This window comes from Phodopus roborovskii, unplaced genomic scaffold, assembly GCF_943737965.1.
Source record: "Phodopus roborovskii unplaced genomic scaffold, PHOROB, whole genome shotgun sequence".
In the NCBI taxonomy this organism is placed as follows: domain Eukaryota; kingdom Metazoa; phylum Chordata; class Mammalia; order Rodentia; family Cricetidae; genus Phodopus; species Phodopus roborovskii.
Window position 1 is genome coordinate 1,249,927 of NW_026126645.1, and position 70,970 is coordinate 1,320,896.

Sequence of the window (70,970 nt, forward strand, 5' to 3'; positions counted from 1 at the left end):
AAGAAAGGGAGGAAGGGAAGAGGGAGGGAGGGAGGGAGGAAGGAGGGAGAGAAGGAGGATGGGAGGGAGGAAGGAAGAAAGGGAGAAAGAGAGGGAGGGAGGGAGGAAGGAGGGAGGGAGGGAGGAGGGAGGGAGGAGGGAGGGAGGAGGGAGGGAGGGAGGATGGGAGGAAGGGGGAGGGAGGGAGGGGAGAGGGAGGGAGGGAGGGAGGGGAATGGAGACTGGGAACTCTGCTCCAACAATGAGCCACTACTTCTTATTTTCTCAGGGACTCCTCTACAAACTGAGGTAAGTACAATTGGCCTCAGAATCCAATACCACAGGCTCAGGAAAGTGAAGCCCACACAATCTCACGGCAACTTGGAACCAAAGTCAGGCTTCAGGCACAGCTGGTTCTAACCTCAGGGGGAAAGGCGGGAGAGGACCACCTGGCACTCAGCAGCGATTGCTGATTGCTGCATTGCATGACCCCACCAGCTCTGGAGCCGGGGTTATGCCCCTGGGTCCCTATATAAGCCTCTTGGACTTCCCTCCAGTTCCTGAGCCTAGACTCAGTTTCTAAAAAGGGAGAGCCCCTCAGGGTGAGCAAGTGACAGGAGCTTGGGGGGCACTGTAGGTGTGGAAAAACCATCGAGGTGAGGTGAGAAGTTAGAAAGTAGAGGGGGTGGTGTCGGCAGGGTGGAAACAGCCTCGGGCTGGGAACGGGACAATAGGTCCCACTGACTCACTCGGTGCTTGGATGAGTCTGCCTACCTGGGGGTTGGGGAGTGGGGCTCAGTTTCCATTTCTAGAAAACGGAGGTCTTCCCACTACAGTTTTCTGCTATGTTTCATATTGCAGCTCCAAACTACTGTGAAGGCCCCCAAGGCAGGCGCTGCCTCCACCACCGACTGCCCTCCCCCACTGTCCCCCCACTGCCCCCCAACCAACCCCGCAGCCCAGGCCAGGCCAGCTGATGCATTCATGGTACTGGTGGGGGGAGTTGCACAGCGGTGCTGGTTCCCTGCCTGGCTTACTCAGAATGGAGCCTGTTGCGTCATGGAGCTTCTGCCAAGGAAACCAGTGCTGTCATGCCCTCAACCAGCAAGGTTCCTCCACCACGGTGTCATGTCCATTTCACAGGAATACAGACTGAGGCCGGGTAAAGGAAGTGGAAGGCCCCATGTCGAGCAGCTTCAGTGTCTCCAGAGCCCTTCAGCTATCACCACCAGCTGGAACTCAAATTATGTCCAACCTCGGCAGTACTTACAGTGCTTGCCTGTGGGGCAGAGGACTAAACCCACAGTTCAGATGGGACACGTTTAGGGGCTTGTTCCTGATAGAATATCCAGTGTCGCTGAGAGGCAGAAAGGTCCATGTCCTTAAATAATCCCCTCCTCCCCAGGGTTAGGCCTGAGCCAATGCTGGTACTGGTAGCCCCAGGCCCAGACTCTGGTGAGAGCTGGCGTGGTGTCCTGTCTGAAGTCTGGAGATAGTTTAAAGGACAGCTGAGGCTGTGACAATGATTGAGGCTTCGGTAAGAGAGCAAAAGGTAGAAGTTCTAATCCCATTCTAAAAGGCTGTGAGATCTTAGGCATGATGTCTTCATTGTCTGGGCCTCCAGGATGGGGCCTACGAATTGCAACACGGGAGCTCTCGAGGCAAATTTCATAAGTCACGCTCCACACCTGACAGGTTTCTTAGACAATGAGAGGGGCATTGTCCCTGTCTTTTGAGCCTTTCTGACTCTTGGCACAGGAAAGGCCTGTCCAAGGCAAAGGCCCTGAGGCAGGAAGCTCAGAGTCTCTCTGGCTCTAACAGCCCAAGGGCATGGCAAAGGCCCCAGACCAGGTTCCAGCAGAGAGCAGGAGCGCTCCCAGCTCAGCCATGCCACAGCTTTCCCAAGCAAGGCCTTTCTTGGTGGGCAGGCCGCAGCAGCCGCCTCATGTGTTTCCCATTTGTACACAAATCCCAACTCCCATAAAACCTCCTGAAGTGCCACCCAGCCACATATGTGGACGCCTCTGCCTGGCAGTGTGGTGACGGACATGGCAGGGTGTCAGCCGCAGCCTAGGGCAGTGACAGCGACAGTGAGGGGTCCTCCACCCTCTGGTGGAGCCAAGCTTTGGCTCCTGGGGAAGAGCAGCCAGGCCACCACTACCCTTCGTTAAGAAAGGGTCTCCTAGGCCACTGCAAGCCACACCCAGCTGCCCACTCAGTGGCTCCTAGCTCCATCTCCTGGGTTGTATGATGAAGCCAGATCTACAAAAAGAAACCCTACCTTTTCTCTCTTTTCTTTTCCTTTCAGCCTCGGGGTGGGGGGGGGGCAGGGGGAGTGTAGCCACAAGATCTTCTAAGGGGCCGTGACATCACGGCCCAGGTGACAGTGGCCTAGCCAATGGGCCCAGGCTGCGAGCTGGCTTCTTGCATCCTGTGATGTGAGCTTGGGTTGACACTGGGAAGGCCTGGTCCCTCAACCACAGAACCACAAGGCCAGGCCCTCGCTGCCTCCAGGGCCCTGCAAGGAGCTGGTTGGCTCCTGGCGTCCCCACCCCCTGGCCGTCCTGGCCCCCACCACAGCCTGGGCTCTGTGGAGGGTGAGCCTCATTCATTCATTCATTCATTCCCGCTGCTGAGTCTTGCCTCTCTGCTGCAGCCCGAGGCCCCTCCGCCCTGGCTGTCCAGAGCCCCTTCCCACCATTTAATGATACTCTGCACATAGGGCTGTTGAAAATTTGTGGCTAGACATTCCTGTGGGACCGGGAAGCCAAATTCTTGGGTACAAACCGAAACTTTCTTTCCTTGGAGATTTTCTTCTCTCTCGCCCACAGATACTCTCGCGTTCTTTCCTTTTTTTTTTTTTTTTTTTTTTTTTTTTTTTCTTTTTCTTTTTTTCTTTTTCATAGCAGCAGGGGGAGAAAAAAAGAAACCAAACCAAAAAAACAAACGAAAAGCAACACCTCCCCCCTTTTATTTTCAAAAGCAGCTTGAAAAAAAAAATATATAACAAAACAGCAGCCAACCAAGTGGGTCCGAACCCAGCCCCCTGAGGCCGAGTCCTTGCCTCTGTCAGCGTGGGGTATGGCCTCCAACAGCATCTTCGACTCCTTCCCCAACTACACACCGACCTTCATCCGAGGTGAGTGACAGTAGAGGGGCTCTCCTGGGTGGGGACTTGTAATGGCCTCAGACCATGACCCTCCAATCCACTGCTCTAGCCACCTCGATGGCTAGCCTCTATGAAGCTAAGTGGGGAGAGGAATTGGTGGCCTCTGTGGTCTCCTGGCATGAGCATCGATATGTGACTTTGATTCTCTGCTGGTGGGGTATGTGACAGGGGCAATGGCTCCCTATAGACCTCAAAAACTAAACCCCAGAAGGTCCTGGGATGGGAAGAATAAGGCACCAAAGCCTGTCTGCCTAGATCAGGGCTCAAACGGACTGGGGTCAAATGTGTCTGGGAGAACCATGGGAGGCAAACAGGGCCAGGGCTGTGCCTGGACCCACAGACCTTGAAGACCACCCTCTGCATTCTCTGTGCATTCCCAGAACAGTGGGGACAAAGGGAGGGAAAAGAAGCCGCAGGCCTCTACGAGAATCTGCTCAACGCTGGCGGATACTATGGGTTCCTCTGTCCCTGAAGGTCTAAAGTTTTGGTCACAGAAAGTGTTTTTGAGTGGCTTCTGTCTCTACTCATGACCCAGGAAGACCCAGAGTTCTGGGGTGTGTTCCTCAGCAGGATAGGAGCCAGGATATCTGACATGGAACCTCTGGCTTAGGCTAAACCCCAGGAAAGACATGTCCTGTCTCTGGTCATTGAGGTACCTTAGCTTTACATACCTTGGTCACTTTCCTGACCCTTTGCAGGAGCCCATGGGGCTGTGGCACCTGAGATCAGGAGATTGTGATCCCCAAACTTCAGCCCCAGGCTGTGCCAACCTCAGTGAGTGACCTGATATGGGTCACTTAACCTCTCTGCTCCCGATGGCATCCCCTCTAGCTGTGGTGTTCTGTAATCTGAGCTGTGTGTGGGACAATATGTCTGGGCTCCTCAAGGGAAAGCTTCTCTGCAGAAGATGGGGCAGAATGTTCTGGAATTCTAGGGTTGGAAGACATTGCCGTTTTTGAGTTGAGGTGGCCAAATGAGACATAGAGCTCTGCCTGCCTGGCTAGCTGGGCTCAGCATTTGGTTCTAGGGGGCCTGGAGACCTGTGGGTTCATGTGGTAAGAATTTGCCTAACAGTAAGACATAGCTCTTTGCTGGTGATCTGGGGAGGCAGAGGCTCAGATGGTGATTGAGCCACGGGAGAAGGAACACTCCCTCCAAACCTGGCTGTGGCTGGTGACAAATGGTGGCCCCAGGTCCTGTCCCTCACAGTCACCGCTGTTGTACTGCACACCCTTTGTAGTCTTCAGTGTTAATTAAAGGCAGTTACTGGGCAAGAAAATAAGAATTTATAAAAACCAGTTGCTGGATCTTTGTAATCTGTATTTCTCCCTCCCTGAGCAAGATGGAGAAGTTGAGCTTAAAACAAAGAAACCTTAGAAGACAGGGCTAGTGCTGGCTGCCTTGGGTGGGCTCCTAACACAAAGCCCCTAGATGTGGCAGTTGGAAGTAGGAGTATGAAGAGGGGACTGCCACAGCTGTGGCCCAAATCACGGGAAAAGGAAGGAGGTCACTGTCACCCCAAGAAGACATCCTGGCCTGATCTCCTCTCTCTCCTTTAAACCTGCCCACTCAGGCTCGGCTGCCTAATTCAGAGCCCTCATAGCTCCAGCCTCAGGATTCCCCTGTATCCACCATCCTAGACCCCCAGGATGCCTGGGACTTCTCAAATCACACTATTACAGACATATAACAAAACCAAAAAGATTTTTCGAGGGTACCAGACCTAGGGGAACATTTTCCAGTCTCTAAAGGCCCGTTTGTGAACTGTGACCTCGGGCCTCTCTGGAGATACTTGAATGACGGTGGCCCTCCTTGTGGATCCAAAACCCAGTGTGACTCTGGGGTGATGATTGCTGACGATAGATAGTGAAGGGTCATCGGCCACCACCTTCTTGAGATCAAAAACACTCTGTGGTTTCCGTTGGTGACACCATCGTGGTGGGAAAAGATGCTAAATTTTGTTTCATAGTTGCTAACAGAAGGGAAAATTCATTATTTCCAGCTGGGTTCATGGACCCCCAGGATTTCTGCTCAGGTCAAGAACTCTAACGCTGCTGTTCTGGCACTCTGACTCTGGGGTCCCCCTGTGGGGGTTTCACAGAAGGGAGCCCCTGTCTTTGTTCTCCCACAGTGTCTACTTTCCCAGCTCTCTCCAAAGCCTGACCCTCCTCACTGCCTCAGAGAGACCCTCAGCCAGTCTCCTAGAGAACTGGAAAATGCCATGATCCTTTCCCGGTCTCAGGCTGTGGAATCAGTATGCTGACTTGGGCAGTGCTGGCAGAGAGCCCAGTCTTCTGCCTGCCTCTAATGTCCATGTGCTGTGTGACTCCAAGCAGGCACTTGACATCTCTGAGTGCTATTCTTTCATTGGTAAAGGGGACATGTGAGTTAGAGTTGATGCTCCTCAGGCTGCCTCCAACCCCTCTGGCCCTGCCCCAGCCTGGGGTGGTTTGCTGCACTGTCATGAAGCTCTGCCCATAGACCAGAAGAGAACAACTTCATCTATGTTTTTGCTGGTATCTGTGTTCCCATGCTTTGCCTTCGGGCATCAGCAGGCAGCAGACATCTAGGGCCTCTGGAATCAACAGGGGACAGACAATTGAGCCTCCTGAGAGTCAGGGCTTGAGTAGAAACTCCCAGAAGCTGCCCAGCCTGCCCTTCATGCCTTCTCAGTCCTGCCCTTTAACCCGGTCCTTCAAGGACCCAGTATATCCCTGGCTTTCCTAGGAGGAAAGGGGGCAGGAAAAGGACCCCAACCTGTAGCAAAGGCCAAGGAGATGGTGGAGGGTTCAAGAGGGCAACTTTAGCTCTGTTGGGAGCTGACAACATCACCCCAAGTCTACTCAAGGCCCTTCTTGGTCAGAGGCACCTCCAACCAGCAGGTCCCCCCTAACCACCCAACATTGTTCCTTCACCAGCTGAGTCTCACTCCCAAAGACATGGGGGTAGAGGGGAGAAGCCTTTGGGGGGGCATCTGAGGAAGTGGACATACTACCTGCATGCAGATTTAGGGGTCCCCAGTACAGAAATATATTTGACTTGCTAATTCAGCCATTCCACAGAAGTTTGCCAGGCTTGGGTTCTGAAGGTGGATTCTAAGTCATGCCCGTGTGTTACCCGTTCCTAGCTAACACAGGCAGGTTTCTTCACCCACCCTGTGCCTCAGCTTCCCCTTCTGCTGGAGATAGTAGCAGCACCAATCTTGTGGGGACTGTGAACGAAAGCAAATGAGCAGAGGGCCCAGCTCAGAGCAACTGCTCTACTGATGGCAAAGGCTGGCCTCCTGCCAGGAGCTGGTTCCTATGGGTCCCCATCCTGGGAGCATAAGGAGAGCATGCTGGCAGAGTAAAAGATGGGCAACAGCAACATAGGCAAGGATGTGATGGTTCGTGGCTGAGATAGGGGATGTGGGAGTAACTGTACCAAGTCTTAAAGGGTAAGGAAGGGACAAAGAGAAAGATAACAGAGTGAGATCCAGAGATCTCAAGATCTCAAGGGGAGAAAGATGCTCTGGGTGGTCCTGGGGATGGCCATGTACTCAGGATCCCCTGCACAGGACAGGCATTTGATTGTTTGGCCTCTGTTCTCTTAGCAGGGGCTGAGATCAGTGGGCATCTCAGACCCTACCCCTTAGACATCTGGGAGAAATGGGAACTGGACTCTCAGGCGTAGGGCATACCTGCTGGTGGCAGGGAGCTAACAACACGGTTCCAGGCATATCTACTTAAAATGCCTGATTTGGATGTCACCGGATAGAGAGGAAGCAGGAAAGAGGACCATGTCTTTTCCTAAGCTTCAGTTGTGGCTAGTAACAGGACAGGGATCCCCCCCCAGTCACAGGCCACCCTGGTGGTTGGTCACCCAAAGTATGTGACCCCGTGGCCTCCTCCTCCACTGACCCTGGCGGGAGATGAATCTGTCTTTCCCCACCCATTATGGCGCCTCGTCTACCAAGGCTCTTTGATGGCGGCTCCTGAGGCCGCCCTGCAAACAGCATCTCAAACCACCCTGTCTGTCTCATCCCCAGGCTGGAAAGGAGTTCCTAGGAGCCCCCCACTGCCCACAGGCTCTGGGTGGGTGTGAACGGGCCTCACACAGTGGGACTGTGTGTCCAGGCCTCATCCGCACCCATTGCAGCCAACCCTGGTGGCCCTGCAGGTCAGATAGTGGGCCCATTGATGGCAGTGCCATGAGGTGGCCACATCAAAGCTGAGACTTGCTTGGTTACCTGAGGGGGAGGGGCCTGAAAACATGACCTTCCAGAAGACTCTGTGAGACAAGAGAACAATGACTGAAAAGAAAGTCCGGCGTCTGGCAGACCTGGGCTTCTGAGAGGTGGGGAGGCAGGCCTAAACCTGGGCTTCAGTGCAGCATCCAGAGCACTGTGTCTTAATCCCACATCCTAGGGCCCTGCCGCCTCCTAGGGTCCTGCCATGTGCAGACTCTCTTTTTCAACCTTTAAAAAAATTTAAAAGTTTCTTAAGTTAATTAAGTTTTTTAAATGGATGAGTATACATATTATATGGGAACATCCTCCTCCCTGTCCCCTTACCCTCTCTTTGCTTGTCCCTCGCCCTCCATTCAGTCCTCTTAGTCTCCTTGACAGCTTCACCCCTACTTTCTTGTTGTATATTCATTTATACATGATTTTAGGTATCCATATAAAATCTAGGACTCACAAATGAGAGAAAACGTCCCTTTCTGAAGCTGGCTTGATTTGCTCAGTGTGATCATCTGTGGCTGCTATATTTTCCTGCATGTGACATGACTTCACTATTTATGAATGAAAAAAAATCCACTGTAGATAGATAGAGCCACTATATATACATATATATGTATACATACATACATACATACATACATACATATACGCACACACATTTTTTTTACACCATTTCCTATTGTTGAGCTGGGAGCCCTTTTGAGAAACTGACCAAGTGTAATATAGCTGGGTCATGTGAAAATTCTACTTTTAGGGTTGTTTGTTTGTTGTTTGAGACTAGGTCTCACTATGCAGTCATGGTTGACCTGGATGGAACTCGATATACAGGCAGAGCTATCCTCAAATTGAAGCTATCTACCTACCTCTGCCTTCCGAGTCCTGGGAGTAAAGGTGTGAGCCACCACACCTGACTATTTCTAGTTTCTTGAGAAAGCTCTGACTTCTACTGCAGCAGGATTACCTTCCACCACCACCACCCCCGCCAGCAGTTAGCAGGGCCCCTTTCCCCTCGCCCGCGTCTGTTCTTATTCCCTTGATGCTATTCTGACTGGGATGAGATGGACTCCTAGTGTGGTTTTGATTCTCTTGTGCTGGGGAAGCTGGTTTTCCAAAGGCCGATTGTCCATTTGTATTTTATCTTTGGAGAACTGTCTGTTCATCTCATTAGCCTGTTTACTGATTAGGTCGTTTGGGTTCTTGCTGTTGGGTTTTTTGGTTTTTTATTTTTGTTTTGTTGTCTTGTTTTGTTTTGTTTTGTTTTGTTCTTTGTATATTCCAGACACTAATTTGTCAGGTACAATTTCTACCATTCTGTAAGATGTTACTTCGACTGATCTAATTCCATGAAGTTCTTTCTATTTGTCAATTGTTGGCCTGAGCCACCTGAATGCGAGTCCTACTTGGGAGGCCTTCCTATATCTGTATATGGAGGTGTTTGCCTTGCTTTTTCTTCCAACAGTGTCACAGTCTCAGGCTTGAAATTAAGATCTTTGACCCAAGGCTGAAGAAATAGCTCAGAAGGTCATCTTCCAGAGCACCCAGGTTCAATTCCCAGCACCCACATGGTGGCTCAGAACCATCTAAAACTCCAATTCCAGGGTGTCCAATGCCCTCTCCTGACCTCCACAGGCACTGTACACATGTGATGCACATACATACATGCAGGAAGACACTCACATACATTTTTAAAAAACCCTAAAAAAATAAATATTTCTGACAATTTGAAGTTCTTTCTTTGAAGGGTGGAAAGAATGCATCTTTCTTTGTTCTTCGTCCTGTGGGTACCCAATCTTCCTGGAATTGTTTGTTGAAGATGTTGTCTTTACATCATTTTTGGCATCTTCATCAAAAATCAGGTGGCCGTGGCTGCATGGGGTACATATGCTCCTCTATTCTGACTCATTGATCCACATGTCTGGTTTTGTGCCATCTGCAGACCTGTAGCTGCCAGGGATTGGTGAGTCGTACTCTGTGTGGTGTGTGTGTGTGTGTGTGTGTGTGTGTGTGTGTGTGTGTGTGTGTTCCTGGACATTCTAGGCAAGTGTGCTACTACTGAGCTACATTCCCAGCCCAGCCTTCATTGCCATCATCCACTCTGCCAGGTGATGCTCCAAGACCCCCTGCAATAGACCGGAAATTATGAGCGCTGAGCCTCAGTTCCCAGGGCAGCTTTAGGACTTCCTAAGTCATTTCCAGAGAAGGGAGGGAGGAAAAAAGAAAAAGGGGGGAAGGAAGGGCTTCAGTGCCTCGATACTGTCTGTATCCAGCCCCTATCACAGGCCTTGAAACTGCAGCTGGGGTGGGGGCACTCTTCACGGTGAGTGGGGAGATGAGGGCAGGACCCACCTGGTCTCGCCTACAGAAGTCAGAGTGAGGACCTGGAGCATCACATCCTTAACAAGTCGCTCCAGGGAAAGGTGGGGTGAGCAGGAAGAGACCGCCCCTCCAATTCAGCTCCAGGCAAAGCCGAGTTCAGGGCTCAGACACTGTGAATCTATCTACTCAGCAGCTAGTACTCAGGCATGTTAACCTGCTGGCTCCTTTGAACTGCAATTGTATAAAAGGGGCTAGGACTGGGGCTCGACTGGTAGACTGCTTGCTTAGTGTGCATGAGGCCCTGGGTCTGATCCCAGCAAAGCAGCAAGCAGAATGTCCCTGTGACTCTTAGCAGTCGGGAGATGGAGGCAGGGGGATGAGATGCCGGGGCCATCCTTCTCTACACATTGAGTTTCAAAGTCAACCTAGGATACTTAAGACTGTCTCTAAAAAATTACACACACACAGAGAGAGAGAGAGAGAGAGAGAGAGAGAGAGAGAGAGAGAGAGAGAGAGAGAGAGGATGGGCTAACTAGAGGAATTTCAAAGAAACAGGCTCAGAGTGTATGCCATGCAGGTGGGCCTCCTGTCTGAAGCCTCCAACTTGCTCTCCTTCACCCAGTATGCGGCTCCCTGTCTCCCAGTGCTAGAGAGAGCTGTGCAGGGAGCTCAGAAAGCCCTGGGGAGGGGAACACAGCTTGGCTGTGTGAACCCAAGCTGCATCCAGGCCCTACCACTTCTATGCTGTGCATCCTGGTGAAAAGCACCTTCCCTCTCTGTACTTGTTCTCTCCTCTGTGAAATGGGAGAAATTAAGTCTAGGGATAGGATGAGGTCAATACAGGGCGCGACACAGTCAAGCCTCCATCAACGTCAGAAGTATAAACAGCTATCCTTCCTCTTCCAGTACGTGGGGGGGGGGAACATAACAGAAAGTAGGAGCCCTGCCTCTCCTCAAGACCCAGCTTCAAGGCCACCCCCTCTCAAGAGCCTCTTTTCCCAGCAATTAGGGTGCCTGCTGTCGTCACCCCTCATTCTGGAAGCATCCAAAGAGAGTTCCAAGTAGTGGGTGTGGGCTCCCAAGTGACATACAGTGTCCCTCGCTACAAGGGGGGAATCAGAAACCCTGATGGGTGGCGACTGAGGAGGGATGAAGGGCACTGCTGTTCTGTACAGGTTTCTGTGCCCCCTCACTTCCCCTAGGCTGGCTGGTTTTTCTCTGAACGCCAAGCCAGAGCTATCCCAGCCTATGGGTGCTGGCAACTCAGAGGTTTAGGTTCCTCTTTGGGGTTTTCTTTTAAGTCTGGGAAAGGCATTTTTGGCACAAGGCTCAGACTTACGTGTGGGCAGAGAGGGTAGATTAGTCTAAGTTACGATTTTCGAGATTGCCACGATCAGCCCCACCCACCCAAAACACCTTCCAGTGGAGAGTCCAGAGAATCCACGGAAGTCTTGAGCCCTGCCAGTGTGCCATGGGACTGTAATTGGTGCGGGTTCCCCTTGTCACCCACCTGCACATCTGTGGGTCATCTGGCCCCTTTGCTTCTGCTGAGAAGGCAATGGCTAGTGATAGGAGCAGCCCTTGGAGACCCTGAAGGGGAAGGAGGTGAAGGGAAGGGACAGAGGGGAGCTTCCTTAGTGTCACACCTGTGCCCCAAACCCACCCAAGAGCTGCCCCTCTGAGGACCTCCTCCAGGTCTCCCTTGGGTGCTGGCTGTGCCTACCCAGGCCTGGAGACCTCAGGACCCCCTAAGTTGTTACCAGTGCTCCAGTTCCTGGGTGTCTTAGCAAGAGTGCAGGCCCTGGGTAGGGAAGGAGCAGAGTTCCCAGTGGATTAGTGGGACCCTTGGGCAAAGCCTGATACTCCCTGGCCGGGTTCCCTATATGAAGCCAAACAAGGCCATCTTCATGCAAAGAATAAAGGAAATAAAATGCCAACTGTAGCATGGCCACTGGGGATGAGTGGAGAGCCAGAGGGGCCCAGAGGCTTTATGGGAAATTCTCTTAGTGGTCGCATTTTTCAGACCTCTCAACACGGAGCCTGTGGTACTCACAGATGTAGGAAGAAAAAAAATTGTTTAGTCTTTTCAGAGAAAGAAATAGAAGAGGAGCTTTGACCTCTTGGGAGCAGGGGCTGAAGGACACCTACCCTCTGTGCTAGGATAACCACCCTCTGCTTTTCTCTTCCAATCTCCATGTCTGTCTTTACCACCTCGGCTCTGGCCTGTTAGGTAGTGGAGGAAGGATCTCCCTTGGTTTTAGGTGAAGCCTTGCATACTCAGGCCACACTTGCATCTGAGGCCATGCTTGAGTCTGAGGCATGGGACCTGTAGCTCCTTGGAAGAGGCAGTCTGGTTTCCCAGCATCGCTCTCTCCTCTATTCTGGACCCCTCTGGTGGACATTTATTGAGCCCCCACCACAGTGGTTCTCAGCCTTCTTAATGCTTCAGCACTTTAATGCAGTTCTTCATGCTGTGGCGACTCCAACCACAAAATTTATTTTGCTGCTACTTTATAACTAATTTTGCTACTGTTATAAGTCATATTATAAATGCAGGATATCTGATATACGACCCCCAAAGGGGTCATGGCCCACAGGTTGAGAATCACTGACCTACTGCATACAAACATGCCAGAGTAAACACAGCAGGCAACTGTGTTTGCCCTCCTGGACCTGATATTCACCCCATTCCACACACATAGACCCAATTTATAGATGGGAGAAGTGAGGCCCAACAAAGCGGCAGTGCTTACACAAGCCCCGCAGTTAAGGAGTTCTGGGACCCTGAGAACCTGCTACAGTCCCACTTAGGCCACCTACATCCCTGAATCAGACTCCTGGTGCCTCTATAAGCATTTATGAGCACCTTGAGTCTACAGTGCAGTGGAGTGGGCATCCTACGTTCTACTGTAGAAGTGAACACGCATCCAAACTCAGGGAGTTTGGGGTTTGCTCCAAGCAAAGCTGAAGAAGAAAAGAAGGAAGGAGGCAGGAGTTGAGTCTGTTGACAACTTCCTGTGTGCCAGGCACTGTGATGGTTCTGTTACAGTCAGACCTTGTTGCCACTATTCTCCACGATAGCCCATGCTGTGGACAGCGCTGTTACTAATGCCATTTTGCAGTTGGCAAAACTGAGGCTCAGCAAGAGGTCAGTGCCCAGCAAATATCAAGGTCTGTGTGATATCAACGCCATCTCCTATCTGGAGCATGTCTCCTCTTCCTTGAGGCACAAATGCATCACCGCCTCAGAATTCTCCGTGAATGTCCCCAGCCCTGTTCAAAGACTTCCAGGATGCTCCCGAGGAAGGTGAAGTCTAAACTGGACCCACCATAGGTGGATCTGGGGAATAGAGGATGCCTGCCGATGGTATATGTGGAGTCTACACAATGAGAAGAATCATGCAAGGCGTTCCTGGAGATGGGGAGCACGTGGGGTGGCATGGGGGGAGCATGAGAGAGGAGCATGGAAGGAGACAGCCAGGTATGAGAGTTAGGAATGACTTCAAGCCAGTGGAGTCCAGACAGAGTGCAGGCTGGGCAGTGATGACTGCCCTACCTCTCATGATGCATAGGCAGCTCCGTGAAATAGGCCAGTTCCGAGGCACTCAGTGACGATAGGTTCCTGTACGTGAGTGTGTGCATGAGTGTGGTGAGACCACAGGCCTCCCGAGCCACTTCCAGCCCTATTTTTATCCCACTCTAGACACACAAACATATAGCCAAAGCACACTGCTTCTCTGACAGGAAGACTGTGCCAGGGATGTCCGAGTCTGGTTCTGTCCAGGACCAGGACAGGGATTCAGATCAGCCAAAGTGAGACCTATCTCAGGGACATACCAGGGACCCAGGCAGGTAATGGTGTTTTCAGGGCACAGTGCAAAATGACCATGCAGGACACCTGTTCAAAGTGTATTATGTATTTCAAGATAGGGATGTGGAGCTGGCCCAGTAATGGTTACCTACTACAGAAGGTCATGTGAGGATCTGAGTTCGGATCCCCAAAACCCATAAAGCCAGCCATACTTGTGCACATCTGTAAGACTACAGCCTCTACAGCAGGATGGGAGGCGGAGAGAAAATGCTGGGACTCACAGGCTACCTAGCCTGGCCTACACAGCAGAACAAGAGACCTGTCTCGAGCTAGGTGGCCGAGGGCCAACACCCTAGGTTGTCCTCTACACACACACACACACACACACACACACACACACACACACACCCTTTTAAAATAAATTTTAAATAAACATCAAATAACAAAACTTCATAACAGACACCATCAGAACTTGAAGCCAGGGTTGGAGCCCTTCTTTTCAAGGGATCATGGATGGGCCTGAAAACAAACCTGGCTACTTCCACTTCCCTGTTGCTGCCAGTCACCCAGCCTTACAGGTCCCCACTGTCCCCAGCTGACTAGTGAATGGTTTGTAAAATGCCTGTCAGGCAAGCATGAGAACCTAAGCCTGTATTCCCAGACCCCACAGAAAAGCTGATATGGCTATGCACACCTACAATCCCAGTGCTGGGGAGGAAAAGACAGGGATTTCTGGGATAGTCTCATCCAACTGGCAAGCTCCAGGCTCAGTGGGAAACCCTGTCTCAGAAACTGGTCTCATCTGATCCCAGAAGTTAAGCAAGGTCAGGCCTGGTTAGTACTTGAATGAGAGAAACTAAGGTGGAGGGTAATTGAAAACGCATAGTGTTGGCTTCTGGCCTCCACACACATATACTCACAGGCGTATACATATGAACACTCACTCGTGCACATGCATGCACACGTGCCCACACACACACACACACATACACAAGAATGAAGCCTGTGTTGTGTGAATAAGCCCTAAAGATTCAGAGCCAATGAGAGTATCCAGGAAATGTCCAGCTGACCCCTGACCCCATAGCATTTAGGGTTACAAAACACCTTCAGAATCCACAGAATATAAAAGCAAGCTGGAGGCTCCCACTCCTAGATAAATGCACCACCATTTGGTATATTTCCTTCCAGAACGCTCCATGGGGTAGTTTCCTGCCATGTGTGAGGCCACACAGAGAGTGTCCCATAATCTGAGGATGACTGTCGGCAGTCAGCATGACTACACTGTGAGAAGAATTCTGTCTCACGGGACTTGTCATGACAGAGGAAATGTTCTGTGTCCAGTCATCCCATCCAGTAACCATTGTCGCATACAAACACTAAACGCTTGACAGATATCCTGGTGCAACAAAGACACTGGATGTTTAATCTTTATTTATTCATTTATTTGTTGATTCAGAGCCAAGGATTGAACCCAGTACCTTATACATCCTGGACAGGCCAGGTGTGCTACCACTGAATTTGGCCTCCTTTTTACTTTTTATTTTATTTTAAAACAGGGTCTTATTAAGTGACCAGGCTGACCTTGTGAAATTGGTCTGTATCTACAGCCCAGACTGTCCTTTAATTCATGTACTGGGTGTTTTTCTGCCTTTGTTGGGCAAGCCATATAGATGCTAGTATGAGACTCATTTAAGCCAGGCGTTGGTGGCACATGCCTTTAATCCCAGCACTTGGGAGGCAGAGGAAGGCAGATCTCTGTGAGTTCAAGGCCAGTCTGGTCTACAGAGCTAGTTCCAGGGGGGCAGCCTCCACAGCCACAGAGAAACCCTGTCTCGAAAAAAAACAAAACAACAAAACAAAACAAAACAAAAAAATCCTCCTTTAATAATGAAGATGCTAAGGCCCAAAGAGGTTGCTCCACATGCCTGAGATCCCCTGTCCTGGGTTCAGACCAGGCAGCCTGCATGGAAGCATTCACACCATTCACACACACACACACCCCAGCAACAGTACAGCCACATAGAAATCTGGGTTTCCCTACATCCAGGAACACCCTGGGCTCCACTGCCTCCCTTCCATTGCACATCCATGAGTATAGATCATGTGACCCCAAACAACTATCTGTAAGGAAGAGGAAGGTAGGGGTGCGAGGCAAAATTGGCTCTGTGCTTTCTTGTAGAGCTCATTAGTAATGATTCTGGTTGGGTTTTGTCACCAAAGGAATGGGTCTGATGGCCCAGAGGATGAGGGTGTGGGACCTGGCTGTGGATCCTCAGAAGGCACCAGGCCATCACCTTCACCCAGACAGAAGTGGGGAGTGAGAGAGGGTTAGCCACAGCTGAGTCCTTCAGACCTCAGTTCAACCCTAGGTCCACACCAAGCCCCTGCCTGGGGTGCAGGCAGAAAAAGATCAGAGTGTGAGGGTGTGGGGACATGGGAGCCCATGGTAGGGGCCCTGAGCCAACCCTACAGACCAGTCATTGACATCCAAAGCTCTGAGTGTGGCCCCTGTGGCCTTCCCAGTCTGGCCAGGCCCAAAGCCACCTGGAGGTCCAGAGACTTCACCTACAGTAGCAGACCTGGGCAAAAGGATCCTGTGTGGGCAATAGCACTGTTGATAATGCCTTTCGTCCTTGACTTAGGGAAGCTTCTAGAGGCCCTGATGAACAAGAGTAGTGGGACTTTAGCTCAGTTGGTGATCAGGGTTAGGGCTGAGGACAGTGACACCTCGACAGGAAGCAAGCTAGGATCATGGTTGGGGCCTGGTTTGTGGCATCTGGAGTTTCATGTCAGGGACATGAGTGTCTTGTCCATGGCACATACCACAAAGGGTGGGATTGGTGAGCAGCTCTGCCAATGGGGCTTCAGCTCAGGCCTTCCGAGGGGTTCACTTTCAAGTTCATCAACCCCAGATTCCAAATGTCATCTCAGCTCACCATCTCCACCCGGAGGGTGCCACCAACCTTTAGTGACTCAGTTTTGACCTCTAGACACACGCATATACACCATGCATACACACACACCATGCACACACACACACACACACACACACACACACACACACACCACCCCATTCTCTCCGATGATGGGATCTGAAGCTTTGACATTTTTGCTCATTTTTCTGTATTTACCAGTTTCTCACTGCACTCTTGTGATTTTCATCCCAGGGTGGGTAGAATGGCAGTTCAATTAATGCTCCGTATTAACCCCATTGTTTAAATAGACAATAAATAAGAGAGGTCAGGCAAGGCAATTCCCCCAGCAAGCATCCTCCAGCTCCAGCTGCCCCAGGCCCTGACAGCACCAGGCCTAGCCATTCTCATCCTCAATACAGTTCCCAAGGAGTATCCCTGTCCTATGCGGAACTGGCCCTCCCAAAACCCTGCCCTCCTGTGCCCGCCTTTGTACTAAGTCAACACAACCAACATTTGACCCCATAGCTACTTCATGCCCTATATGCTGAGCCCTGGGCCTGGGGCTTTGGGCCTGTGCTTGCCCACTGTGTGTGTATGTGCACACAGCCTCATACAGTACACTCACTTCAGCAGTCAGGTTCACCCCAATAGAAGCTATGGGGGCAGGGCAGCACAGGCCTGCTTTTCTAAGCAGGAAGTATCTCACACTCTTAGAGGTCCCAGTGCTGTCTAAGCACAGAAGTGACAGTGGAAAGGCCACTCTGAAAGACAACAGAGCTACAAGGAAGCTGGTGACATCCTTCTGGGCTTTGAGCTCGTCAGCTCTCACACAGGGGGCCATCAGGGACCTTCCCACTGCCACGGTCCCCTGTGCCAGATCTGGAAGGCCTCTCAGGACTGACAGATCCACAGGACTCTCAGGGTAGTGGGGAAAGACATGCAAATGGGAAGTGTCCCCAGGGCCCTGGGCAACCCCGGAGCTCATTTCTGGCCCCTTCTTCCTGTGAGGCAGCCTAAAAAAGAACCCATCTATCATCAGGCACAGTGAAGTGAGCACTTCGTCTGGGGATGTGGAGAGGGGGTCCCGGCACAGCAGGGATAAGGTCTGATACTGGTGCACTGACTGTAGGCAGATGGCCATTTGAAAGGTATTACCTGCACCCGAACCCCTCTCCACTATGCAGTGGAGGTGTGGGGTGGAAGGAAAATCCCAGGCAGGATCTGACTACCTCACTATCTGGCCACCGACAGCTAGCTGCAGGTGTCACACAGAGCTCTGCTACCCAGACCACAAGGCCTGGGTCCCTCAGCTCCCTGTGGTGGTGGCAGCAGCCTGTGGTGGAGAATCAGAAAATTTACTGTGGGGGAGGCCCAGCCACAGGGTTTCTCGGACCTTCTGTCTGTCTTCCCTTCAGTAGGGCAGTAGACAACCATGACCACCTCCAAGAACAGATCTCTAGGATCTGGTGCCTGGTCAGCCTGTGGGTTATTAAAGGTATGAGGTGTGTCCAGCCTGAGGTCACAGCACCCTAAGACTGAGAGCCGAGGAACTCAAGAGATATATGACAGGCCTTGGGCATGGTTTGGATGGAGCACTGGATAATGGGTGTTCTCACCCTTGGCTGGAACCCGGAGGCCTTGGGTGTGGAAGGGCTTTCCTTGGAAGAGAAGGGACTGTGCTCAGAGCTTCCTGCCTGGCAGGAACTTTGAGGTTCTGGCAGAGGACGCTGGAGAAACAGCTGGAGGGCTGGTGTGCAGGGCACTCATTCCTGGCTCAGCCATCCCCGTCCCAGAATTTGTCCTAAGGGCGGTGGGGTCAGGGATATGACAGACTCCATTCAGGAGGTGTCCCTCACAGTGACACCCTAGGCAGCTGGGCTGTTGGCCCAAGGGAACATGATGGTGGTCCACCCTGGGGCCCCCAGCTCAGCAGTTTCTAGTTGCTGCCATCATGGAGGGAACTTAGTGACACCAGGGACACACAGAGTATGTTGGGTTGTTTCAAACAGCATGTGCTGTGTGTTCTCATTCTAAGAAGATGCTAAGAAGGGGCGGGGTGGGGGGCAGGAAAAGCTGCACAGGAGGAAGAGTATCGGCCAAAGGGCAGACGCCAGCAACAGTTCTGGGTGGCAGGCTTGGGGTGGTTTTAATTTTCTTCTTCATAATTCTATTATTTTCCAATTTTTCCTTAATGAATAGGTATTATTTTCATACCCAGAAAAATATGTGTTTTGTTTCAAAGACAGGGGAACGAAGGATCCTCTTCTCCTCTCTTGTGGACTATGGACTCTAAAACCAAGGCCCAGAGTGGGAAAGGCAGACTTCACTCATTTGCCCTTTCTGCAAATCTCCAAGAACCCTCTCTCTGTTCCTTGGCCAGAGAGCTGGATGTGACCCATGTCTGTCCTCAGGGTGTCACAGTCCTGGAAAGGAAAGGGCCACCAGCAAGTCCTTAGAGTACATCGGGATAGGGAGCCGGGGAGTGGTGTCAGAGATAGCTTCACAAAGCAGGGAATGAAGACAGGACTTTGGTGTATGTGTATGAGTTTGGCAGTCAGAAAATGAGGATACCTGGGCTCATAGACAAACTCTGCTGTGAGAAGAGGGTAGGGAAGGAGACAGCTGGAGCACCCTTCTCCTCCAAGCACTCCAAGCACTCTGGCTGAGCCACCTCCTGGGCCTTGGTTTTGTTCTCCAGAAAATGGGTTAATGACATCACTGGGTTAATGGAGCATTGGAGACAGAGAGCGAGACAGGGGAGGGTTTGGCTTTTCTTTTGTTTTCTGAGACAGGCTCTTGCTGTGTAGCCCTGACTGGCCTAGAAGTCACCTTGTAGATGAGGTTGGCCTCAAACTTGTAACAATCCCCCTGCCTCGGTCTCCCAAGCACCGAGCTCTCATCACACTTTAAGTTGCCAGTGCTCTGGAAGGCAGAGCGGTCACTGGGGTCAGAGTGATCACTGGAATGTCCAGCCACCTATCGGGTAGGCATGTGCTGAGCTCCGGCTGCTGTATAACCAGGACTTGCCCCAGCTGAGGGGATGGGATGCAGGGGCACCCAGGGTGCCTGGCTTTCAGGTAAACAAGGAAGCATCGGCAGACTGGGGCCAGGTGTGTCATTTTTCCCATCTGCTCTGCCTGGGAGACTCCCGTCAAAGTCAAGCTCTTGTCCCTCTGCAATGAACATGCTCTGGGGAAAAGAGGCCAGTGACCCATGAAAGAGGCTGAGGCTGAGACACAGGTGTCTGCAGAGGAGCCCAGGGAAGTCCTTGCCACTATCCTCTATCCCGAGCGACCTCCAGAAATCCCAAGTGCGAACTAGGGCAGGGCAGAGCTGTACTCTGATGCCATGGGGCCTCCAATGTCGTCCCTGGGTCCTGGTCTGCTACCCTCCCCGGTACCCATGTCCCTGGCTCCTGGCCCCCATCCATCTTGCCACCCAGTGCTGATAGGTCAGTTTCTCTGCTGTCCCCACAGTTCTCCAGCCTGTTAGGACATGGCTCTCATTCTCTTATCACCCTCCCACACCCACCTGCACAGCCCAGGGTAGTCCCTGAGCCTTTGCCCTCACAGCATCTGCTAAGTCCCTTTTGCCCTATAAAATGGCTCATCCCTAGATCTTGGGATTAAGACATGGACATCAATGGGACTATGATTCTGCCTGCAACAGGGACTCAGAGAAGGAGGAAGTTTCAGGTGGAGTTGAGTTGACTACTACAGACAGACAGAAGGACAAGCAGAGGAGGCCCTGCGTCAGGGAGTAGGAGAGTCTGGCATGTTGAAGACCTGTATAGACAGACTAGGACAGTGGAGGGACAATGTAAAAAGAGACAAAGATAGAGCTATGGAAGGGTGCAAACCACACTGACTCCCATCAAGGCCAGTCAGAAGGGAACAGACAATCAGTGATGCCCCCAGCCCTCCTCATCCTCCACTGCCCCCAACCCTGTCCCCAGGGACAACCCATTCTGCTCAATTGCTATCCACTCTGAGAGTCACTTCATGGGTTAATAGAAAGCTGCAAGATCCACCACCGAGACAGTCAAGGAATAGTGTATTTAAGAGAAATCAACATTCTCCCCAGCCAGCCACAGCACCAGGAAACCAGTGGTGTTATTAACATCAAGGGCCAGACTTCTTAAAGCTAGTCCCAGATAAGCATGAGGAATCTGCGTTAGACATTTAAAACAAGAAATAAAAACAACAAAAGACCACACTAGGGTGGGCAAGATGACTCAGTGGGTAAAGGCACTTACTGCCAAGTTTGATGACCTGAGTTCAATCCCCGAGACCTACGTTATGGAGGGAGAGACCCAACTTCCGTAAGTTGTCCTCTGATCTCCACACATACATGACAGAGCATGCACACAAATAAATGTAATATAATTTTGTTTTAATTAGAACTTTCTGTGTGCCAGGAAGGAACTGCCCATTACGATTAGTAACATGTCATAGCCCTCCATGGTCTCCTACATGGTCACTCAACAAACACCCTGTCACTTCAGCACACCCTGTCCCCTCTCTGGGTCTGTGTCTCTAGCAAGGTGAGATGCACACGGGACTCTCTATCCAAACCCCTCCTGTTATGTGGACCAACTGTGAGTCTCACGTCTAACACTTGGTCCTAGAGATCTTGGGTTCTTTCGTATTTGCAGGAAGGTCTCAGGCGGCTAAGAATGGCCTTGAACGTCTGATCCACAGGCCTGCTTCACCTCCCCTGGGCTGAGGTTATAGGCCTGCGCCACTATCTCCAATTTTTTTGGGCACTAAGGAGAGTTGAGCCTAGAGCTTCCTAGTGTCAGGCCTGGCCAACTGAGGTGCATCCACAGATCGGATGCAGGACAAAGAACCGCCAACTTGGGCAATTCCCTTAACTATGAGGGGCAGCAGTGTCCCCACGTGTAAGTTGTGGGGGGGGGGGGGCAAAACCTATGTGGCACACAGAGAGAATAGAAGGACAGTAAGGGAACACAATGTCCCACAGCCTTCCGTACCTGGAAGCCCCTCGGTCCCTGTCTCTTGACTCTCTCCAGGGTGTGGCGCTGCTGGCTGTGGGTCTCCAGCTTCCAGACCCCCTTCCCACTGCGTAACCCCCTGACTCCCTGGCGTCCCCCACGTGCTGGGTGGCAAGGCTTTGCCACAACCACATGAAAAGCCGTTTCCCCGGGGTGTCCCCACACCTGGGAAAGCCGGCAGAGCGCCCAGTGCGGCCCCGCCCCGCGGCTGGAACACCGGGCGAGATCAATGCGGCCGGCGGGGCGTCACCACCTTGTTCCAATCAGGGTCAGGCGCCTTCCGCTGGGGACCGTGCCCAGCGCCAGCCCTGGTCCTCCCAGGCACAGCCTACGACCCGCAGGAGAGCCGCAGCCACAGGGCTTGATCCACCTGAACCCCTCCCCTTCAGCCTCAGTTTCCTCAGCTTCCAGGAGCCTGAATCTGTCCCTTGTTCTCAGGGTTAGTGTGGGAAAGCAGAAGAGATGAAAGACAGAGGACACCCAGACACAAGATGCAGAAGCCTGTGGAGAAGGAAGCCAGTGTCCTGGGTGAGCCCTGCTACCAGCTGCTGGCTCTTTAATCCTCCGCTGCCCTCAGGGTTTAGCTCAAGGTCTCCTCCTCCAGGAGGCCCCTTCTGACTGCTCTAAGGCATCAGGGGCCCTCCCTCAGCACTGATCTCTCTTCCCACCTATTTCAAGCAATGTCCTCCAACACCGCTACCAGCCGCACCTTGCCGCATCCCCAGCACCAGTGGTATATTGCTGATATATTGCGTATGCCCGATGTAACAGGAAGTGGAATTTGGTAGCTCCCACCTCATCTCTGTTTTCCTTTATCTCTACCTTCCCATAGAAGCATACAACTCCAGAGCCCAGGACTGTAAACCTGGCCCTGGGGGCCAGGTTGGGATGAGGACAGAGCAGGTCTGGAAGCTCAAGGCTCTGACTGAGGTTCTGAGATGGGCTGGGACACTTGTGAGGATGTGAAAGCCCACTCTGGCCATGCCACACACTCACCAGTGAGAGACTCTCTAACAAATGACAAAGAGCACCCCTGTCTGAGCCTGTGGTCAGGATGGTGGGGCAGGGTTTGTGTCCACTCCAGCCCAGGGTCAGCTGCCCACATCCTCAACATCTCCCTTCCCAAGGGCCACAGACATGCTGAAAAGGAAGGGTCAGCCAGCTGCTCACTACACAGGGCTGCTTAGCTGAGAAACAGTCTCCCCAAGCAGTCCTTGCCATTCATCCCTGCTGGCCTTCCATCCCTGGGGCTGTGGTGGAGCCAAGGCCACAGGTCTGCCCTGCTTCCTGGAGTCTGTGCTGGGCTCTGACGCTCTCCAGTTCATTGTGAACTTGGACCAGTCACCAGCTTTACCTGCTTGACCTCAACTTCTCCTGTGACAAGAGGGTGATGAGGGAGGGGACTAACGTCAAAGGTGGCTGAGCTTACTACATGAACATGGCTGCAAAAACACCTGGTATATTGTTAGGAACGAGGGTCTGTGGGCGGAGGTGGGGGTTTAGCTACTGCACATAACAAAACAGTGTCGACATCCAGAACACTCCTCCATGCCCTAGCCTCACCCTCCCAAGCTGAATCCCCAGGCTGAACCCACTCTTACCTGTGAAGTGAACCATGGCAGGGACCTGCAGGGCTTTTGATATTGGAGAAGGCCTCAGGGAGCATGCTCAGTGGGCACTGGGTACCTGCTGGGTACCAAGAGATGCTAAAGAGGGAGTGGCTTCAAGATGCACTCACCAGGAAATTGGGGCTAGAGCTAGGGGATAGAATGGCAATGTAGTTGGAACAGCGATCTGTCCAAGAACAAACGACATAACTGGGGCTGAGGACATCATTTGCCTGGAACATGGGAGGCCCTGAGTTCAATCCTGGGTAACAAAATAAATTCAGAAATAAAAACTAAAAGGATGAATAGCCCCAGCTTTGATGGACCATGGACAGACAGCCACATAGCAATGCAAACACTGGCTTTTGTTAGCTTGGGGCTTTATTGCTGATGTTCTTGTTTTTGAGACAGGGTCTGACTATGTAGCCCCAGCTGGCCTGGACCTCACTACATAGACCAGGCTGGCCTCGAACTCACAGAGATCCTCCTGCCTCTGCCTCCAGAGTGCTGGGATTAAAAGTGTGTACTTAAATAAGCTTTTTAAATGTTTTCTACCCCCCCCCACACACACACACACCAAAGTTTGGAACAGAGAACCCTTTAAAACTTTTTATATATATTTATTTATTGACAGAATCTCATATAACTCAGAGGATGACCTTAAACTCCTGGTATTCCTGCTCCCATTTCAAGTGCTGTAATTATAGATGCTACATCGCTATAAAAAATATTTTTGGGGATAGGGTCTATTATGTAGCTCTGGCTGTCCTGGAACTCACTATGTAGATCAGGCTGGCCATGAACTCAAAGACATTTTGCTGCCTCTGCCTCCTGTGTGTTGGAATTAAAGGCAGACTCCACTATACCCAGTTATTTGAAAAAAAAAAAAACAACATTGTATTTTGCTTACCTTTAAAATATTTTATTATAAGCAGGACAGTGGTGGTGCATGCCTTTTAATCCCAGTACTTAGAAGGCAGAGTCAGACAGATCTCTTGTGAGCTGAACACCAGCCTGGTATACAGAGCAAGTTCCAGGACAGGCAGAGCTACACAGAGAAACCCTGTCTCAAAACAAAAACAAAAGCAAACAACAACAAAAATATGTGAAAAATATGTGATGGTGGCCCATGCCTTTAATTCCAACACTCAGGGGCAGAGGCAAGTGGACCTATGTTGATTTTGAGGACAGCCTGATCTACAAAGTGAGTGAGTTCCAGGACAGCCAGGACTGTTACACAGAGAAACTCTGTCTCGAAAAACAAAATTAAATATATATATATATATATATATATATATATGTATATATATGTATGTATATATGTATATATGTATGTATGTATGTATATATGTATATATATATATAAAGTTTTAAGTAAAGAAATATGTGAAATATGAGTTTTGCTGAAAGATGAAAGGACAGTGCAAAGCGGGCCTCTGTACCCACTTTGAACTTAACGCTTAGATGACCAAAGTGATGATTAGACCCCACCCCTACCCAACGGAGCCTCTCTGCAGACACACCCTCCTCGCACCTTCCATGGTGAGAATGAGGTTCACCCGCTGGCCCCTGTGTATACTGCACTCTTTCTCGATTAATTTTTGTTATATGTATTTACTTATGGGGGTGCACGTGTGCAATAGCACTCCTTAGGAGATCAGAGGGCACCTTGTAGGAATTAGTTCTCCACTTCTACCATGTGGGTCCCTGGAGAGCGAACTCAGACTATGAAGACTTAGCGGCAATTGCCTTTGCCAGCTGAGCCATCTCACCAGCCTGGCTGTGTAGTTTAGTGGAAGTATAGCCCAACCCTGGGGGACCTGAGGCTGAGGAAACTGGAACTCAGCAGGCTCAGAACGCAGCCCACGAGTTTCTCTCTCATTTGTTTGTTAAATCTTTACCATTAGCTGATCCTGCCCTGGCTTAGCCTTCTGTCCTATTTGACAGCTGAACTCACTGTCTAATGTCCTGTTCTCAACTTGGATACCTCTCCTGGCGGTGGGGACAGCCCAGGGAGATTTTTGTAGCACTTCCCTCGCTTGTGTGGGGCCCAGTACTCACTGTCCCTGGTTCCCCCTCAGAGTCGCATGACCACTGCCACAGCAGGTTCTGCATAGATCCAAAAGTGAGCCAGGCATGGTGGCACACACATGGGATCCCAGGACTCGGGAGGTGGAGGCAGGAGGATTGAGCATCCAGGGCTGTCCTCAGCTAAACAGTAAGCTTGAAGCCAGATTGGGATATATGAAGCCCTGTCTCAATACTAATACTAATATTAATACTACTACTAATAATAATAGCAGCCAGGCTGAGGAGACAGCTCAGTCAATAAAGTGTTTGCTGTGCAAACATGAGGATTTGAGTTCAATCCCTCAGAACTCATGCTTTAAAAACCATGTGTGGTAGCATGTATGAATGCAATCTCAGTATTGGGCAGGTGGAGACAGAATGCCTAAGATTTCCTGACCAACCAAATTTAGTACCATCAGTGAGCCAATGAGAGACCTTGTCTCACACAGTAAAGTGGAAAGAAACTGAGGAAGACATTAAGCTCTGGCCTCCACAAGCATGCACACACATGTACATACATACCTGTACACACATATGTACTCACACACATGTGCCCACATATAGAAAATAATCAGAAGTTACTAATGAATCTGAACAAGAGTTCTGATGCAGGGTGGGTAGCCCTTTTCCAGAACAAAGTCCCCAGTTGCCTTAACAGCTTGTCATGTGACACAGCTTCGGTTGTCTCCCCCATACCGAGGCCCCTGGGGTGTCACAGGGCCTTAACCAAGGAGTTCAGTGATAGCCCTTTATGGAGGTACCAGCTATGCCTTAACCAAGGAGTTCAGTGATAGCCCTTTATGGAGGTACCTGTGAGACAGAGCCTCACTCTCCATTCTGAGCACAGGAATGTTCCCCACTTTCAAATGAGGGAGATGAAGCAGAGGAGAATGTGCCGATCCAAGCAGGAACCCAGTGTCCAGGCTCATGCTCTGCCCTCCGTGACTGTGTTGGGGGGGGTGATGTGGGAGAGTGGGGAGGGTCCCGGTCCTGCTCCCAGCCGAAGTCATCTTTCTCTGGACAGCCAGGTGGGCTCCTCTCCACCCTGGGACACTCTGGGGAGGGGTGAGGCTCAGGTGCAGGGTAAGGATCTCCTCCCGCTCCACCTGCTCTGCCCTCCTGATACCCAGTGGCATCACAGCCTTGAGGTGGGTCCCTTGCTCTGGAAGCACTGGTGGGGAAGGAGGTGTAGAATGTCCCCATCTGCTTGCCCTGGGGTCACTTATCCCTCCCACTCCATAAAGAGCGGCCCTAAGGCCAAGATACTGCAGGGCTGGTAAAGCCAGCGTCACTCTGCTTCCAAAATGGCACCCATCCCCACTTTCTCCAGAACAACGGGAGAGGATGGAAAGAGCCTCAGCTGCTTCCCACCCCTTTGCAAGACACCAGTCCCTTGGCCACTGGTGCACATAGCTCACCTTACCTAGTCCTAAGGCCACAGTAAGGAGGAAGTTTCTACAGTGAATTGGGGTCATGCCGACCACAGCAGGGGGTCAGTAACACCTGTCCGGAAGTATGGCTGTGACTTCCACACTTGGCACTTGAGGTTCCTGAAAGGCCAGTGTAGCTAGGGACGTGGGACGAAATCGAACGGGAGTCAGTCAGTGTCCAGAGCCAGAGGCAGGGTCCTGTCAGCACCTGTGCAACCTGCATAATTCAGTGACCTCTCCTAGCTCTCAGTTCCTCCAGCCACAGGATGGAAAGTGAGCGGACCTACTGTGAGTAAATTCTAGGTCTCTTAGGGATGTGGCAGGAGCCAGGCCACTGTAACCCTGAAAGAGGGCCTGCCCGAGGCCTAGGCAAGGAAGGGACTGTCCAACTCACCTAGTGGCATCATGAGTGGCTCCTCCTGAACCACATAGAAAACCAGCCAAGCCAGAGGACCCGATGGCTGTTGGCTCTGTCCCACATCCCAGGCTCAGGCTGATGGGCCACACAGAGGTTAATAAGTGACACAAAGGACAACAGAACTACTCCTCAGCCCAGCTCTGTGGACACAGGCCAGGTCCACGCCCGCCAGACTCTGCCTATTGTTTATGTTGTACTTTCTATTGTTTGCTAATAACAGGGGAGGAGTCTGACTGCATGGCCACCTGGCTCGGCAAATAAGTAACACTGCAGAAGAATGCAGAGATGTTAGAAACACTTGCTTTGGGGCTGAGGACCTGAGTTCAGATCCCGGGCAGTCATGGAAATGCCCAGTGAGTGTTACAACCCACAGACAGAGATAGGGGTCCCCAAAGCAAACTGGCTGGCCAAGCAAGCTGTATGGTGAGCTCTGGTTTCAGCTGAAAGGCAGTGCCTCATTGAATAAGGTGGAGAGTAATCAAGGAAGATTCCTGATGTCAACCTTGGGCCTCTGTGTGTGCACGTGTGTGTCTATACACAAAGAAGCATAGGTGCGCTGACACACACACACACACACACACACACACACACACGCTCACACACACACACACACACCTCATTTTGGAATTTTAGAGAACTGAGTCCAAATCTTGACTTCCTTGGTACTGATACCTCTGGGCCTCCCTCTGTTCACTCCACAAGTTGTTTTGAAGTTCACCTAAGCTACTATAAGCAAAAGAAGCACCCAGTACATCCTTCCACTCCACATGCTACGCCATGGCATGGGGTAGGTACCTGGCCTGTGGGAGATCTATGACCAGGAATGGCCACACGATTTGGGGGACCCTTGTTCAGCAGGTACTAAAACTTCCAAAGTTTCTGTAGCAGAGCATGTGTTCAACACAGTGCATGCCCTCCTAAGAGCAGGGCCCTGTGATACCAACGGGTCACACCCTAGGGAGCTGGCACCACCTCAGAGACAGGGAGCTTAGACCCAGCCCAGGTGGAGGAGCTGAGGCCCTTCCCTAGCAGCTAAAGGCCTTACACTGGGGCCAGCCCTGTGCCCTGTGCTGCCTGCGGCTGGGAGGGTGACCGCTGGGCCCTGCCACTGTCGGTGGTCACGGAGGAGGCATAAAAGCCTGACTGTTCTCCACCTTGGAAGGCCTGTTTTTATCTCACGCCATGCATACAGCACATAGCTGCTTTCTTTCCGCAGAGGGTTGCATTTTTTTTCTTTTCCAAGGGCGACGCTGGAAAGCCATGTGGCTTTTATTGCTGGCAGGAATGTCTGCAGCGTTCCTCCCCACCACATAAATGGAGCCGTCATCCTCAGCCTTGTAAGGCCAAGGCTGCTCCCCTTCAAGCCATCTGCCTCTGAGATTAATTAAAGTTTCACAAGGACTGACAGGCATTACGACCTTTTTAGGGAGGTGGAAAATCCCTAATAGGACCCCGTGGCTCCGGGGCTGCTGGGTGGGCTTCAGGGACAAGGAAGCCTACAACTGACAGCAGAGAAGGGACCCAGCCAGCAGGAGGTGGCAGCAGGGCATGCCCAGGCTCTCCCCTGGTCTAGGCTGTGATCTTAACAGAGCTGCTTCCCTCCCAGGGTCTTGGTTCTGCCATTTGACAAAGTCGGGGTCTTGAACTTGATATCTTAGGGATTTCTTTCGTGACAGTAGAATTCTGAAGCCAACCCAGGACTCCTCTGCCAGGATTCTAATTCTGTCCCATGGCTGTCACTTCTCCAATCTGATTCCGCCCCATGAGACCAGCAAAGTGGTGAGGAACATGGGCTCTGGGGTCATGCTGCCTGGATGGAATCCCAGCTCTGTGGTTTCCCAACTGTGTGACCCTGTGTAAGTTTCTTAACCTCTCTGTGCTCCTTTTTTTCTTACTTGCCAAATAGACATGATTACAACCCCCCACCAAAATACTTAAAGGCAGCATAAATGCTCATGAAGAACAGAATGTGACAGGGGTGACTGCCACTTATAGGAGTTCTTCCTGCCCTGCCCACTGCAGCGGCTCCCCATGCTATGTGGGGATGGTAGGCATGAGCTGCAGGTGAAGGACAGATTTTTTTTTTATCAAAGCCTCCTGGGGGTCCATGCTGTGGTGCAGCCAGCAAAGAGGATGCTCACTGCAGGGGGGGCATGGAGACTGTTGGTCTGGTGCTGGGGAACATATCCTTCTAGAAGCCCAGGTCACCGTGAGAACCCAGATAATGAAATCTCTGCCCTGCAGAGGGATGGGGAGGCTGAGTGGACGCAGTAGCCGTCCAAGAACCAGGGCTCTCAGTGTCTGCTTATACAGCTGCCATGAGGGTTAGAGACTGAGCCAATTCCCTCCAGATACAGAGGCCACAGTGTCCTTCCTCCCCGCCCCCACACCCAATGAGCCCCCTCTGGGTAGATCTGCATTCAGACAGGACAGATAGGAGGGAGTGTCCCCATTCCTTAAAAGGTGATCGGGCTGCGGGAGTGCAGGAATGGCTTACAAGTTCTGATCACAGACAAAACCTGTCTGGTGTCCCCAGGGTTAAGAGTCAGCTGGAATGGAGGACAGCTTAGAATGCACATTCTCCTCTTGCAGATGGGAACCAGAGGCCAGAGGGAAATGGACCAACTCTACCTTTTCTCCTTTCTGCTGGCTAGGTGCTGGGATTGCATTCTCCTTCCCTTGGCCCCACAAGGCAGCTGAAGGCAGCCTGGCCCCCGCTTCAGACACTGAAGCCCAGCTCACCTGGGATCTGCTCAGTCCCAGCGCCTCCCCCCACAGCCTTTTAGGGATATTTTCTATGTCCTCTGGGCTTGAAAGGTCTGCTAAAGCCATATTCCCGTTACAACGCATGGGGCCCAGAGCTGCTACAGGGGACTTCACCCTGTCTGGTTCTTGGTCAGGGCCTCAGCCAAGGCAAGGACTGGTTTTCCAGCCATTCTCCTTTCAGGACCAGATTCCCACAGAGCCAGGCAAGGTTTCCCAACACACAGCTCTCGCTCACTCCCTTGCCTTCCTCTAAATCTGGCTATCCCTTCTGAAACTGGGTACCCATCTGCGCATCCATTTTAGATGATGTAGGGGTCCCCACCTCTCAGGAATTTAGCTACATCACCGTGTTCTGGTCCATTCAGTGTGTGCACACAGGTTACATGACATCTTTTGTATTTTGATATTTTATATCGGGCATCTGAAAACGGGATGCAGAGATCCATTTACTAACAGCTCTTTCTGGCTTTCTCTTTCTCAGCCTTCAAAGGCTCACTGCTCCTCCCCTCCCAGCAGGGACCACTTATCCTCCTCCCAAAGAAAGGGTGTTAGATAGAAGAGAAGTTCCTTGTGGGACAGGAAAGTCCCCAGAGAGTTCCAGGGACTAGGCTGGAGGCAGGGTCCACATTGAGTCCCTCACACGTGGGTGCCAGGATCAGGAAGGAGAAATTCAGTTTCTAAAAGGAACCTGGGGGTGGGAGGAACTATGGTGTTGATGGTGGTGTTCGCTTGCTGCTTGTGGAAGGGTGGTAGTGGGAGACTGGGAGCCTGGAAGGCAAGACAGCCCTTGAAGGTTGCCTTCAGTCTTTAGTTCCCAGGTAGCCCTCAGGTGAGCCTAGGAGGAAGGAGGGGAAAAATGACCAAGGCCATAGCCTGGGCTGAGTCCTGGCAAGCTATGTGGAAACGACAACCTGATGGATATTTCACAGTTGAGGGTGTGGCACTTGCAAAAGACAGTCGGCCTGATAGAGCATCCCTCTGTGCTAGGCCTGTGGCAAGCACTTTACACATTATCCCCAATGCAGCTCTTATTGCCTGCACAGATGAAAGGAAGGCTTAGAGATATTTGACACAGGGTCCCTGGACCAGAGTGATGAAGGAAGACAGAGCTAGTAATAAGTCAGAGCATAGCTCAGAATCGGGTACTCAAAAGCCCACTCTCCAGGCTCCCAAGGAATCAGACCCACTCAGTCCCTCCTGGAGACAGGGGCAGCATGGCACTGCCAAGACACCATTAGAACCCTCTCTTAGGCGGGTCCCCATCAGGAGAGGAGCCTGCTGTAGATGACTCAGCAGACACAGGTGAGAGGGGAGCTCTGATCTCTGCTTCCGCTTCCTGGCCTTGTAGGGGATGCAGCGAGGTGCTCTTAGATGGGGGCATTTGAGAGAAAGCAGACTTGACCATCAGTAGGACAGAAGGGGAGACAGGTCATGTATGTGCACAGTGGGAAAGGAGGTATGATGGGTGGTTGGTGGCAGGAGCTCTCCAGGTCTGAAAACTGACAAGGCTGAGATAGTTCTAGGTTTGTCAGTCCAGAGCAGCAGAAGGAATCTGGGTGTGTACCAGACGGATCTAAAGATGAAAGTCTGAGTTTTCTGTCCTAGCCTCAGAATGAATCTCAGAGCAGAAGTAGGACACCAGTGCTTTTCTGTAGGAGAGGGTTCTGCTGGTCGCAGGTGCTTTGGTGTCTGAGACTCCAGAGAAGGGCACCTATCCCTGAGAGTCGTGACAGGCAGCCCTCGGACTAAAACCGTGCCGTCCGTTTGTCCGATACGTGGCTGCAAATACACTGGAGTCAGGCGAATGAACACTCTGTCCAGAAAGCAGCCCTTTCCCGGCGCCCAGCTGCTTGGAAAACCAAGGCACTGCAGCTGGCGCACATCTGTGCCCTGAGCCTTGCGGAGCCTCAGAGCAGCCAGCAAGGCGCCAGCGCCAACTAGTGGGCGGTTCCCGTCACTGCTTCAGCCCTGCTTCAGCACGGGAGACCCTTCGCCGGCCACCTCAGGCTGCTTACTGAAGCCAACACTTCCCAACTCCCGTTTCTGGTGCCCACAGGGAGCGGGCGCCATCCAAGGGTTGTAGCTGAGTCCAGATCCGGGGTCAGACGCCCCCACCCCCAGCCTCATTCTCTGGAAACCTGTTTGTTAACTCTCTGTAGGGACAGACAAGGAAGTCAGGCGAAGGGGCTAGTAAATGAGGCAGATGCAAACTGGAAATCGAATTTACACACCATTGAGGAAGCAGGTCACGGCCCACAGTCAAGGGTATAGTAGGTGGCTCTTCGAGGGTCTGGGTCCTACCTGGTGGCAAGCAGTGGTCCCTTTCCAGTGGAGCTCCTTGAGGGCACACATTAGCTTAGCCAGGCTCACAGGATTTCCTCTGGTCCTGAGGCTGTTGCTGGAGCTTCGGAAGGCGCAAGGACCTTGGCCTAGTGATGGGCAACTCTGTCACCGGTTCTCTAAAATGTCCAATAAAGGACCTTCACACCTCCTCGCTTCCTTGATAGCCTGGGGCCCTGACTTGAGGTCAAGAGTGGAGCGCAGGACAATCCTCCTGGCATTCCACGAATTCGGGACAGAGCTCATGCCCACTGTCGTGCGCCTACGGCCTGATTTCGTGTTTTTTGTTTGTTTGTTTTTTTGTTTTGTTTTGTTTTGTTTTGACAAAATGGAGTGTGCTAGGCTGAGGTCAGGTACAGGATGAAATCTTGATGCTGCCGTCGGATCCTAGGTAGTATAGCTCTTGGGGCTTGGAATTGGTCGTTATAGTTGCATTCACTGCCGCTGGCAACGAAAACGCAGTCGAATTTCCAAAGCATTGAGAGAAATGCGGGCATTCGTTCCTGCAGTCCAGGAAGTGTACCTGGGGGGGGGGGGATCCCGAGTGACTCTCCTCCCCTCTGTAGTCCTTTAGTTGTGCGCTTGTGCACCCATGCGGGGCCTAGGAGACGGGAGAGGGGAAACTTGCGGGCAGAGAAACCCAGGAGCGGCTGGGCCACCAGCATGAGTAACCGTGGAGACCCCAGGACCGATTTCCCACAGCGCCCCTGACAGTGCTGTGGATCACAGAGCGCTAGGGTCACGAAGACGTTGGCTCTGCCCCAGGAGGATCCCTTTCCATCCACCGGGAGAAAGCAGTCAGCTTCTCTCCAGGCCACTGACAGCTTTCTTCCTGCCACAGATCCGTGTCCCTTTCCACAACACGGGAAGGAGGTTGCATGCTTTGGGGTAGGGGGTGGGGGTGACACCAAGAAGCACACGTGTTGCAGGCCCTACTGTATTTTTCAAAGAGCCACCGGCCGCCAGGACCTAGAACGATTCCACGAGGCCTATACGATCCTGAAACTAGTTTTTATTGGACAGTATGGTTGACCCCAACCCACTGCTGATCCGTGTGGGAACCCCCATTCTGTCTGCTTGGAAAGTTGACACAGAGGCCACAGAGGGCCAAGGCCGCGCGGAGCTGGAGAACGAGGAATCCCGCGTGGGGAGAAGGCTTCTAGGGTCAAAATCGTTTGTTGGGCGGAGGGAGTGAGGAACCAGCCTTGGGTGTCACCGCAGCGACCAGCTGAGGATGCAGGTTCCGGGCTGCGGTGGCCAGAGCTGGAGCGGCCAGACTGCGACCCGAGGGAGGGGCACGTAGGCTCAGCCAACACGCTGGAAACCGATTTCTGCCCCAATTGCAGCGGTTGCTCCCGACTCCCGGGGACCGCGGCTCCGGCGCGGCTGCTGGGACGCGGGTGTCTAGACCCTTCTGGGCGGGGCCTGGCCCCTGCTAGGCCGGCGCGGGCCCGAGCCTCCCGGTCCTCCCCGGCGAACCCCGAGCTTGGGGGCTGCGATTGGCTGCGCCCCGCGTCGCTCGCGCGGCCCCGCCCCGCCGCCCCGGGTACTAACCCCGCGCGGGCGGCCGCGGCGCAGCCACTTGATTCTCCAGGATCTGGGCTGGGGCCGCGGCCGCGGAGTCCGTGGGGCGGCCGCGCGCGCGGGATGCGGGACTAGCGGGCGCGCGGCCGACCGTCGGGGCGTCCCCCCGGCGCCGCCCCCCGCGCTGGCTGGGCCCCGCGCCGCCGCCTTCCCGCCTCCTGCTTCCCGCGGCTGCGGCCGCCCGCGCCCTGACGGCTGCGGTATGCGTATTCCCGTAGACCCGAGCACCAGCCGCCGCTTCACTCCCCCCTCCACGGCCTTCCCCTGCGGCGGCGGCAAGATGGGCGAGAATAGCGGCGCGCTGAGCGCGCAGGCTGCCGCGGGCCCCGGCGGCCGCACCCGGCCCGAGGTGCGCTCGATGGTGGACGTGCTGGCCGACCACGCGGGAGAGCTCGTGCGCACCGACAGCCCCAACTTCCTCTGCTCCGTGCTGCCCTCGCACTGGCGCTGCAATAAGACCCTGCCGGTCGCCTTCAAGGTGAGTGCAGGGGGCCGGGCCGGGAGAGCGTACAAGAACCTGGGCGCCCCCATTGCGGGAGCCCAGGCCCGGGAGGACGTGGGGAGCATCAGGCTGGGAGGACACGGAGGGAGATGACACCTAGCTGGCAGGACACAAGGGTGCCCGGGCGCCCCTGCTGCAGGACCCGGAAGGACCCCACTGGACCCCAGACGACCCCGCTATAGAGGACATGGGGAACACCGGATTGGGATAGGACACAGGGGTTCTTGGTCACTCACGCTGCAGGAGCCCAGGTCAGAAATGACATAGGGGGAACCTGGGTGTCCCCTCTGCAAGAGTCTAGGTCCAGAAAAATATGGTGTGCTCAGTCAGGGGAGATATGGGAGGGCGGCCAGGAGAACTGGGCCGGTGAGTCCTCCTGCCGCCCCCACTGCAGGAGCCAGTACCAGGGACCCCGCGTTGAGATCGGTGCACCATGGCCTCTCGGCCTCGCTGCCCACGGACTTGGGGCGCTCCCTCTCGGATGCGCCGACAGCTTGGAGGGGCCATACCTCTCCACCTGGCCTTGACAGTGCGCTGGAAACGGGAGAATTGGGGCTTCCAGATTCCTCTGGTACAGCCTAACCCGTAGCCGGGAAGAGGATCGCCAGAGCTGGGCGAGGAACCGGGAGGTATGGGGTGCAGAGGGCTAGGAGGGCCTGGCCTACCCCGCGGCGCTGCGCCTCCTGCACTGCTGTAGAAACACTTCCTTCTCACACTCTTCACCTCGGGCGGCTGAAATGTTGCACTGGGCAACCATAGGCCAGTCCTGGAGCGCGGTTCCCCAAAGGGCCGCTTCCCGCAAAAGTCTGCATCGAATGACAGGCTAACACTTGGGCAATGCTTCCATCCTGGTAGCCCCAAGTCGTTCAGAGAGGTTTTTTGTTTTTTGTTTTTGTTTTTTTTTTTGTTTGTTTGTTTTTTTTTCTTTTTCAACTATGCCAGGGATAAGCAAGTGTTTCGTTTTCTTCTCTTCCTTCCTTCCTTTCTTTCTTTCTTTCTTTCTTTCTTTCTTTCTTTCTTTTTTCTTTTTTTTTAAAGGGGGCAGTCAGATGAAACGAAAACGACTTGGTTTTCCCCTAAACCTCTTGCAGCTGCCGCGAGAAAGGGCAGGGCAGGAAGGGCCAGCGGCTGGGGAGGTGGTGGTGCCCGAGGTGGCTGGAAACGCCGGTTGCTGGCAGCTGAGGCCCTCCTTGCTCCCATTAAGACTTCAAATTGGAAAAAAAAAAAAAAAAAAGACTAGTGACTCTTTGAGGTCTCCCGGGTGACATCTTAAAATACCAGCGGGGGAAATCTCCAGGGGAGGGGGGGGGAGGGAGGCCGTGTGACTGTAATCGTCAGATCGGAGGTTTTACTGTCACTTGGAGCTTAAAAGGAATCTTTGAAATTAAAAGAAGACAGGATGTTGACAGGAAATCTGGCCTTTTTAATCAGACCCCAAACATTTTCTCCTTGAAATCTTTACCATCTGGACCCCCAGTCCCTGCACACGGCAGCCACGTTTAAATGGCTGTGACTCTGTTTAAAGTCTGGTTCAAAAGGCATCGGCCTCTTGGTTTGCCTTGGGTGGGGAGGAGGGGGTAAAAGATGACATTTAAGGGGATAACGCCACCCACCCAGCAGGTACATGCTTAGTTATCAAAATGGGGGTTTTTCTGGATCAGCTTGCAAAACATCAGTTTTGTTTTGCATTTTGCATTTTCTCTGCATAACGAATCCAGACTCGGATGAGGCTATTTAACTGGGCTTTGGCCACATGGCTGGGCCAAATTTCATGCCCCAAAGGGCAATGCATTAACTGCAAGGCGTACCCCTGTTATTATCATTGCTGGTTCTTTTGCAAGGAGCGTGTAGTGTTCTTTAGCGCCCCACCCTTAGCAGTGACCTTGCTGATTGACAGCTCTGGCTTAGACTTGACGTATTTTTAAAGGGATGGTTTCTTGGGACCCAGGATTTAGGTTTGGAGGGTAGAGAGTCCATCATTTGGGTCTTGTGTTGGAAGCCTCTTCCACCCCAGCCTGTGAGAAATCTTCAGTGAGCCTGGAACCTAGGGAAGCAGCTGGGTGCACCCCTCCTTTTGGCCTTTCTAACCTGCCCTCTTTCCTGCCGGTTTCTCAGGTGGTGGCACTGGGGGACGTGCCTGATGGAACGGTGGTGACAGTGATGGCCGGCAATGATGAGAATTACTCGGCTGAGCTGCGCAATGCTTCCGCTGTCATGAAGAACCAAGTGGCCAGGTTCAATGACCTCCGCTTTGTGGGCCGCAGTGGGAGAGGTGAGCAGGGACAACCCTGGGATGGCAGAGGTTGGGAAAGGGATTGAGGGAGGCCGCTGGGTCCGAGCCAGAGCTCTGGGAACAGGTCTGCAGGCCCAGTGCTGTCTGAATAGCAACTCTCCAACCCAAAGACATTGCACCGCCCTTTTACATGAATATATGGTCTCCTACTAGTAGAGCTTTCTCCCAGGTTCCAAGGTTTAGCAACTCCTAAAAGCCTCTAGTGCTGCTGCTGTCTTTTTCCACCAGCATCCCTGACCTCACAAAAGATGCAGGGAGAAGGTCCTGGGCATGAGCTCAAGCAGGATGTGGATGTCTTTCGATTGGGGCACACCAGCCACTCACCCCAGAGGCAGGAGGCCCCCTGTGGTCTCCTGAGAGCTCAGGGCTTCTTCGGGTACTCCCAAAGTGAGGAGAATTTAGGGTGGGATAATGAATGTTGCAAAGAGAGGTTTGAAAGCTACCATCTCAGCCTCAGGCACACGCTGGTGGCTGCCCTGTCAGTATGATCCACCCCGGTAGTGGCAAGAAGGCAGGACCAGACGCCACAGTGGCTGCCGCCAGAGGCTGTTGAGTGGGAGGCACTGGGACCCGAAACCCGTCATCATGTAACTCTGGGGTGGAGGAGCCCTCCTTGTTCCCATGCCTTGAGGATAGGAGGGTCTGTGGCTTTAAGACTAGCCTGCTGAGAAGTGGCTGAGTCTTGAAGTGGCTGTGCAGTCACCTTCTGAAGCTCTGGGAGCCCTCCAGGGTTAGGAAGTGAGCCGGCTCCCGGTGGCGGCTGCCATGGCTGGGGTAAAATGGTACTTTTCAACACCAATAAACAAGACCTTCTCAAGGTTGGAGTTCCGTGGAAGCCGCCAGCCTGCCCCACTGGGCATCTGGGCACCATTTTGCCCTCTGCAGCCGTACAGTATATACATACAAATGTCAAACATATTTTTTGACTTTTCAGCATTAATTAAAACCAGAGCGTTATTTGCATGTAATAACTGTTTACTTGTTACTTTTTATGAAACTGAAATAGTTTACATTCTTTCGAACATTTCCTGTTCCTGTTGGCTCCCTTCCCCACGCACAGATTTCTTTCAAACGTAGCTCTTAACTGGCTGCAGGTTGATGGATGGAAAATGTTTGCTTTTATGAATTAAGCTCTCGTTGCTGCTCCTAATTAGTCTCCAAGCCCCTTTTGTCATCCCCAGTCCCTGAACCTTTTGCAACTTAATCGAAGCTCTAACCCTGAGTGGAAGGTCGCTGCTACAGGGCCCAGGTGAGGGAGCGCATTATAGCCTCTGTCCCTAGAGAAGTGGGTAGAATGTGAAGTGGGTTCCATGAGCCCCACAAGTCGCTAAGCACTCTGGGCTCCCTTCTCCCTCCACACTGCTCCCTTTCTTGGGAGGTGACAGGAAAATTAAAGGGTGACGATTCTCTGATGTGCTATGACCTCTCTACATACTAAAGAGTATTTTCCCTTTTTTTGAGGCAGTCTGGCGGTGTAGTGGTCTATACTACTAGACTGGCCTGGAATTGGTTACGTAGTCCAGATGAACTCCAGGTTTTCAGCATTGCCTTGGCCTCCTGGGTGCTAGGATTGCAGGTGTGTGCCACCACACCTAGCCCACAGAGGATGTCTTAGTGAATTGTTCCACCCACAGACAAGAGCCCAGGTCCTCAAGGCCCCTCAGGGGGAGATATGTTTCCAAGGTGTCACTGGACTGCATGTTCTTGGATCTGGGTCTGGGTAATGGCCCCAGTTAAAGTATTCTGTGTTCAACCTCTCGCCGGCCTCAGTTGTTCCTGAAGGGAGGAGGAAAGCTCCTGCTTTTCTAGTCTAGGCAGCTTTTGTACTCTAGGGCAACTGACTTGGCTGGGCCTGAGTTCCAAACCAGCTAGTTTGGAATGGACTTAACCTCTCTTTGCCTCTGTTTCCTTATCTGTGAAACTAGGGGGGCTGATAACGGCACATTTTAATGAGATATGGGGTGCATTAAGAACACTGACACAAGTGTATGAGTTCTCAGGTACCGAAAGTTGGGTACATGGTAGAGATTTTGTTCTTTAAATGGTTGGCACTGACAGAGCCTTTGAGGTCCCTTTGAGCACTGCCACACTCACTGATCCTCTGATTGCAGTGTGGTTTGGCCGGGGGTGGGGGAAACCCAGAAGGTGTGCACTGTTGAGTGGGAGAGGTGTGGGTGCTGGTGTGAGGATGCAGTGCCGAGGTCCAGACCTCTGCCATGCCTGTCCCAACAATCGCGAAATTCCCTCGTGAGAACATTCCTCTCATTAACACCGAGAACCTGGACCACTTTAGGTCAGGATGGAGAACCCAAGAATCTTCCCTGGCTCTTTGATGTCTTCCAGGACTAAGAATCCTAGGTGATTTCTATGTACTTTGGCTTTTTGTAATTATATATATAAAAATTCCTGGTTGCTGTCTGAATCCCAGAAAGGTCACTGTTTCTAAAGGACAGGTGTGCCCCAGCCCCTGGCACTCTCACAAACGACACTGCAGGTGTGAACCCGGACCCAAAGGAGAGGAGTCAGAGCTGCAGCCCCTCCCTCTGTCCTGAAAGTCTTATAATCCTCACTGGGGGCGGGGCATTCAGTCCCTGAATCTCTGCCACTCAGTAGCTTCCAGGAAAAGAAAAGAAGTCATTGCTGCTGTCAGATACAGACTTTTATATGTAAATGCCTAGTGAAGCCACACCTCTTCAACATGAGCCACAGCATCCTTCACAGAAAGAAGTCCCTTGACATCAAGGTGATGAGACTCAAAGTGTAACTATGGCCTAGTTGTCAGTCCATGCCAGGACTTGCTGAAGATTGAAAAAGTCTATGTAGAGCAGTAAACAATGTTTTTTTTTTGGGGGGGGGAGGGGTGATTGTTGTCTTGTTTTGGCCTTTTTTTTTTTTTTTTAAACAGTGCTAGGTATCAAAGCCTGGCCCTAACTCATGCTAGCCAAATGATCTTACACTGAACCACATCTACAACCCCCACACAGGTAAAAACAAAACCCCATCCTCTGAAAAATTCAGTAATTATTAAAAAGAATCCCGAATTTTGCTTTCGTTTAGGTAAAACTAATTTAGGATCCTGGCTTAGGAAGGTTTTTGCAGCACATTTTTTTTTCCTTCCTAGGAAAAATTAATTCTTTATGGCCCTATACAGTGCTGGGCTTGTGTGTGCTTACATACACACACTACACTCACCTGTCCGCGTATGTGTGAATTCTAGGCTGCTTGCATCCACTTCTAGGGTTGATGCTCTCTCTGGCCCATCACCATGGCCAGTCTCCAGCTTGTCTTCTAGAAGGCAAAGTAACTGCTGGCCTGTGCCAAGATAGTCACCCAGCACCTGTCATTAACTGGCTAAGAGGCAGCAGCGGTATGTGGAGAGAGACTTAGAATGAGAGCTGTAGGTGCAGGCTGATGGGACCACTAGACAAGGGACAGTTGGTACCCTGCTGAAGCTGAGAGGCAGTGGAGCTGAGGCGGGGGTGGGGGTGGGGTCCAGGCAGCTCCTGTGGGCAGGGCTTACCCCAGTCATGCTTCCTGGCCCACTTAAGATTTCGGATGGGTGAAAGCTACACTTGCTCCAGCCAGAGCCAGCCCTCAAAGTTCCTTGACTGCAACTCCTGGCCTTGTGGCTGGCCCCATTACATGGCTGCTGACCCACCTCCTCCATCTTCCCCTCAGCTTCCAGCTCCAAAAGAGAGATGCTCATACTACACACCACCGGGGGGGGGGAGATTGGGTGCTGGGGGGCAGCTTGCCCCACCCATATTTCTCAAGGTTTCTCAAGCGCCTAGGCCCAACCCTGATGTCCTGATTCCCTTTCCTCTCTGTGGGTAGCTGAGAAGGCAAGGAGCTATTGAGGTCTGTTGGTAACCTTAGGGGTGGCATGTGGTTTGCTCCCTGGGGCAGGATGGGATGGCAGGTGTTTGGTAGGTAGGGGGTGGTTGGGCATCTGCGGCAGATTCTGGGTCCTACCTGGATACTGTGTGAGCTGGCCAACCATGGCCCTTCTGCAAGATGAATACTTAAATAGTAATTCAGTCTCTGTCACACACCCAGTGGCGTCCTGGGGGCTGGGGACAATGGGGTGACACTTCTGGCTCCTGTGAACGTAGCACCTAGGAGAGGGAGAGAAAATCAACTCAAAGATGGATTCTGAAGGGAACTTTGCAAGGAAATTTCATGAAGGTTCCAGGGCAGGGGTACCTGGGACTACAGAGGGTAGCAGCTACATTTAGGCCACGGGCTGTGGAGTCATGGTGTGTTGCCATTCTGTGGAACAGATTCCACAATAAGTTCCAGCCGAGGGTCTGGTGATGGCCATATTGTTGACTTCTCCATGAGCATTGAGGGTATTCAGAAAAATCTGTAAGGACTGTCACGTGATCTCTGGACGTCTGTGTAGCTTGTTGGTGACAAGGTCATAGGTACTGCTCATTTAAACTTCTGTGGCTTGTGGCTTGCATTCTGGCTTGAGAGAGGCTCTTCCAGTTAGGGGTTAGGGACAATACTATTGCAAATTTTCCTATCCCAGATCCCTGGCCTGCTCTTTGCTAAGAAGGGTCAACCACAGAGGCCAGATTGAAAATGTCCACTTTGTATGCTTGGTGTCTGGGGCCCTCCAAATGGGACCAGGACCTGAGGCATTCTGTGCAAACCTTCTACCACTGGGTCACATTCCCCAGGCCTCTGAAATGTCACCTTTAAATAGAGTGGTCAGGGAAAGCCCTCATTGAGAAGATGACTCTACAGAGTCAGGGGTCCTGGCAGCTGGGGCTCCAGGTATCACCCCACCCCCACCTTCACTGTGGCCCCAGAAGCAATGAGGTCAGAGAGCCAATCCTGCTTCCCCCTAGCACCCCATTGGCTCGGAGGAGGAGTCTTCTTTTAGAAATGATATTAAAATGAGAAGGCAGAGAGAGGAGTGTCCCCGAGGGGAGTGGGAAGGAGTCTGAGGCCACCTGCCCTGCATTGGCCTAGACTGTCTGCAGTTCCCTTTCCAGAAATGAAGCAAATGGCCTCTGGCCTGAAGGTAAGGGCCAAGCTGGCTTTCCTGACTAAACCTTCAAGGATGGATGCCTTAGCGTTCGCGTCCTGACCTCTGCTGCCTGCCTAGGAGACCTTTTTCCACTGAGGGATCTATTCCCCAGGGTGCTCTGACTGTACTCTCCTGAATCCCAGAAGCCCTTGAGTTCGGGGCTCAGCTGGCCAGCCTGGCTGCCTTAGCCATGCTCAGGCGTCTCCTGTTTCCGGGGCTAGGGACTAGACTTTTCCCTTGAGCAAAGAGAACATTAAGATGGTTCTGCCCTCTTGTACAGCAGGGCTGTGGAAACTGGCCCACTCCTTAGGGCACCATTAATGAGATCTGTGTCCAGCAGCCTCCTGTGGGCTACCAGGGCTACTCTGAAGAGGCACAAATGCCTGGACTTGGACTGCCCATGGGGAGTTCCCAGGCTTCTATCTCGGGTTCACAGTTAGATTCACAGAAGCAAAGCAGGTTGAGGGGAAGTCAGGCCTGAGTATCTGTGGAGTCCCACCCCTCACCCAGTCTCATCTCAAATGGTAACACTAACCTAGACCCTGGAGAAACCCTAGAGACAAAGCTCTGGACACAGACCAGTGTACAGAGTGACAGAATGACTAAGATGCAAAACAAAACAAAATCAGGCTTGCCCTTGACATCCCTCACCTTAGACCTTTCATGCCAGACAAGACAGAGCTTTCAGGGCAGAGTACCTTGCAAGTACACCTTCATCTATTTCCTGCCTGGGGAGATCTGTCTAAAACTGAGAAAGAGAACAAAGTGTGAGAAAGGGCTGAAGTTAGAAATCAGAGTGTGGCGGCCGTCACCCAGACAGCCCGTATCTGTGGACAAGCTTCAGATGGAGCAGTTGTCAAAGGTCCTTAAGCCCCAATGGGAAAGTCTTGAGAACAGGAGGTGGTGATGTGGGCCAGATTCTGGTGACGGATAGTGACCAGAGACAAAGTTTCAGTCTCAGTAATAAAAAGAAAGGCAAACAAAATCAAGAGAAATTTGAGATCTTCCATCATGATAGGCATGAACAGTGGCACTTGAGTGACGAATGAACCTCACATCACTCATGATGAGGTATGTGTCCCCAGAGAGTCGAGATCAGCCCCCACAAACTCATCCCGGGCCCCTGAAGTGACGCACTCACTCAACACTTCTTGCAACTCAAAGGGAGGAAATCAGCGATGCCAACAGAGATTTTTGACACATGAAAGATCATTTCCATTTTATTTTAAATGATAAAGAGGAAAAAAAAAAACACCAGGAAAAGTATTATTTTAAAAGATTTCCCGCACAGGAATTTTGAATGGAGATGTTGGAGCCGAAGGTCTATCTAAAAATAGAACGGGGTTCTGGAAATAACAGTACCCACGGCCCTCGGGTCGGTCCTTCTGCAGCTCTGGCTGCACACAGCAGCCAGAAATGAACAATGACATCAGGAGGTGGACCAGTCAGAGTGCAGACTTCTACCAGGGGAATATTTAGCAGCCATTAAAAATTGAAGTTTATGGAGAATTTGTAATGCTGTCACAGGGGAAGAAAACAAGACAGGGGATTGGAGAGATTTCTCAGTGGTTAGAGCACTGGCTAGTCTTGCAGCAAACCTGAGTTCAATTCCCAGCACCCACCTGATGGTTCCCAACAGTCCATAACTATGGTTCCCAGAGATCTGATGCCCTGTTCTGGCCTCTGTGGGTGCCAGATCACACACATGGTACACATACATACATACATACATACATACATACATACATACATGCATGCAAAACACTCAGACAAATAATATTTTTTAATTAAAAAAAACAAGATAGGTCCCAGCACTTGAGAGGCAGAGGCAGGAGGACCTCTGTGAGCTTGAGGCCAGTTTGCTCTATACGAAACAGCCAGAGTTACATAGAGAAACCTTGTCAAAAACAAACAAACAAACAAAAAAGAGAAAGGAGAAGGAAAACTATAGATTTTAGTACCACAGCAAATGTGTACATATGCATGCTGTACCCAAAGAGCTGGGAGAGAAAACCCCAAATGATTAACGTGGATATCTCAGCTGGCGCAGCTGGCGGTAGGGTTTCTTCTCCTCTTTAAGTATATTTTGTGTTCTTCTCCTTCTTATTTTTTTTTTAATGAAGATCACTAATTACTTTCAGGGAAAAACAAAACAAACAAACAAGAAACACCACCTATCTGCGATCTTTACCTCAAAACTGTATGGGTCCCTAAAAAAGAAAGAATATCACAAAAATGAGTCACATAGAAAAGAGAGAAGCCGAGAGGGCAGAGTGTGGTAGGACAGCTGGGGCCATACCTCCTGAGGCCTCGGATGCCTCAGCAGCTTCCCTTACCCTCTCCCTATGTCCCGAGGCTCTGGCAGCAGAGTGCAGGGGGGAGGCTGGGAGGCTGAACGTGTCTGGCATCAAACTCCTGCCTTGATTTCCCCAGGGAAGAGTTTCACGCTCACAATCACCGTGTTCACCAACCCTACTCAAGTGGCCACCTACCACCGAGCCATCAAGGTCACCGTGGATGGACCCCGGGAACCCCGACGTAAGTGCTACTGAGCCCTGGCCATGGCAAAGGGTCCAGGGGATAGGGAAGCAGGGGGCTGGGCCAGTAGCATTGGGTCCCCCTCCTGAGCCTTCATAGGCTTTCAGCTAAAGTGGCTTAGCCCCAGGCTCTGAAGGGTCAGCAAGGAGGCCAAGATAGCTGAGCCTCTCAGGCACAGCCTGGAAGAGGGATGGAACCATGGGGGGGGTGGCATTTGGGATGGGGATTAGACCAGTTTTCTCTGCACCCCAGCTGCCTCCACAGTGATGAGGGATGTAGGGGAAGAGCCACCCAGATTGGAGGTGGTCCCCTGTGCCATGAAGCCACATCTCTTTCTGAAAACCCTGTCTTCAGAGCTCAGGCAGTCTGGCTACAGGACCCACACAGACAAGAACAGGAATACAGTTCAAGTTTTCAGTATGTACTGAGTGTGCACTGTGTACTGAGTGTGCAGTGTGCATTGAGTGTGCATCAAGTGTGCATGCAGTGTGTACTGAGTGTGCAATGTGTACTGAATGTGCAGTGTGTACTGAGCACTGACGGCATTCAGGGAGTCTCAGTCCATCAGAGTCCAGGTCTGCAACAGGGTGTGGAATTAGTACACTTATTGCAGGGGATCCTCATGACATTTCAGCCAAAAGGTTTCCAGGGAGGTAATGGCCCAGGCCTGATGGCTGGGTGCTTGTGGGGACCTTGACCTATCCCAGTGGGGATATTCTCCTGCTTCAGGCTCCCACTCAGGCTGGTAGGGCTTGTGACAAGATAGGTCCTAGGACCTCTGCTTAGTGCCAAGAGACTCCAAAGAAATGGCTTGTGCTCACCTCACATTGGTGATTCCATTCAAACCTTGGAGTGGAGCTTGACTTCCCATCTAGTGCTCCAGCAGGTGCTCTTGAGAACTGGGCCAGTGGCCTTGGGGAGGTCTCTGCCTCAGGGTCACCTCCTTCCATCCCCTTAACTGTAGGTCTTGGGCAGGTCACTCCCACCCTCACGTTTCTTGCCTGAGAAATGGGTTTTCACCTGCAGTCCCTGAGCTCCATCTCTGTGACAGGGGCTGCTCTACCACCGCCACCCCACGCCTAATGGCAGCTAATGGCAATGTGGACATAGCAAATGGCTTTGGAGGATGGAAGGGCTTCCTGAGCTCCTGTGTCTGGTCCTTACCCTTGCCTTTCCACCACCACCATCAGAGGTTGTCCCACCACCCTCAGGAGCAATGGTAGCTGCTGGGAACCTCATTACAGGGGCCATAGCTCTGTACCTTGTCCCCGGAGCAGGCTCAGTATGAAGATGCAGCACTTAGGACCACAGTGGGGCTGGGAGTTAGGGGCAGGATGGAGAGATCCCAAGGGCCAGGCGATGTCTGGAGGTCCCAGGATGCCTCTGTGTTCACCTACCCAGTGCTTCCTGAGGCTGTGGAAGAGGATGTGGCTCAGCCTGCCCACCTCCCGCTTCCCCAACCCGCCACACCTTAGCTGGCCCTTTCTGGAATAAGGTGTCTGGGAGGGAGACAAAACAGGAAGAGGTCACTGAGGTCAGAAGCTGGAATTGCTGTGTGGCCTACAGCATGTGTTATCACTCTCTGGGCCATCTTACTAGCTCATTTTGCAACAGAGCAGAGGTATGGGGCCATTCTCCAGGTTACCCCATCCTTGGGTCATGCTTACTCCTGCCCATGGCCTACCTGGCCCAGAAATCAGGTCTCCAATACCTAGCCTCTAGTCTCAACATGTTTATCCTTCCTCTTTGTTGGACTCAGTTTCCCTGTGTAGACGAGGGAAGACCTCCCCACCCCCCACTCCCACACACACACACAGCTGCTGGTTGTTGAGTGACCCTTTATGCACGGGGCCTTGTGTAGTCTTTCCATGAGCTGACCCTCATCAATGTCCCCCACCCTGGGGAGGTAGTGCCACTGCCTAAGGTGTCCAAGTGGATCTCCTGGAGGCACAGGCTAAGTGTGGGAGGGATTTAGGGGGATTGTGTGATTCCTGACTTTTCACTGTTGACCACAGGAAGTGTCACAACTCTCTGAGACCTGACCAGCCTCCTGGCTTTCAGATTTCTGTACTTTCCTCCTACTCCCCTCCCGGACCCCTGGACCTCCTTGAGGTCAGAGCCTCTGTGGGTGGGTAGGGCTGGCCCAGAGTTCGAGAGCAGGAGTCTACATCCCTGAGGCCCAGCTGTGGTTTCTGTGGCCAGGTCGTTCCCCTCTGGTGCCTTGCAGAGCGTGCCCAGCCTGCAGCCGGGTGGCCAGCTGAGGCTGAGGCTGGCTCAGTGGCTTCCTGCCTGTGTGGCCTCGGTTTCTGATACATCCCTCCCAGTCACTGGGGACTGGTTCAAATGCAGGTTGCTGAGCTGGATTCGGCATTGGGATGAGAGGTGACGCAGGGCCTGACCACACTGGCAGTGACCACAGTTTGGGAACAACTAGCCCCACCCTCCAAGTTCAGCAGGTGCTGGGGTACCTACCATGTGGGGTCCAGCTTCCTCACCCTTCCAGAAGCTGAGGGCATGGCCTGGAAGCTTCTACTCCCCTAAATGCACACAAAGCAATTTCTACAAATAGTTTCTCAAGCACCTGGCATTCCCCCTCCCCCCTTCCCCCCCCCCCCCGCACTATTTAATGTGCAAGGGACTCCACCCTAAACCCCACCAGCTGGTTCCAGAGGAGAGAAGGGGAAACAGGTTTTATAGTGACCATGGCCATGCCAAATCTGGTGACTCCTCCTTCCTCCCTTGTACCCTCTTTCCCAACTCACCCCACTCCAGCTGCTGGCCTCTGCCAGGCATGCTCCTGCCTCAGGGCCAAAGTTATGCATCCACACTAGTCTGCTTGTCCCACCACACCAGGGTTCTTTTCTTTTGCTAGTCAACGACTTGCTCCGGAGGATGCCCATGCGGGCATTTAGTTGCTATGTCTTAAATAGGTCAGGAATAAGCTAAGTAAGTAATGTGTTCTTTTCAGCAGAGTGAGGAGGAAGCTGGAGTGGGTAGAGGGGAGGCAGTTGGTGCAGGGGATCCTGGTGAGGTTCAGGTCTGAAGGACATGGATCAGTAGCAGTGTGGCCTCTTGGGACCTGGCACTGGCAGGAAAAATGACCCAGTGCCTTGGAGAAAACTGAACTGTGGTGTTATCCTGGACTCCAGGGGAAGCTGAGAGAGGGTCTAGAGAGACAGCCGCACCTAGTCATTCAGCACCCCAGAGCCTAGGAGCACCCCACTAAGGTCTGGCAGATCCAGGAGAACCCACCCAGTGGAAGAGAAAGGGTTAACCTCAGACCTCCCAGCTCCCCTAATCAGGCCCAGGCCTGGAAGCCCCAGTTGCAGCCCTGGGCGGGAGCTACCTCCCTGCCACTGGCCCTCTGCCAGCCCCAGCCGGCTTCCTTGCCCAGCCACCACTGGTTTTCATCTACTCACAGGGGGCCAATTCACAGCAGACCACCCCAGGCCCGGCACCCGCCTGCCATCCGAGCGAGCGGCTGATCCGGGTCCGGTGTAAATCTCCCCACAGCCCGCAGAGCAAGCGCGGCAGCAGGCGCACAGTGGCTGCTGTGTGTGGGTTGCTGAGTAGCAGGCTGCAGGGTGGCTGCGGGAAGCGCTGAGCCAGTCCCCGGCCTGGCGGCTGGGGCTCACCTTGTTCCCAGGGCCCTGCCCGACTTCGCCTCTCCCTGCATCCCACCTCCTGCCTCACGGAGGCCAGACATGGAGTTGGCCTCTTGCCAACCAGAGCCTAGCTCTCCTGTTGGAGGAACTCTGTGGGCTAAGCAGCTCATTCCAGGTTTTAGTATCACCTTGTGACCTTGGCCTGGTGCCTTCTCCTTTCCATCTGTGTAACTGGGGGGTAGGGGCGGCAAGAGAGCCTCACTGAGGACTGTGGCCAGGAAGATGTCTGTGTGGTCCACCAGGCATAGGAATCTGCCTCCTGCTCCACCTGCATATGCACCAGGAATCTGGCAGGTGGAGGAACCCATGCTGGCCTGGTTGGGGACAGTAAGGGAGTCCCAGCTAGACTACATAGTGTGTCCCTGGGGAGTCTCCCAGTCCAGTGGCTTTGACCTGTGCCACTTGCCTGTGAGTTCAGCTAATGGCTTAGCTCTGTTGCACGGGAGCTGTTGACCCAGGAGTGGGAGGCAGGTCAAAGCAGGGCTGACACCTACCCTGAAGGTCAGAGCCTGTAGGCTGTGTAGTTCTCAAACCTGACTTCACCCTAAGGGTGCAGGGAAAGCTGTAAGCTTTTGTCCCCATTTTACAGAAGAAACAATGGAGGCCCAGTGAGAGCTAGCAAGCTTTCCCAGAGCCACCACGGGATGATGGCTACCTGCAGTGGGCCTGGGGCTGCTGGCCCTGGAATGGACTAGCCCTTCCACAGGCAGGGTCCTGGGCACTCACTGTGATCAAAGGCAGGCAGTACAAGTAAGACCAGACAAGTCAGGGGCCCTTCCCCAGATGCCCTGTGCCCATGAGGGCCCTCCCTGTACCAAGCCCATCTCCCCATCCCTGGGGCAGGATGACAACCACTTCACATATATGGAAACTGAGGCCCAGAGAAAAGCAACTTGGGCTACAGTAGTTGTGTGACTGGAACTCAATCTTGAGTGTGGAAGCAAGGCAGAACCCTTCAGGGCTCCACTGAGACCCTGAGTCCTTGTTAGGGTTTCTGTTGCTGTGATAAAACATCACCACCACAAGCAACTTGGGGAGGAAAGGTTTTGTTTTACAGCTCTGTTATGAGGGAAGTCAGGGCAGGAGCCCAGAGGCAGGAGCTGATGGAGGAGTGTGCTGCTTCCCGGCTTGTCCCTCAGTGACAGAATGTGACTTGAGAGTTGTAAGGTGACATAAATCCTTTCCTTCCCAAGTTGCTTTTGGTCATGGTGTTTTATCTCAGAGATAGAAAAGTAACTAAAATGTCCCATCATATCCCTCTACCCACACTCCTCCCCATAGAGTGTATCCTGGGCTGGGCCCTAACACCAAGTCACACCTTGTTTCACAGCCAGGCCCCTTCCTGAGGTGGGCTGTGGGGAGAGGAGCTGGCCAGTTGTCTCCTATGAGCTGTCAGCCTGCCAGTGGCTCTTCCCAGCCCTGCCGTTTCCTATCTGTACAGTGGGAGCATATCATCAGTTCTCCCTCATGAGGCCACAAGGGCCAGCAGCTGATGTGCTTCCTAAGACTGCCCTGCATTCAGGACAGAGGGTGAGAGATAGAGAGAGGGGCCAGGCCAGGAACAGCAGAGGGCCAGAGCTGTCTGGAGCTGCCTGGTCTCTTTCCATTGGGGGCTGGAGTGCTAACTTCTTGTGATTTTAAGCCAGTGACTCTCCAAGGGAGGGGACCCAGGTGAGCAGACTGTGCAGTGGGTGTCTAAGGGGGAGACTGAGGCACCAAATGCAGAAGGGTAAGACCCCTGGTGGCTGAAGGAACCAGACAGCTCCACACACTCACTGTGGGAAAAGGAATAAAAGGCTTTTTTCTGTGGCCCTCCTCCCCGGGCACAGGCCAGGCGCTTCTGTTCAGTTCTGCTCCCAGCATGCGGGCCTCAGCCTCGTGGCTCTGAGACTTTCTGGCGCCCTGGCCACGTGGGGTCAGCGCGCTCCCCTCTGCCTCTCCCTGGCACTGGCTCCAGTACTGCATAGCCACAGGAAGCGGTCCCTCCTCTTCCAGGGAGCCTGCCCTGGGCAAGCCACTGGGTCCCAGCTGGCTGTGAAACCTGTGTCCCCACTGACCAGCGGGAACCCCAAGAGGAAACAGTACAGAAGGGACACTGGGCCTGGAGTCAGGCTGTCTTCCTGGTCCCCACCCTTCTGTGTCATCTGCCTTCCCTGTGGTCATTGTGATGGGGACACTGTAGCCCGAGGTGGAGGGAAGTGTGATGAGTTAGACCCATGCCATGCCTGTTAGGATCCATCCTTGAACCCAAACTGTCCTCAAGGCCTGCTCTCCTTCTGCTGGCCACAGGAACAGCTATAAACACAGTACACTGACTCAGAACCAGGGGACTTTGCTCATCAGTGACAACAGTGGCAGGCCTGAGGTTTTGCACCAGCATTTGTGTAGCCCCATTGGCTGCCTTGGAGATTGTGGTTGACTGAGACACCCATTTCCTTGCACCTAAACTGCCATCTGGTCAACCCGCAAACTCCGATCTATCCGGTGGGCTTCCTGCCTGTTGAGATGGCTTGGAATTCATTGTCCCCGGCTCATCCACACATCCCTGACATCTCCAGGAGCCTCTGAGCTGGGCCTTGGCTCTTCTACTGAGCCAGAAATCACATCAGGGCACCATGAAACCAGCCAGTCGACCTCAGCAAAGCACACATATTCTATCCAGTCCCCAGCCACGTGCCTGTCTCATCACAGACTTGTCCAGGCTCTAGGCCTTGGAGTCTGCAGCACCAGCTCCAAGGTGCCCCAGGCCACTCTCTCCCCTTCATTTCCTAGAGCCCTGGGGTTGAGATAGCTGCTGCCAAGCATACCACTGGTCTTGGCTGGGGCCTTATGAGAAGGCAGCAGGGTTCCCTGGCTGCCAGCAACCTGCTGAAGGACACCTTCCAGGACCCCCTGTTCAGTGTCTGAGGCTCTCCCAAGTCCAGCTGGACCTGTGGCAGACATGTGTGGGAGCTCTGAGACCATGAGACCCAGAACCTTTATGCTTCCCTTTCAAAGTCAGAAATCAGGTCCTTTCCACAGCTTCCTTAGGTCCCCTCACCCCAGTGCTGGTCATTGGCCATGCTTTTCAGGCCGTAGGACAACTTGTGCAGCCTCAGGCAGAACAATGAAGACTCTGTTGTAGTACTCACCTTTCTGTCAATCTAGAAAAGTCCATGTCACCCCAGACCCAAAGACTCAGGCAAACTTCTAATGCTGAACACCCTTCTTACACTTTCCAGCATGTTCAGGTTTAGGAAACCCCACCATCTTGACATGCTGCATGACCTCAGACAAGCCTCCATACCTCTCCCATCCATAGTCCCCACTTATACAGAGAAAGCCTGGGAGGCAGGATGAGCTAGTGGTTAGACAGAAGGCCAAGATGCCTGACAGGAGATGTGGGCTTGTATGGGGCCAACAAGAGACATTCAGACTCAACTGTCTGTCAAGGAAAGGGGGCAACTGCACCTCCAGGGGATGTGACAAACAAAGTCAAGGGACATCCAGTGATGTGGCTCCTCCTGTCACACTCATGAGCTCTCTAGGGTGGCAGGGAGGGCATTTCAGAGAGACTGGTTACTGTCCCCACATCATAGGTGAGGAAAGTGAGCTCCTAGGAGTGTCACTACAAGAGAAAGTGACAGAATAACACACCCAGGCTGAGACCATTCTAGAAAGTTTCATGAATGGGCTCTTCCTCTGTTTTTCCATAAACTCCAAGAGAGGCTGGGAAGGGAAACTTCAGAGTTGGTGAGGACAGGCACTTGCTGACGAGGGGCCTCGGTGACCAGAGCTCACTTATTCTTAAGAACTCGGAGTGTTGTTTGAGAAATGAAAGATGGGCGGTTGAAGAGTGTGTGTGGCACTTAGCGTCACCCCTAAGTGTCCCTCAGCCATTAGTGGGTGCACAGCTAGCCTTGAGTTCCTGTGTGGGCTGTGGCTGTGCAGAGTGGTAGAGAGGACTGGCGGTCTCCTAATGTGACACCTCCACCAGGTACACTGGTCCCTTGGCCTTTTGTCTAGGCAGGGACTGGAAGCCTGTATGTAAAGCCTTTTTTTTTTTTTTTTTTTTTTTGTCTGAGACAGGGTTTCTCTGTGCCTTTGGAGCCTGTCCTGGAACTCACTCTGTAGACCAGGCTGGCGTTGAGCTCACAGACATCCTCCTCCCTCTGCCTCTGCTGGGATTAAAGGCGTGAGCCACCAATGCCCAGCTACTGTGTGTATATTCTTGATCATGCCTCTGCCCTCCGTCCTGAGGCTCTGAGGGGAAACAGGTTTGAGGGTGGCTAGGTTGGACAGGGCCAGGGGGCCAGTACTCCCTTCCACAACCTCATGCCCTCACAAGGATGCAGAGTGTGGGGATCTGCATGAAGGGTGGGGGTGACGGTAGAATCACCCCTGGGGCTCCTCCTGACTCCTTGGCAATCTGCCTGCCTGAACTATTCTTCTAGGGCTGTTGTCTCAGTATTCTTTTCTGTCAGACCATGTTGGGGAGGTTTAGGTAATTTGGACCTTAACATCACAGCATGCTGGCTCAGTCAGAGCTCCCAGAGTAATGTGAGAACAAACATTCTGAAAAGAGTCCGAGCAGCCTGAGGTGGCGCATAGCCACCATCTCTGTTTCGTTCAGAAAATCAGAGAGTTCCAAATAGACACCAGGAAGAACTTCCCAGGGCAAGGCATTGCAGTGGCTGATGGGTTCCTCGTGCTCCACAGGGCATCGGCAGAAGATAGAAGACCAGACCAAGGCCTTCCCCGACCGCTTTGGAGACCTGCGCATGCGTGTAACACCAAGCACCCCTAGCCCCCGCGGCTCACTCAGCACCACAAGCCATTTCAGCAGCCAAGCCCAGACCCCAATCCAAGGTATGGAAGAACAGATGCCTATGGGGATTAGGCAGGGGTGTGCATAAGGAGCCAGGATGTGGTCCACTTACTCTAGGACAAGTCCTCAGGGAAGATGGCTCCGCCATGGTTACTTGGTGGACAGCTGGGGCAGGTTGCAGTCTACACTACCAGGTCAACTCATGCACAGTGCCTGACCCTGGGATAAGCATGAACAGATGTGGTCATACCTCCCTCTGAAGCTCTAGGGACATGAGCGTGATCCTGTGGTGTGCATAGAGCAGTGGCCACCATGCCCCCACTTTGCACACACTCCTACTACCTCCGCCTTCTCATGGTGGTGGTGGTGGGGATACAGTAAGGATATCTCTTTCGTTTTCTTTCTTGAGACGGGGCTTCTTTGTACAGCCCTGGCTGTCCTAGAACTAGCCCTGTAGACCAGGCTGGCCTCTAACTCACAGAGACCCACCTGTCTCGGCCTCCTCAGTCCTGGGACTAACGACTTGCACCACCACCACCCAGCAGGTTGGGGCTATCTTCCTGGGTCTGGTTGCTATTCGCACCTGAAGCTGTGACATGGGGTGTCAGCACCACCTAGCCCAGTCCCTCCACCCACAGCCACATGAATAGAGAGCACTAGGGTTGGACTGCACCCCCACTGCTAGATGAGGCAGCTACACTGCAAGCAGATCTCCCTGCGGCCTGTTAGCCTCAGCACGTACCCGGCCAGCCCCTGCAGGCATTGTACTTCTGCTAAGAGTCAGAGACAGGAGGCTAGCCGTAGCTGGCTCAGGCCAGGCAGGAGAAGATGCCAAGCCACAGAGGCCAGAGGGCTAGCTGCTGCCCTGTGGTACTTGTCCCTTCAGCTCACCAGGGCTGGCTCGGGGTCTGTGTGGCAGATAAGCGAATTGAAGCTGAAGAGGGTTGGTGCCACTCTTGGATCACATAGCCTTCTGGTGACTGAGTCTAATGTCTCCTTGGGCCTGTCCCGAAGTGAGGACTTCTGAGGGCCTGAGAAAGGACTGACCGTTAGGGCCAGTAGGGCCAGAGCGGGCCGAACGCTGGCACGTCTTTGCCCTACTTTCTACCCTTCTCACGCTGGTCTTCCCATGACGATGTATTGCCAGGGATATTAACCATGTGCTCTAGGCATGACACAGTGTAGGGTGTGGCACCATCTCTTTGTGTGCCAGGAAGCTGGCCCAAGGTCAGGAAAGGCCCTACCTGCAGTTTATTTGAGCCCATGGGCTTGTGAGTTTGAGATTCGGCTCTTGAGCCCTGGGCCCTTGAGATTCATTTCTGGCCTCAGTGCCCTGCATCTACCTCATGCCCAGCCCTGTCCAGGAGTTTGTCCTTTCCCCAAGCCCACAGGCCAGCACCTACAGCTCCTGGCCTAAAAGGGATGGAGTCTAACCAGGGACACCACAGAGTGCTTCCTGTCCACCAGTTCCCATGAGAGAGGTACACAGTTGTCCTGCCACAGTGAGAGGGTGTGGTCTTTGGACTCTGTGCTCCCAGGATCCAGACTCAGCCTCCCCACAGCCCTGGGCCTTATCTAGTCAGTGTGGCATGGATGGCTAGTCCTTCTCTTACTGCATCCTGATATAGGACTCTAGTCCCTTGTTAGCTCCAAGGGGCCCTTTGGTGTTTAGGAGAGGGTCTTGGATACCCACCTCAGGGAAAAACATGTATTTTGCTAAAGGGTCAACCTGACCAGTTTTAGCTCTGCCTTACTTTGGCTGTGTGATCTTAGGAAAGTCACCTAACTTCTCTGAGCCTTGGGTTGCCTCACCCATAAAGTGAAAAGAGGTTCCCACACCAGAGTGGCTTTGGTAGGCTCAGATTTGAAGAGATACAGCACCCTCTGGCCCCAAAGTCTCCCCCCAGGGTGCCTCAACGCTTCCCTTGGTGTCTGTTAATAGCTTTGACCCCTAACTTCGTCACCGTAGGCAATGCCAGGACCAGGGGGTGGGGCTTGCTGCAGACACCCACAATGGGGGCTTCTCACAGCTCAAAGGGCCCATTCATCTGCACGCAGCAGCTGGGGCAATTTGGAGAAAATAAACATTTCCTCCTGCTGCTGGGTTGGCTGCTTGACAGTGGCCCCTGGCAGCTCAGATTTCCTAGGGCTGTGAGGCTGAGGAAGCTGCTGAGGGTCTGAGGGGTGCCTAGGGCAAGCACTCCCCCACCACTCTGGAGGAGAGAGGGCGGAGGGGACAGTGGCAGGGGCCACAGTCCCACTGTCCAATCACAAGTCTTGTTTGGCTTGCTTTGAGGACAGGGTCCCCTGATATCGGGCATCAGTGTGCAGTGTCTTCTCATCTTGCTGGTACTGCAGCATCTTCTCCGTAGGACTCCTGCACGTAGATGGGCATCAGGCACCTCACCCCCCGCCCAGACCTCAAGACAGACTGACTAGCCAGGGAGTCCCCAGTTTTCATTTCAGAAAGCTCCAGCTTACTGACCCTTGTCCAGGCTCCTCACCTGGAGCCAGGGACAGCCCTCTGTGGTGATCCATAGCCAAGACGAGAGATGCTGATGCATACCCCAGAGACCCAAGTGTACCAGATACCTGAGGTCACCTGACACCTTGGACAGAGCCCAGGAAGCAGGAGGCCTGAGCTCTGCATCCCCAAGCACAACTGGTCATGGCCAGAGGGCCCACCCAGAGTGAACACCACCCCTACTGGCCTGGAGATAGGGCCTCCCCTGGTCTTTCATCCGTGATGAAGGAGACAATGAGCCTCATGAGGCTTGGCAGTGCTGCACCACCACTCAGCACTGTCCTCTGCCCACTGCCGCCAGGGTATGAAGAGGGAGGGCCCCAGGTCAGGGTTTCATCTTATCAGGGTCTCAAACCAGCCACCTCTGGGTACCCTGAGCAAGAGGTATGGCTGTGGCCTCAACAAGACAGAGAGAACGAGCACCACAGACTGCCAGACCTGGTTCAGTTCTCAGCGTTTTAAGTATATTAGCAAATTTGATTCAGGTCCTCAGGAAATGGATGCACAGAGAGGTTAAGTGATTCGACAAAGGACACATGGGATGAGAGGCAAAGCCAGGCAGATTGAATGGTTCTGGAGGCCCCATGGAAAGTCCTGCTGCCTCCACAAAGAGGCAGTGCCTATCAGGCCAGTGTTGAGGCTCAGGACAGTGTGCTCTGGACCCTCTTGCCTCTTCCTTGCTGGGTCCCTGTTTTCCCACCAAAGGGGTTTGGTTTGTTCCCAAAGCCCATGTGAATGCTGGGTTTGGGGGAGGGAAGCTGTGATTATAATAGCAGGTATGCAGGTTGTCCCCTCCCAGCCAGGACCCCAATCTACCTACAGCAGGTATGCTCACCCAGAGGGCATGGGGATGCCTGTGTGCCGCTGCGTTGCCTCTCTTAGCCCATGGCTGCTCCTAAGATCAGAGGTGATGGTCTATCTCACTGTCCTGCTGAGAACTGTCCTGACCTTCATCTGATGCCTTGACCTCCTTAACAGGGCAGTTTATAGACAGGATCTCTCTCTCTCTCTCTCTCTCTCTCTCTCTCTCTCTCTCTCTCTCTCTCTCACACACACACACACACACACACACACACACACATAGACACACACACACAGACACACACACACACACACACACAGAGGCCCCAATGGAGAACAGCAGCCTTCTGGAGCATTCTAGTCTTTTCTGTCCAATTGGGGGGTGTGTGTGTGAATAACCTTTCTTTATTTCTGCCTTAGTTTTTCCTCTTCAAAGGTAAAGTCTAGCTCCCAGTCTTACTGGGCCCCTGAATACCCTATTGACACCCTTGATTAGAGTGAGCTTGTGGGAGCCCTATCTAGTGCCTGACCTAGAAGGCTGGGAAGGATACACAGGACAAATGAGGGCTGTCCCCTCTGCTTTGGCCCAGAGTTCACTCTCCCCCCCAATCCCAGTCTGCAGCAAGAGTTCCCAGGGTATGCCTTGCACAGCCCAGGCAGAGGAAGGGGTCCCCAGGAAGGTCACCCTGCAGTGACAGAGGGCCTGCGGTGGTCCTGGCCTGCACACCTGACTCCTCCCCTTGCTGCCTGCAGGCTCATCAGACCTGAACCCCTTCTCGGACCCCCGCCAGTTTGACCGCTCCTTCCCTACGCTGCAAAGCCTCACAGAGAGCCGCTTCCCAGACCCCAGGATGCACTACCCGGGCGCCATGTCTGCCGCCTTCCCCTACAGCGCCACGCCGTCGGGCACCAGCCTGGGCAGCCTGAGCGTGGCGGGCATGCCGGCCAGCAGCCGCTTCCACCACACCTACCTCCCGCCGCCCTACCCCGGGGCCCCGCAGAGCCAGAGCGGGCCCTTCCAGGCCAACCCCGCGCCCTACCACCTCTTCTACGGCGCCTCCTCCGGCTCCTACCAGTTCTCCATGGCGGCTGCGGGCGGTGGCGAGCGCTCGCCCACCCGCATGCTGACCTCCTGCCCCAGCGGCGCCTCGGTGTCCGCGGGCAACCTCATGAACCCCAGCCTGGGCCAGGCTGATGGCGTGGAGGCCGACGGCAGCCACAGCAACTCACCCACGGCCCTGAGCACGCCGGGCCGTATGGACGAGGCCGTGTGGCGGCCCTACTGAGCACCCTGGGGACTCGCAGGCCACCCGAACCCGGCTTTCCAGCTCTAGGCTACAGGAAGAAACAGACTTTGGCCTGGTCCCAGGGGCCAGAGCTGGCGATGGCTCCCAGAGCTCTGTCCAGCAACAAGTTTGAGCAGACGATGTGGGGACCTCTTCCAGGACACTGCCCCAGCCCAGACCCACCTCTGTTGTCTCCAGTCATGCCTAGGATTATCTCCTGAGTCAGAGGCTACCCCTGCACATGAGGAAGGCCTTTGTTAGCAAGAGAAGCTCAGGCTCAAAAGATGCCCAAATTCCCTCTCTCTCTCCCTGCCCCCTGGGGACCAGCCCTCCCTCAGCATCCATACTCATCAAATCAACCAGAAACCCCAACTCCTGAGATGACTTCACTGTAGAGAGGGAAGCCAGGACACACCCACACCAGTCCCAAACTTGACTTGCCCATTACCCCAGGTAAGCTGTCCTTGGCTAGTTCTAGCTTACCTGAAGACACAGGCCCCAGAGCAAACTCATCCTTGGTGGGGGGTCACTAAAGTGAGGAAGGCCTCAACACCTCCAAGCACATTCCAGCCTGAAGGGCCAACTCGGTTCTCGGCAGAAAGTCTTACCGTGGGAAGCATCCCTGCTCATGGCTCACTAGTCCCAGCCAAGCTGTGTCCCGGGCCTTACCTCCCAACTTGCAGCCCCACTTGCTACGTGTTTGTACCTAGAAGCAAAAGAAAAAGTGACTTCATCGTGCATTTTAAAACAAGGTCTGTGATAGGTGAAGTTTGTGTATATGAAAACCCCGCCTCGGCAGGCTCCTGCCACCCTCGGACCTCACAGAAGGGGACCAGGGGCTCCAGGAGGCCTTGTGGAGGCTCTGTTGAGGTGTGCAATGGCAGAACAGTGTCCAGGCAGAGGTCAAATGGGAAGGGAGGACTTGGCCTGGAGCCTGGGTCATGGGGACTGTGGGAGATTGTCAGTGGGATAGGTTTAAAAGCTTTACCAGAGCTGGCCCACAGGTGGTTTTTCAAACTGAGAGAGCCACATCCTCTGTAGCCTTGGAACTCTCCTCTAGAAGGCTCCTTAGTGATGGTCTCTGTGGTTGTGCTTGGCCTTCCCCATTGCCCACACCTGTAACAGCCACATATACACTCTGGTAGGTCAGAGGATCCTGCCAATCCTGTGCAGATACCTCCTGTTACAGTTTCTTTTGTCCCATCCTTATGGGGGGGGGGAATACCAAAACATTTTGTCTCTTGGAAGTAGCTGAGTTAGCCTTCCAGCTCCTCATCTAGGCCATCTAGGGCGGGGCCTCCTCACCTCTTCTCAGGAAGCAGCTATAGCCCATTGCCCTCCTACCTGCCTCTGCTACTGGTCCATGGTGTAGACTGGCCCATACTACCAAGGAAGACACCTTTCAGGGTCCTAGCACCTAGCACCGTGCAAGCCACCCCAGGCAACTGCCCTTCTTGATATCCAAAAGCAGCTAAAGATGGAAAATACACACACACCATTACTCCTCTTCCCCATCCTTGATTAACAGTGACAGCTGAGTCTGTTGGTCCTACAGTGAGTACAGGCAGCCTGGGCTGGTAAAAATGGGTCCTATTCTCAAGGCTACTTGAAAGTGCTACTTGGAAGCACTGGATAGAAAGAAAGCACAAGGAAGCTAAGGGGTTGATACAATGTCACTGTAAGTGTGTGTGTGTGTGGGGGGTACTGATCCTTTGTGACATTGTTACCCTGAAGTATCCTACCGGCTATGAGCAGGTCTTCCTGAAGCAGGCTCAGAGTTGAGGGGGAGGAGGGGACCTGCTTTGCACTATAGGCTGCTTGGTGTGTTTGTTTTTTATGCACAACTTGCTTGTACAGTCAACTGCCCATCTTGGGTACTATTTAACTGTAAAATGAAAATTGTATTTGTTACAATAATATAACAGATGCCTTCAAGGACCTGTGTCAGGTTTCTAGAGTTCTGAAAGTGGGTGGGACCTTCTGCCCTTGGGCAGGAGATGGGATTGTAGGGCATGGTTGAGCTGGCTCCTCCATCTAGCTCCATCACGGTGGCTGCAGAGACCTGGCCCAAGGACCTCTGGAAGGCCACCTTCCTGGCTGGGCTAGGACCCTGGAACATCAACTAGGTCTCCAAGATTACACTAACCCCTTTTCCCCTCTCTTGGCCATGTCAATCACACAGAGGCAGAAACCCCTGCACTGCCCCAAATGACACAGATACAGATTTGAGGAGGGACAGGAGGAAGGAGCAGCCAGCCACCATGATGAGGAACTCTCTGAGTGGGGTCCTTTCTGGGATGGGTGTGACAGCCCCTCAGGAGTGAGAAGCCCTCTTGGGTGAAGACCTTTCCAGAGTGAGGGACTCCCTTTGGGGAGCCCCTACAAGGTAGACTTGCTGAGACACTGGCAGCAGAAAAGACAGACTGCCAAAGCAGGCATTTGGACATGAGGTGACCGAGTAACAAAGAGAGCTGCCACAGGACCCATGGCTCCTGGTAGCTGGTAGTTGCCAAGCTGAGACCATAGGCTGAAAACGGGGGCTGTGGGTGGCGGTGTGGGGACCTAGCTTGATATTCCCTTTCTACCCACACCCAGCCTGTGTCTGACCAGATGGGACATCAGACAGATTTTCATAAGACAGACAAAGCTCTGTGGTGCCCATATAAAGTTCCAAGATCCTGCCCTGTTGTAGTATTACCCTACCTAAGATCAGTCCCCAACAGGAAGTTCCTGTTTTCTTACCCTGGGCCCTGGGCTCTGGACCCTGGACCCTTTCCTACCAAGCAGCACCTCTGCCCCACAGGATTTTGGCCACCACTACCACAGGACCTGTCCTCAGGTACACCCTGAGTTGTCACCAGCAGGACCTGTCCTTGGGTTAGAAGCAGTGTCTTCACAGCCCAGAGTCTTTTACTTGGTTTATCTGGGAGTGGACATGTAGGTAGCCCCTACAATTGAAGAACAAAACCTCCGACTTTAACTCCTGTCCCCTGCATACCACGTGTCTAAAGGAAACAGGTCAGAAGTTCTGGGCTAACTGGAGACAGGGACCTGCTGGAGGAGCTCTGCAGCCTGTGGGTGATGGCAGGAATGGCTTCCATGCAGCAGAAAGAAAGCAGCAATTGCTCCCCCCGCACCCCCCACACACACTTTGGAGGGGAATGTGGACTGATACTAGGAAGAGTTCTGCAGCCTCAGGAGAGCCACTCTTACCTTGCCTGGGTCTCCTCACCCTATAGTGGCAATGATAATAGCAGCTTCCTGTCTCTACCCTTCAGAGCCACCCTCCTGGCCACATGTTACAGATGTTGGCACAGTCACAGGCCCTGAGCTCCCAGGTCCCACCAGAAGACAGGGCCCTGGAGGGAAGAGCTGATTTCTGGGTAGGAAGGCTCTGCAGCCATGTCCAGGCTCATGCACTTTCCAGAATCAAAGGGTCTGACACTACCAGCTCAGATGAGGAGGTCAGTCTGCTGCCAGCCTGGAAGCCCTGAGGTCCTCCAGTCTCATCTGAGAGTCAGAGCCTACTGACTGCAGACTGAGAAACAACTCCCAGAGAAGACCCAGGCCTGGGATGGCTTCCTTTGACTCTTGTCCTGTCCGGATCACAGGAAAACAGGTCTGGGAGAACCAATGCTGTGTAACATGAGGACCAGACCTGACACAGACCCAGATCTGCCTCCCTTCTCACCCAGCACTCCTCCCTGCCCCAGACTGCACTCCCACAAGTGGCCAGACCCCCAGCATGGACCTGAAAAGGGATAGTTCTCCACTGGACCCCACATCCCAGCTCAGAGCACTTCAGTGGCTCTGTTCATCTCAGGGTCATAAATGAAACGAGCTGTCAGAGGAGCTGAGTGTAAGAACAACCCTCTCTGGCAGGAATCCAGACCTCCCCTGACTCCTCCCCATGGGGCTGTGCAGAATGAGGGCCCGTGTCCCCCCAATATCCGCTGCTATACCTGTGTGGTCCCAGCCAGGGGAGTCTGGGAAGCCGGATTCCAAACTTCCTATTTTTAGTTTGCGACTAAGAGTGGGCTGTTTGTTTTATATATTTATATCCACCACAGAGTGCCTGCCCCAGCCAGCCGGGAATGCAGAGGGGTGGGTGGCCTTGCTGTCAATGCCACCTCCCTGCTGTGCCTCAATTTTGAAACTGTCCAAGACTCCTCGGTGCTCTAATGGGGCAGCTGCCATTGGCCACATAACCCTTCTCTATTCCTGGGCACTGTATCTTCAAGGCTTTGGCCACAACTCACTTAGTCACTCTCCAAGTGTCATCTGTAGATGAGCAAGTCACAGTAGAGCAAAGTGCTCCTCTCAGGACAGACAGGGAGGACAGCAGATCGGAACAAGTACAAAGGCTCCTCAGAGGAGGCAGAGGAGGCATCTCTCCCCCTCGGACAAGAGGAAGGATGAGCAGAACATAGAGCAGACAAGACAGCCTTCTCCTTCCATAGAGTCCTATGTATAAAGTTGGGGATCGGCTTGGGGTAGCTGGAAAGGAGGGTAGGGAAGGGAGCTGGCCTTGATCTTGGAGCAGTAGGGAGCCAAGCTAAGGGGTGTGGGAAATAAAGTCGGAGCTACAGACAGACACTTGGGGAAGAAAGTTAGAGATTCAATTGCTGGTCTCACAGTGATCTGAGTACAAGAAGACGAAACTGTAAGCATCAGAGCAGGAAGAGCTAGACAACATCACAGACACCTCTAGCCCCGATGCCACAGGAAGGACTCCATGCCCCAACCATTGTTCAGTTTGGACAAGCTAGCGTTGTACAGTCCTAACTATCCTGGAACTCGCTACATACACCAGGCCGGCCTCGAACTCACAGAGATCTGCCTCCAGAATGCTTGGATCAAAGGAGTGTGTCGCCACATCTGGCCAGGGTGAATGGTGTTTAATGAAACCATTAAACACAGCCATAGGAGTAGTCATTGTTACCACTCAGTTAGCTCTTTGGGGATTTCCCCATCCCTGTCTCGGTTTCCTCATCATAGGCCACTGACCACTGACTGCCAAAGTCCTGTGTAGCTCAGTCTGATCCAGCCATCCACTCTCTTGTGGAGTCTGAGGATGTGGAAGTTATGAGAAGGAAGTCCCAGGTTCCTGTGTTTATGTATTACATCTTAAATACTTTTTTTTTTTTTTTTTTAAGAGATAGGGTCTCATGTAGCCCAGGCTGGCTTTGAACTCCTGATCCTCTTGCCTCTACCTCCCAAATTCTGAGATTACAAGTATGATCTACACCTGGCTAAATAATGCTTCTTAAAGTGACATTAAATAATCCTTAATCATGGAAGGAAACAAATACAAATATACAGATTCCTAAAAGGAATACAAGAAAATTTACTGATAATTTCAATGCCTCCAAAAGTAACTATTGTGAATATTTTGAGTTTTCTTTTTAGAAATAAGCATCTTTCTAGTCATTTACACTGTGCATAGTTTATCAATTTTTATTATTATTATTATTATTATTATTTTGCTTTGCTTTTGTTTCTTGTTTTCCTTTGTTTGGGTTTTTTTTTTTTTTTGCATTTTGTTGGCTTTTTGAGACTGTTTCTCTGTGTAACTATCCTGACTGTCCTAGAACTATCAATGTAGTTTTAAACTAGATAAAGAGCCAGTGATAGTGGCTCATGCATTTGGCATCAGAAGGCAGAGACAGGTAGATCTCTGTGGGTTTGTAGCCAGTTTGGTCTACATAGTGAGTTCCAGTTTCCTATACAGAGAGGCCTCAAAGAAGGAAGTCCCTCAAGGGGTTAACGCTAGCCCTAAGAGGAAACAAGACCATTCTCATTCTCCTGTGGTGTGCCTTCCATGACATAATTTTGCTATAAAAACCATCATCAGAGGAGAAAGGAGAAGTAGAAATGAGAAAACATCCTTGCTTAAAAGCAGAAGCGGGAAGGACTTGAGTCTGGGGATGGGGAGCACTTACCCAGCATGCTTGGGGCCTGGGTTCCATCCCCAGCCCTGCACAAACCAAGCTTGGGTAAGGGAGCTTGGAATTTCAGCTCTTCTCCTCAAGGTATCTGGAAATAAATCTTCACATAAGGCCCTTTGCTTTTTCCTTTTATACCCCTCAAATCCTGGGATTAAAGGCATGTAATCCCAAGTGCTGAGATCACCTTTGTGTGAGCTGTTTCTCTTTAGGACTGGATCAATTTCATGTAGCTCAGTGTGGCCTTGAACTAACAGAGATCCACCTGCTTGTCTCTTGAGTCCTGGAATTAAATGTGTGTGCCACCTCTGCCTGGCTCTGGCTAGTGAGTATGGTTGCTGGTATCAAAGGTGTGTACCACCATTGCCTGGCACTATGGCTTGTGGCTAGCTTTGCTTTCTGTACCATCAGGTAAGCTACCCACCTTTGGCTCGCAGCACTCAAGTCAGGTGGCTTATAACTACCTATAACTCTAGATCCAAGGGATGTGACACCCTCTTGTAACCTTCATGGACATTGCACACAAATGGTACACACACATTCATGCAAACATACAAATCAAAATGGCTCATTTTTTAAAAATGATATCAGTTTTCCTAACCATAGATTCAATGAAATCCCAGTCAAAATGCTAGTATGTTATTGTGGATGTTTCAAACTGATCCTGATGTCTACACAGCATTGCAAATGGCCCACAATAGCCAATGCAATATTGATAGGGAAGAGCCAAGATGGAACATACACATAGGCCGTTTAAAGTAACTTTTAACCACTCCTTTAAGATAAAAATGTTAATTCAATGATTTTTAAAGAACAGTTTTAGGTCCATAGCAAAACTGAGAGGAATATATAGAATCCCCGCCCCCAATGCATGCACGCACACACGTGCACGTGCGCGCGTGCACACACACACACACACACACACACATACACACACACACACACACAGAGCCCTTCTCCCAGTACAAACACAGCATGTCCCTTAGCTGCATCCCCACCAGAGCTATGAAACTATCACTACCTAGGAACAGGGGAGGACACAGCAGTTCCATTCCAAGTCTATGGCTGTCCTTGGAGCCGTCTTAGAAGTTCTGTGTGTTTGCACAGTGCACAATGACATGGTGTATCTCTGTAGGCCAGACTCTCCACTGCATGCCATCAGTACTCACCACCTGACCCGAACCCTGACCTCACTCATCTGGACAAGTTTTCCCTTCCTAGGATGTCAGATGGTTCTGACACCTTGCATTATTTAGCCTTTCCTTGGTAATGTGAATTTTATATTATATTTTATTTCTCTCTCTTTTTCTCTGTGTGTGCATGTAAGTGCAGACATGAACATATGCACACACAAGAGATGGGGGAATGGATATGTACACACGAAGTCTATGTGTGGAGGTCAGAGGACAACTTGGAGAAATTGGTTCTTTCTTTTTTTATTACACAGTTCCTGGGGATCAAACCCAGGTCACCAGGCTTGGCAGCAGACACATTCACCTATTGAAACATCTTGTCACCCACCATGCTGTTTGTTTGTTTTTAAAGAAAACTTTATTTTTCATACTGAAAGACAGCTATGGGATAGGTGGTTTTCTAGTCCTTTTCATGGCTTGGTAGTCCATTTCATTTTAGTGCTAAATAGTATTCCACTTTCTGGATATACCACCGTTGTTCTATCCATTTACCTACTAAAGAACATTTTGGTTTCTTCCTGGGTTTTGACAATTATGACTAAAGATGCTGTGAACATCCATCAGCTAGTTTTTGGGTGGGTCTAACTTTTTGACTCTGAAGTAACAAGAAATGAATAAATGGATGAATGAATGAATGATACAGACCATGACTTGCATGTGTCATCAGCCCAGCATGTGTCAACACATGTTACAATACAGATGAACCTTAAAAGTGTTACTGTAAGTGAATGATGAGACCATATACACTGCACCATTCCAGTGTGGCAATGCCCAGAACACGCTAATCCAAACATAGAAAGTAGACAACTTGAGAATGGGATGTGTTAGTGAAAGGTTCAGATTTCCATGGTGTCTTAGTTAGGGTTTTCATTGCTGTGAAGACACCATGACTGGCAACTCTTGTAAAGAAAACATTTAATTGCTCCCTTACAGTTTCAGAGGTTTAATCCATTATCATCATGGCAGGGAGCATAACAGTATGCAGAAAGACATAGTGCTGGACCTGACAGTCCTTACATCTTGGCTCAGGAGGCTACAGGAAGTAGACTGATGTCACACTGAGGGAAGCTTGAGCAAAAGAGACCTCAAAGCCACCCCCACAGTAACACACTTCCTCCAACAAGGCCACACCTCCTAATAGTGCCACTCCCTTTGGGAACCATTTCCTTTCAAACCACCACACGTGGGGAGCAACAAAAATATTCTGCAATTAGTGGTGATGGTTGGATGACCTTATTTTTTTTTTTTTTCAAGACAGGGTTTCTCTATGAAACAGTCCTGGCTATCCTGAAACTTTCTCTATGGACCAAGCTGGCCTTGAACTTACAGAGATCCATCTGCCTCTGCCACCCGAGTGCTGGGATTAAAGGCATACACCATCCCTTCTCCCCCCCCAACCTTTTAAGTAATAAATAAGTGCTATCAATTAATGCACATATCAAACCCGACCATGGGCAGGACAGCAAATATTCTACCACCGAGCCACATTTCCAGCCACTAATTAATGCATGGATCAATTAGGGCTAATTAGGGACTGGAGATGTAGCTTCATTGGTAGAGTGTTTGCCTAACCTGCATGAAAGCCTGGGTTTGATCTCCAACAGTTCATAAGCTAGGCACGGAGGTGCACACCTGTAGTCTTTGTCCTTGATAGGAAGAGGCAGGAGAATCAAGAGTTTGAAGCTAGCCTGGTCTACATAGATAGTTAAAGGCCAGTCTGAGCTCATTAGACCCTGCCACCCACACATTAATTAACTAATTGATTAATTACTTATAAAGGCCTGGAGAGATGACTCAGTGATTAAGAGTGTTCAATGCTGAGTTTGCTCCCCAGCACCCACAGCAGATAGCTCACAACTGCCAGATCTGATGCCTCTAAGGACACCAAAACACTCTCTTTCTCTCTCTCTCTCTCTCTCTCTCTCTCTCTCTCTCTCTCTCACACACACACACACACACACACACACACACACACACACGCAAAACAAAAGATAAAATCTAATTATCTTGAAGTCAGAAGCTGGGGTCCAGAGGGGATGACAGACACATTTTCTCCACATGGTGACTGTCCTTGTCTCACAGGGCTAACCATCCACTCAGATCACAGGCTTCCTTAGAATCTCCAAGAGTGTGTGTTAAAACATGAGCCATCTCTGGGACACTCCTGACTCAGCCAGTACAGCCTGAGAATTTGCACTTCTGGTAAGTTCCTCAGTGCTAACGTTTGCATAAATTCACTTGCAGACAACACTCTAAGTCTGATCCTAGACTGAGAGGGCATCAGGGTCCTGTGACACACTGCCCTGAGCCCTACAGACAACTACTCATGTGTGTTATTGTCTTGGTTTTCCAGTTAGAGAAACTGAAGCTCAGAGAAGAAGGTAGCTACTGATAGTCAGGAGAAGGGCAGGACATGACTTCTGACTCTGGTTTGAAGATGTATCCCAGAACTGGGGGAGGGAGGGCACCAGCCCTCTGTCCTCACCCCATTCTCCATCTCCCCACCCCTTCACCTCAGGGTATGCTTCCCTCTTCTATGCACGCTCCCTCTCTCTGCTCTCCCTGGGGCAGAGGTGTGCCCCACACCCCCACAGACACCCTCCCACCACGACTTTAGCTGTCACCTGCAAAAAAGTCTCAGTGAGGGATTGTCTAGTCTTGTCTTGGGGGATTGTGAGCATGTCTGTGGGGAACTGTCTAATTAAATTGATTGATGTAGGAGGACCCAGCCCACTGTGGGTGGCACCATTCTCCAGTCAGGAGATCCTGAACTGTCTAGGAGTGCGGGGATCAGACTGAGCACCAGCAAGCAAGTGAACTTGCATGCATTACTCTATTCTCCGCTCTTGACTAGATGAGATGTGTCCAGCTGTTTAACATTCCTGACTTGCCTTCCCCACAATGATGGACCAGAACCTAGAACTGTAAGGTGAAATAAGCCCATTCTCCCCTAAACTGCTTTTATGTCAAGACATCTTATCACAGCCAGAGAAATGGAACTACGATACCATTCAGCCTGGGAACCTGACCTTCGTCCCAGCAGGTGGACTCAAAATGGGACAGTCTGAACCAAGCCACAGAAGCCATGATTCTGAGGTCTCCCAAGGGGTCATTTAAAAACAGTCACAGCTGGGAATGATGGCCGGCACCCATAACAGAAACACTAGAAAAATTCAAGGCCTACCTGGGGAACACGAACAGACCCTGTCTCAAACACTAAAAACAACTGAAGATTCTCACAGTGAGGACATGTTACACCAGTGGCTTCTAGCTGCTGTCACTAGTACAGAAAGTGGCCCTATCTGGGCCAGCCTAGCACAGCAAAGGTGTGTGTTCCTGGCTTCAGACATTGCCTGGCTCTTGAACTGTTGGAGACATACTTGGCTTTGGGGACACAATTTGGAATTTAAACCCAGGGGCTCCCAGGTGGTGAAGGTACCTCTGGCCTGGAACAATCATTGCAAAGGGTGTCAAGGCCGTGTTCCAAGGCCCCTGGGCACAATCCCCAGGAGGCACGGTGCAGATCACATTGCTTACAGCAGCCAGATGCAGAGGAGAGTCTGACTCACCCTCTCTTCTGGCTACGAACCAGGGTGGCAGCACAGACAGGTCCATCTCAGCTGGAGGAGGGGAGAAGAGACCAGGGAAGGCACTGGCCCGAGGACCTGGACTTTGTAAGCCTCAGCCTTCTAAATGTGATTCTTCGCTGGGTGTTGGTGGCTCATGCCTTTAATACCAGTACTCGGGAGGCAGAGGCAGGCAGATGTCTGTGAGTTCGAGGCCAGCCTGGTCTACAGAGTGAGTTCCAGGACAATCGCCAAAGCAATACGGAGAAACCCTGTCTCGGGGGGGGGGGGGAACAAAACAAAACAAAATGTGCTGCTTCTCAAAGGCTCCATTCCCTGTTTGATAAGCACAATATTCAATGGGAGACACTGTGTTTGGGCATCTCTGAGAGGCTGGGTTTGTCCTGTTTTAATATTTCTGGAATTGGGTGTGCCCACCGCAGCTGCTGGTGTGGCTCTCTCATTGCCTGCCGATGCTGAACGTCACATTTGTAGGGGACTCTGTGGCTTAGGAGAACCCTCAGAGACAATGGAGAAGTGTTCCTTCAAGTCCTAGGAACCAAATCATTGTGGGCACGGGGTGGAGGAGGTGGCGAAGCAGGCGGGCTCAGCAGCATTCCTCAATGGGGAGTCGCAGACATTGGCCACACAATGGCACAGCTCGTGCCAGCGGCTGTCTGCCATCTGAGGACTCTGCGGAAAAAAAAAAAAAAAAAAAAAAAAAAAAAAAACGCATCCAAGTGCAGTTTGGTGACCCATGCCTGCAATCCCAGCACTTGAGAGGAAGAGGCAAAAGAATCAGGTGTTCAGGGCCAGCTACATACGGAGTTCAAGTCAACCTGGGCTACATGAGACTATCTCAAAAACAGAACAAACAAGCAAAGGATAAAACAAGAAACAGCATAAGCAAAAGCTTCCTCAGTAGAGATGGGCTGTGGAGCTCTGTCTGCCAGCAGCTCCCTCCTGACACAATGGGAGTTACACTCCATGGTGAACAGGTAAGCAGGATATCAGAACCCCTGAGCTGTGATGTTTGTCGATTCCCATGGTGTAAACGCTCCATACACACACACTGCTTATAAACCTTAAGGAGCTCTAAAGAATAGGGTAAAAGATTCTAAGTTATAAAGAATTGTAATTTCAGCCGGGCAGTGGTGGCACGCGCCTTTAATCCCAGCATTTGGGAGGCAGAGGCAGGCAGGTATCTGTGAGCTCTAGACCAGCCTGGTCTACAAGAGCTAGTTCCAGGACAGGTTCCAAAGCCACAGAGAAACCCTGTTTCAAAAACCCAAAATAAACAAATAAATTGTAATTTTATTGATAGAGTTTTTGCTTCCTAGAGCATGTAAAGCGGAGGTCTGTTGACTTTGAATGACATCACAGACCTGTTAAAATAGAATCATAAGTCCTTTTAAGTTGTTTTCTGGGTTTTGGGCGCTAGTGATGGTGGTGGTGGTTTTTTGTTTTTGTCTTCTCAAGAGCTGGGTAGAGCACTGGGTCGGGAGTTAAAACTAAGAGACGGGTTCTAGGTATGTAGTGCTGTGTGACTTTAAGCAATTCAGTTACCCTCTCTGAGCCTGTTTCCCTACTTCCAAAATAGGGGTAATGCTGTTCTCTACCCTATGTGGCTATGGTAAAGGTTTGTGAGACACTGCATGCAGCATGGTTGACCATGTGCCCTTGTCATGCCCCTGTCCCCTTGAAGGCAGCACACGAATGAAAACAATGCCCCACCAGTGTGGAAAGAAGCTCATGTGACACAGATGCAGAAGGGACAGTCAGGCAGAGACTGGACAGGTCACCCACAGCCGAGGCAGGAGCTACCCTGGGAACAGTGTGGCAGGCTCGAGCCCACTTCCACATGTGGGAACATCTGCCCTGTGGTCAGACCTGCCATCCCTGCTCACTCAGAATGGAGAAGTGTCTGCAGGAATGACTCCTGTCTGCAAGGGGGCTGACGTAGACCCTGGGACATAGGAACCAGGCTCCAGCAGTTGATATGGAAATGGCTCGTGGGAGCTCACCCTGCTGCCCAGCTGGGTGGGAATGAGACCTCGTGGCTGACTCTGTGATTAAGCAATGTGGCCTTCCCAGGCAGACTCCGGCCTGTGTTCTGTCTCCACTAAGTGCCACGTGGCCTCTGCACCCTCCTCACTGAAGCTTGGCTTCTGCTGATGGTCAGCTGTTTACACAGTGCTCGGCAGCCTCCCCCACACACTGTGGGTGTCTCCTCTGGTGCAAGTGTGAGGAGGCAAAGGTGACTACCCTAAGCACCATACTCAACACTATGGACAGGGAATCACAGGAATGTAACACAGGCGCTCAGGAAGGAGGACGCCTGGAGCTGGGAAAGAACCCTGGGTACTGTCGCTCAGCACTGGGTGAAGGTTCCCTGGGAGTACCTCATCTCTTTTGCTGGGTGAAGGTTAGCACAGTGCACAAGAATAGGGCATTGCTGGCTGGTGACACCTGTTGCTCCAAAGGCAAGTACGGCTTTAGGTTGGGGACTGCATAGAGGTCCATGCTTGCCCACCACTGTAGCCAAATCCTCACACTCTGCCGGCCTGGCCTGTACTAGATGGACCCTGGCAGCTGCCTTTGGAGTTAGGAGTGAGCTTCCCAAGGTCCAAAGCTTAACTGGAAATAACTATGCCAGTGCTGGACTCCAACCCTGGACCCAACCCTCCTGTGCCACAGGGGGCTGACCTGCATGCTTCGTCCCCTGGACTTGCTTTCAGCTGCTTTCCAATGGGTTCTGCCAAGGCGAGGAGCTAGGGAAGGGATGGAGAGAGAAGTTGGAGTCCTCAGAGGCAGCCATGTCTCCTCTGTCCCAGCTCCCACTCAGCAAGCCTCTGACGGCCCCAGTGGGCTCCGCTAACCCCATCACCTCTCCTGGTCCTTCCATCCTCAAGATGGTGGCCATCGCCCCCCCCCCCGGGTGTTTCATCTCCAGGCCCACCCACTGTCTCCTTGTGTCATTGGCTTAAGCCCCCCTACGGCCTGTGTAAACTAGCTCTCTGCAGCAAGTCCCTTTGCCCATCCAGAGACAAGAGTGCTTCTGGCTGGGTGGTGGTCACCCCATCCAGGCCTGCCAATGCCTGTGCCACATGGTTTAGCATTCTGTTCTATTCTGTTAAGAGGAAATGAAGCCCTGCCTCACCGGGGGTGGGGGGG

The 70,970-nt window shown here is 52.2% G+C and overlaps 1 protein-coding gene across 1 annotated transcript; it reads left to right on the forward strand.

The window, feature by feature from the left end:
- Window positions 1-2,922: 2,922 nt before the first annotated feature.
- Window positions 2,923-59,027, forward strand: Runx3 (RUNX family transcription factor 3). The gene is made up of 6 exons (XM_051173668.1): window positions 2,923-3,118; window positions 33,860-34,119; window positions 36,259-36,415; window positions 43,905-44,009; window positions 52,373-52,522; window positions 56,560-59,027. Exons 1-6 carry the CDS (start codon window positions 3,061-3,063, stop codon window positions 57,090-57,092), a joined length of 1,263 nt encoding a protein of 420 aa, XP_051029625.1. The 5' UTR covers window positions 2,923-3,060; the 3' UTR covers window positions 57,093-59,027.
- Window positions 59,028-70,970: the final 11,943 nt, after the last annotated feature.

Coding starts and splice junctions, on each gene's coding strand:
- Runx3 (XM_051173668.1), top strand. CDS start 3,061: ATGGCCTCCAACAGCATCTTCGACTCCTTCCCCAACTACACACCGACC. Junction 44,010..52,372: donor TGGACCCCGGGAACCCCGAC/GTAAGTGCTACT, acceptor CGTGCTCCACAG/GGCATCGGCAGAAGATAGAA. Junction 52,523..56,559: donor AGCCCAGACCCCAATCCAAG/GTATGGAAGAAC, acceptor TGCTGCCTGCAG/GCTCATCAGACCTGAACCCC.